The following is a 72,089-nucleotide window of genomic DNA, read 5'->3' as shown; positions in this document are numbered from 1 at the left end:
TCATTTGCTGGATTTAAAGAGGCATTCGAGGGATACAAAGTTGTAGAGTACATATGATATCCAACAGGTCATCTTTCAAGTTACATTTCAACAAATTATCAATTTATTTTTCTTGTTGGCTTATGTTTTTCAACCATTATAAAGGCTACTCGCATGTTTATGTTTATTTTAATACATTGTAGTGGTTTTTGTGTCTACTTAAGTAGCGGTTATTGCTAACATGAAGTCTAATTGATAAACCTATACTTTCATGAATCATCATTGTCCTACTGATTTTTTGTGTAGCAGTTGATCACACATGCCTTTTGTATGTATATACCATCTGACTAAACATATCACTTAAGTATCATGCATGTGTAACACTTGAGTACACCAGTCAGATGTACGTGTAACTCCTAGTTACACTATTAAGATGAACAAATTTAGTTGGTTGGGAAGATGATGTGACTGAACAAATGCAGTTGTGATGATGCGACTGAATTTTTGTTGTTGTGTTCGCTTGTTTTTAGTTTATAACGCATGTGTAGTGTGTAAACATATCATTTAATTTAGTGCATTCACTGGCTCATTTAGTTTTTTGTGTAGTTGTTGTCTTTGGATTCAAAAAACTCTTAAAGGAGGTTAGTAGTTGATAACTTTAAGTAAAAAATGTGCAGACCTCTAAGATCGGGAGAAGCATAAGAAATTGATCAAAGGCGCTGAAACCAGTGCTAGTGATAATACGTTGCATCTAAGCTTTTGGTTATTCACCGTGACACAAAATTTTCTTTGAATATTGAACCCTTTTAATTGTCTAAGGATGAAAATTTGTTGATTAGAAAATGAAAATTACTATGTCTATATGTCTTTGTATTTGATAGGAAGTAAAACTTGTTTGTTCTTTGAATATGCTAGTCAGATGCATGTGTAACTAATGATTACTCATGTCATATGCATGTGTAATCAGAGATTACACATGCATTTTGTATGTGTAACAATAGATTACACATTCATTTTGTTTGCGTATCAGGAGATTTTGGTGGTGGGGTGTTGTTGCAGTAGGTGCTTAAATTTTTTTCATCAATGATTGAAATATTATATAGTTAGCATAGTGTACATGCCAGGTACACTAGACAGATAGATGTGTAACTCCCAATTGCGGTAGAGGCTGTCAGTATTGCTTGCAACAAGTACATGACCAAGTTTGATAGGAATGATGCTTTCGATTTGAGAGTGTCAAGGTACATAATTTTGTTAATGTTATCCTCATTGTTTCATACGTGGTTCTCGTTTCGGCAAACCATTTTCCTAGAAATAATTATTTTTCTGTAATTATGATTCAATCTCTGTTATGATGAAAGGTTTTCAGTAACAACTTATGTTTTTTTCCCTCATACTTCATCTTTAGTTTTGATATGTGTAACTTTTAGTTGTTCAGTTATAGGTTTAAGTTCTCATACTTTTGCTGAGATTTTTTGATGTTTAATTTTTCTTTCAGGTAATTTTTCGTGCTAAAATTGGTAAAGCAAATAGGTATGCAGGGTGTTAGGTTCAAGATATTGCAGCACAACTATCGGAGGTAAAAACTAAACTCCAAGAACTTTGGTTCTCTTCTCAATTCTCAACATTATGTGAGCATCTGTACTCTTAGTTACACTTGGAAAATGCATGTGTAACTACCAATTACACTAGGAAGATGTTGATGATTTTGCTAGATTCAGTGTGAACTCTAATGAAACTGTGGTAAAAAAGGAAGAAGAAGTAGTGGTTGTTTCTGGTGCTGAATTCCTTCCATTACTGTCTTCTCTCCTTGCTTTTGGATTCAGATATTGATTTTGGTTTTCACTTTGGTACTGACTACTGTGTTGCAATTTTCAGCGTGATGCATTGTTTCATGAGAAGCATGGGATTCATATTCCTGGGAATAATGTGTCGTCGCCACTTCAGAGGTAAAATCTCAACCCTGTTGACTTAATCATTTGTCCTTTATATGAGACGATTATTATGTTCATATGTTTTCATTCCATCTGGGATTTACGGATGACTTACTAGTTATGCAAGATACTGCAGATTAGAGTCTTTTCCTGGTTGGTAAACTATTTGTAGTGTTTTTCTTTGTTATGCAAGATACTGCGGATAAAATAAGCCATATGCATATGTAAATGCTAATTACACATCTATCTTCTTAATTCTGTCTAATTTGTTTTAACATTTTGAATAAGTATCCATCGCATTAGAGTCGTTTTTGAATGTTAATGTTTAAATTGATTGCAATTCATGGATGTCATCGAGATTGTTCCTTAACTGTTGTTATTTGTATTGTTTTGGAAGTTGTTGCAGCTAATTCCTGGACTTGAAAAACTAACGAAAATGTCATTTATAATCTCGCAGCACAGGTAAGACATGATTTTCATTTGGAATATTTGTTACCTTTCCGTTATATAACTGTTAGTCTTCAATAATTTTTCCGTTGCTTTGATTGGATGGTAGCATTTCATTATGTTTAAGTAGTTGGACTAGTTTATGAGTTGTTGAGATCTTATTGGCAATAAAAAAGTACGATTTTTTATTTGCATGACATTGATTCAACAATTTTTGGTCTTGGTATGCTATCTGATTTATGCTTCACATTACCTTTAACATTTTATTATTGAAAAGTTAGGCTTGCTAGGATTGTGCCTGAGATTGCTATGGCAGATTATAAGATGTTAATTTGTTAGTTCCCTTGCCTAATGTGTATCTGTAACTCCTAGTTACACATTTTATGTGCATGTGTAACTCCAAATTACACAAGTGAAATGTATGTATAACTCCTAGTTACACATGCATCTGCCTAGTGTAAATGGAAATCACACATGCATATATCATGTGTAACTATTAGTTACACATGAATATGACTTCTGAGTAACTTAATGAGAATGCTGAAAAATGCTGAATATGAATATGCATCTGCCATATATGTGTACACATAACACGTCCATTTCATGAAAATACTGCAAAATAAAGCTTGTCTACCGGCATGTGTAATTTTTTTTGTTACAAGGTTTGTGCATTTTAGTGTGTGTAATTAGGAGTTACACTTGAATACGATAACTCCCAGTTACTTGAATATACTTTGTTGTATGTACTGTTCATTTAATCTTATAAAAAATGATTACTCGTTGTTATATTTCAGGTTTCCGATAAATTCATAAAAGCTAATTGCTTATTTGTGGTATTGGTCTCGCTGGAATTGTAGTTGACGCTGAATACACAAGTCAGATGCATGTGTAACTCTCAATTACACTAGATAGATGCATATGTCACTCCCAATTACACTAGAAGATGCGTGTGTAACTTCCAGTTACACATGCTAAGAAATTATTGTAAATGAATATTAAAGTAATACATGTACTTTTTGTATGCGTTCTTTTTGATGTCTATTTTTTTATGTGTAACTTTGCATTACACATGGCATAAGGATGTGCAACTTCTAGATACACATGTCATATGCATGTGTAACTTCTGTTTACACATTCACACTGTATTTTAATAATTTTGGGCCTAAATTTAAATTTTATTTAATTATGGGCTTGACAATATATAAAATGGTATGGATGTCCTTTAATAACTCGGGGCCTAGATTTAAATCTCTTTTAATTAAGGGCGTCATATTATGGGTTATCCATGGGTTGGGCCTTAGCCTAATTTTCCCTTTCCAAAAAGAAAATCTGATTTTGGAGTCTGTTAAGTTGGAGCGATAGGCCTGGACATTTGAGTTTCGGAATTTTTCCAGAACTTTTTCAGATTGCATGTCAGTCAGTTCGGAGGCCATAAAAGTCAGACCATTTATCGAAACACTGTTCCCTTTTGACACCTTATAGAAAAGATGTAGGCGAACAACTTTCATTTAGGATGTGTTTCCTAGTTCCCTACCCATTGATACAGTTTTTGAGTTTTTCAGGGCTGTTATGTCAGAAATCAGAATTTTCGGTTTTGAACATTGAGGACAATGTTGAGTTTAAGTATGGGGGAGCATTTAGTATCATACTTTATGCATATCCACATAATAAATAATACTCTTTGATTTATTGCATTCTTGAAATTTCATCTTTTGGAGTTAATTATGAGGTAATTAGGATGACACTCTAAACCTTTTAAGGTTGAGACAGTTCTTACATCTATAGATTGAGTTCCACTTTATCGTTCTAAAATCCTTAAATATATACGTTCATAATTGAATCCGAAACTAAACTATGGTAGTCGTTTGAAAGATTCATCCTCGCAATTAATCATTACTGAATCACGTTCTTTTTATTTTGCAGTTTTGTGTTTCTCTAAAGTGATTTGATGGGATCCTGATACTACCGTGGATGTTGTAGCAAGGTAATCATTGGTTGAGTATTTGAAAGCCCCATAAGACAATTGTTTTACACTCATAAAGAGAGCTGGAAAAATAAAATAAAATAAAATAAAATAAATAAATAAATATATATATATATACTAGGTATAACCCCGGCTTACGGCCGGGGCTCAAACTTTTTCGTTTTCGTCTTGTTGTTTGATCGGCTGGTCAGTATTCTACAAAAAAAAAATTTAGTCATTCGCAAAACTAATTAGATTATAACGGCAAAACATCGAGCTTATAAGTTAGTTCGGACTTGCGTCCCTAGTATTTGTGGTTGTGTCAAATTAGTCGGGGCTTACAGCCCCGGCCGTGGTCCATTGAGGATACCATAGTATTTTGTTGATCGGGTCAAATTAGCCGGGGCTTATAGCACCATCCGTGGTCCCTTGAGGATACTATAGTATTTTGTTGGTCAGGTCAAATTAGCCGGGGCTTACAGCCCCGACCGTGGCCCTTAAACATTCCCTAATGTTTTGTTGGTCGGGGTTGTGACACTTAAATCTCGCACATAAATCTTTACCATGTTTTTTATTTTATTTGTTTTTTAAAAATAACTTTTAGATTAGTTGAGGCTAACTTAAATTTTCTTGAGAAAGTTATGGTACAAATCATTATGCTTATTGTATGATTGAACGTACGATGGACCAGAGTATATCTGGTGTATACGAATAATCTTCATGGAGGGTCATCCACCAAACATAATCCAAACAGACCCTTAGCCATATGTTTTTCGTGAAGATGTATTAGTAAGGAGATATTTGGTTGCATTAAACATAAAACCTCTTACCCAATTCACTCCTCTTCCTCTATTAGGTTTTCTTTCTTCTCCTTTCCTTTTTAGACCAAATTGTTTTTCAAATCATCGGCTCTGTTTTTTTTTATTTCACCGTATACATCCTTTAAATCATCCATAATAATAACTTAGTATTAATAACTCAGTATTATTATGATATAGAGAGACGAAGTTAAGAATTAGAAGTCGTAATGGAGGGGAAGAACTATAGATAGAAGACCATCTGTTGGTGAAACCGTTAAAGAATGATGCTCTTCTGTTCTATAAATACATCTACTTAGTGTTAGCCTATATTAACGGAAACTTAGTCAAATTAGGAAATCCGACGTTGCAGTCAAATTAAGAAATCCAAGGATCCGACGCCATTAAATAATCTTTAGAATCATATTTTTATTAGGAATATAGGACATATAACCGATCGATCTCCATCGTGGGATGACGAAATCGATGGTCGGATTTGTAAGGCTACACACACCACTTCTTTTCATAATATAGACTAGGTATGACCCCGGCCTAAGGCCGGGGCTCAACCTTTTAGAGTTCTGTTTATTGTTTGGTCGGTCGGCCAGTGTCTTCCCATATTTTAGTCCATCTATAATAGTCGGGAGTATATTTAGTTAGTCCGGTCAATACCAAAACGGTCCTGATATTTAGTTGGTCATGTCATATTATACCGTGTTAGTTAGTCGGTCACAATAATGTGTTCAATTAGGCGGGTCATAGTAGCCGGATGGGGCCGGGGCCTATCGTGGATTAGAAAATTTAAAGGCAAATATAATATCCGCATTAAAATTAGCCGTGATTAGGTAAAATCTATAGAGTCTTCAAATTAATATTTGTTTTTTTGTTGTTGGTAAAATCAGAAAGGATATTTATAGTTAGTGCATGAAAACTTTTAAGGAAACCGACACGCATTAGGAAATGTTGATTCGAGTCACATAAGGAAATGTTGAGTCTCGTTTTGCACCGGGCCGGGGCATAATCCCTGACGTCTAAAACAAAATATTAAAATAAGATCATCTCACAAACCGACAGACGTAAATATCTCTCAAAATTATATGTCTAAAACGGACGGGTGGATAGAAATCTCGCCAACTATCTTTCCCAGCCGTCGGATTGCCGAAATCAGGACCGTCTATTACCCAATACAGACATCACTTCTTTTTATAACAGCCTTATTATTACTTCAAAGTCATATATTCTTATATCGTGACATCAATCCCGAACGTCCAAAATAATAAAATCCCCGTCATATATACAACAGACGGATGTACATTTCGCGAACTAACGGTCCAAGCGGCAGAATGGCCAAAGTCAATGTTTGGATCTGTTCCAAGGCTAATTTGTAATATGCGTGAATCTAATATCTCTATACATGGTTCTAAAATTGTACATAGAATATTAGTAAACTACACCGAGTTTGTTTGTCCATTTTGTTGTACAACTTTGTCTCCATTCAGCAATTTGTACATTTGCATCCTCAAAGGTCTGATTGACCGAGTCAAACTTTTAGGATGTTCATTTTTTTTTATGTTTTTGGGCAAGGTTTTATGCTTGCTCCTTGTGCTTTCTTTAAATTGCAAATTGAATTATGTCATTGGGTATTTAATTTGAAAGAGATAGATTTCATGGGGTGCTATTCGTATTTTTGAGTTCGTGTCTATTTGGTAACATTTTATTTTTGCTTTGTCTTAATTTGCTGCGAAAGAAACAGAATGAAGCACCAGGTTGCACCCGGGTGAAGCTTCCTTCCCAACAACTTTCTCCAATTCCTTACTTTACCTTACCATAACTTAGTTAGTTTAACTTGATACCTAATACATATATAGATACTGTGATATTGCTAATGTCCTACGGCTGTCTACATTTTTTTTGAAAAAAAATTTGCGATTTTTTTTGCATTGGTTTCCTTTTTTGTTTTTTGTTTTCCCTTGTAGATAAAACGTAAGTATCTCTCAAAACGTAGTCAGATAAGGAAATTTGAATATATCCCTCTCCCATATTTTTATTAGGAGACGTAGTTAAGGTGGTATTTTTTCCCCGATATATAATGGTCAAGACATCTTATTATGGAAGCATAGTCAAATCAGGAAACCCAACAATCCGACAGACGTCTATATAGAACATATAACGAACCGATCCGCGCCGTGGGATTACGAAATCGATGGTCGGATTTGTAAGGATACACACACCACTTCTTTTTATAATATATATATATATAAGGCTCCTCTTCATTTAAATCGACACTTGGATAACAATACGTGTAAAGCGTTGTTCCAGTCTCCGTCGCCTAAGCAAGCGTGGAACGCAGGATCCAATGAAACTATCGCGTATTTGCTGAAAAGGAACATGCTCTTAGAGTATCTAGTCCTATAGTCGATAAAAATAAAAACCATATTATCAATATATAGCAAGTCAAAAAGACTATTGATGAGGTTCATCCAAGGCAACTATCACATACTCGCTGAAAAGGAAACATGCGCTTAGAGTATCTAATCATGTGGTCAAGTTAAATGGGTGCTTCTCTCAACTATTGCGTTATAAATAGAATCCTTTGACGACATCCATACAAGTATTGTGGGTAACATCTTTCACTTTAGTCAACATTTGCATACTTCACTTTTCTATTTCCATTTTCTTATCTATCCGTGTGATTTCAGTATGTGAGTGTTGTAACAAACGTTGCAACAAGTATGATGACTATCTTAGTAGAGTTTTTCAATCAGGTTGAATGTCATTTGTAAGTAACTGCTTGTGTGTGATGATTGGAAAGTATGTGGGATGTTTGCAGCTAAAAAACTTATGAAAGCTAATTATTTGGCTATTACTTTGTGTCTATCCTTAGTGGTTCTTCCAAGGCGAGAGATTGGAGTAGGTTTTGTGGGTAGATCTCTTGTAAGCCCTCACAAGACTATAACTCGTCCACTAGGGACACCTAGGGGTTTAAAGGCTTGTTATACATGCTAAGTGTAACAGTATTCTCGACGACATGGAGTTGTTTTATTTAGGATTAGTTTTATTTAGTTTGCTCGAGGACTATCAAAAGCTAAGTGTGAGGGAATTTGATAAGTGCAAAATTCATTTGATTTTAGTATCCATTCCATACTTGTTTTAGTTATTATTCTTGCATATTTTCGTATTATTACTCTTATTTTCTCTTATTTGCCTCTATTAGGTGAATCATTCAAAAAGGAGCTACAATGTGCTGAAAAGAGCTAGGAAGAGAAGTATTCCAAGTATCCAAGTGCCAAAGTCCAAGAGAAGTTGAAGAAAAGCGACGAAAAGGAGCAAAACGCTCAAAATCAAGAGAAGGGCCAAAGACCGATCTTAACTCACTCATATTAAAGATTTCTCATCATCATATTTAATAGAATTGAATGATAAAAATAATGCAAAAAGAATGAGGTCATTCCGAGTTCGGATGAAGAAGTTGTGGCCAAAACAAGTTTTTATCAATACCCAAGACAGTAAAGTTCGCATACCAGGTTCGCATACCGGGTATGCATACTTTAATTCCGAAAATTTCTGCTTGAATTTGAAGTTCGCGGACTGGTACGCGTACCTAGGATTTACCGCTTTAGGGGGAAACCACCATTAATGATCTTCTTTTTAATATGAGTAGCTAAATCCTTTGTTGATTAAGGATGAATTCAATGTTCTACGTGTGAAGCTTTATTAATAATACAAGTCTATTTGAGAGTTTTTATCATCATCGTTTGTCTTTACCATATCTAGGATTTATGAATGATTCTTAGATTGATTTGGGATGCATACTAGATTACTATTGATTGTTCTATTGCTAATGGAAGTTAGGATATAAGTAATCGTCGAATAACTCTCTACACAAGTAGAAATCATGAGACCTTACAGAGGGATTCTGTGGAGGGATCGTGTGTAAAACAACACCAACAAGTAAACCTTGAGCTAAGAGTTTAACTACTGGGATTAACCTAATTCACAAAGCTTAAAGCGTTCGATTGGAACACCCTGAGTGAGATACTACTTGGTGGTTCAGTTGAATAGAATCTGATATTGGAGAGCTTCCGTATCCGTGGTAAAACGAGTTTTTGGGATAGCACTGAGCTAGCTGCTATTCTACGGTTGGTGATGAATGGTTCTTACGAACAGTAGATAAGTATTCTAATCCTGTTAACGCTTGGTAACGACAAAGGATTCCTTAATCATCCCTTTCTTCTTATTGTCTTTTTATTTATCTTAAAACCAATACCCCTTTTGTTATTTATTCTATTTAGCTGATACAAATAACCTATCAATTACACAGCTCTCTGTGGGAACGATCTCTTACTACCGCTATATTACCAGTTAATTTGTGGGAAATATCTTTATTAATTTGTTGATCCTACGACAGCCCATACATGGCTCCTGGAGCGAACTCCAGTGATGGCGCCATTAGTCCTTGACTTCGAAAAACGAGTTGATACAATATAACAGATGGGAAGACGGCACACAAATAGTGCTGGTCGCCAGGTCGTGTTTTCTCCTCATGGGAAAGAATACGCTTCTTTTGTTTGATTTTCCCTTGCAACTCTCAGAAGTCTTAACGATTACAATGTTGATGTCGGAGGCGGTACCATCATAAAGTAAAATTGAGGAGAAGAGTATCCCCTTGGGAGAGGAACTCTTTGCACATCAAGAGGATAAGGAGGTTGATGTTGGTGCATGTCCGACCGGTTCTCTTTGCCTCAATTTTGGAGAAGTCGTTCCAGATCCTCACATGTGATGAAATTGGATTGTTGTTTCCTTTCCAAAGGGCATTCAGGAGCAACATGAGCCTCTTCATCTATAAAGGTGCATCGTGCTGAAATGCTTATGCCGGGGGTGTTAAAAATATTCCCTGCCAGCTTCATCTGGGGTTGATGTCACTCTTGCAGTAGCCGCTCCATTAGTGTCTTGAGGAAAATAAGTATCTCTTTCTGATTTGTAGCCATATCTGTCTGAGCCTTAGCGAGAACTTCTTGTATTTCCATCAAATCAACAATGGTAATAGAGTGTTGGCTTCCTCTGGCTCATCCAGCCTCTCGTTCTGATGGAGGAGCGGCAGTAGCTCTGATAGCAATTGTGGGCGTTATACTCGAAAAAACATCGGGAAGGGTAGCAACGGATCTGGCTCTGATGATAGGAGGCGTCACGCCGAAGGGAATGTTTCCTACGCCTCTGGTGTTGGTGCTAGAGGATGTAACGCCATGGGACGTATTGACTGCGCTTGTGGACGGTACATTGATGTTGGCCATTCTCTTTTTCTCTTGTCTGATACAGCCACATACTCTGTTAGCATCGTCGTTGGCGGAGGCACAAGCCTCAGACAAGGATTCAACATTTTTGTGACATCTCTGAAATTGGTGGCATTCTCCAAGCGAATGTTTTGTTGGCTCTTGCCGAAACCGGTATGCCATACTCTTTAAGAGACAAAACGTCTCATTTTACAGATTGACAATATCAGCTTGATTCGCGACAACATCTTCTAATATTTTTTCCATACCTTCCATGGTGATTGGATTTTGAGCATTGGCGGCTTTGGAAGTGTTTGGGATGGCCGAGATGCGTCATGAAGCGGAAAGTTGGGATTGATGATTGGAGTTAATTCTGGTTAATGATATAATTTAGACCTAAGATCCACCATCTTGAGTTTGGGAAGATTGGAATGAAAATTCAGAAATTGGCTTCGCAACCGAGAGATTAATCTCCCACTATGGTCGCCAGTTGTTTTGGGTAAAAACAGATTCTGCTGGTTTTGGTAAAGCCGCCGAGAAACGAATCTAAACCCTAAACAAATGCACTGCACGGGAGTACTTTAGATTCGAGAGATCAATCTGTACAATCCTGGCCTAAACCAAGAAATGGCTGTTCCAGACTTGCTTCGGTCACAAAGTGAAGGAGAAGGGTTGATCTTAGAGAGGGAAGCAAAGAAGGTGTTGAGATCAAAATATTGAATTTTGAGGGTGTGGTTGTTTTATCACTTGTATCATAATTTGGAACTGGCTTGCGGAATGTAAGCTATCAGTTCTTGGTGTTTTTCTGGATACTTGTGTTGTTGCTAACAAAAAAAACTGTTTTTTGGTCGAAATAGGTAGAAACCTATTTATACAAGTCATAATTGAATGCACCCTGATCTCGTAGGAAATGGGAGTGATTGAGTGATGGAGAAGTGGGGTAATGTGTAAATGCTAGAAACCGCGTCCCCACTATCAAGGAAACGGGTTAGTTTACACCCACTACTTATTTCCGCCACTAACTTCCCGCTTTCCTGACATTTTCTTATAATGGCACGCCGCACGCTGTAAACCGCCAGACCAATACCCTGATGAGCATCCCCCAGTTTGTGACATGTTTGATGTCTCAAGTATTTTCGAGGAAAATGTGCAGCAGATTGCTGAGTGGGTCTTGTGTGCAAGACCTGGCTATTTTGATTAATCGTACGCAAGCTAAGTGACGAATAATTATGCGTGGCAAGTTAAGTCATGAGACTTGCCATAGGAAAATGGCGTGTGACGCTATTAGGTTAGTCTTGGTTGGTCACCTGAGACTTGTTATAGGACGGTTAACTCCGTGGCGATGTTGGACGGATGAGATTGAAATTTATGAGAGAAGGTGGTTGTTGATTATGGCCACATCATGTTGGCGCCAGTAGTGGCATAATGGCGTAATGGCTCCTATCAGTGGCATGGTGGTGCAGTGGCGCCTGCCTAAATTAGGGTTTGGCATGCCGCAACCCTAATTAGTGTGTGTGGCATGTGTCGTAGAGTCCCTGTCTAAATTAGGGTTTGGCATGCCGCAACCCTAATTAGCGTGCGTGGCATGTGGCGTAGCTGATAGGGTGTAGAATACACCTTGATTTAATATCTATTGGTTAGGCTTTCTTTGCTATTTTTCTTGTAAATTATGTATTTTACGCGTGTTTTGAGTTTCATAGCTACTTTGGTGTCATGCGGAAGAAAAGAAGAATAAATCACTCAGGATTGAGTAAAAATATCATTTCACAAGCAAGCACTATCGGGTGGCGACCCAAGGTTAGAAGGAAACTCTTTTGGAGGAGAAATAAAAAGCAGCCAGCTGAGGCTAAGGGGTGACCATCTGTTATAGGGCACTTACTGGGGTATCTAATGAGTGGGGTGTGATTATCTAACCCTAATTCTTACACCCTAAGAGCGTCCACAGTGGTGCGAGCATAACTAAAGACCAAAGACTAAAAAAAAAGATCAAATTTGGGTTTAGTCCGTCCTGTGACGTAGCGGGTGACGAGTAAATTTGGTCGCGCGTTGATATAAAGTCCGCTTCATCGTCCAGCGTAGATAAAGATTACGCCTGGCATGGGGCGTTGATAAAGATAACGCCTGGTATGGGGCGATGATAAAGACAACGCCTGTATGGGGCGTGAACTATAGCAACGCCTGGTGTGTGGGACGGAGATTATACGTTCGCCCGGGTTCAAAAATAAAAATAAAAAAATGGGGCGTTGATAAAGACAACGCCCCTTCAAACTTGGGTTCATGACTATATCAACGCCCCATTCAAATTTGGTGTCAGGCGTTGATTATACCAACGCCCCATCCAGGCGGACATTATACCAACGCCCCATGCCAGGCGTTGATTATACCAACGCCCCATTCAGGCGGACATTATACCAACGCCCCATCCAGGCGGACATTATACCAACGCCCTGCATCAGGCGTTAACTTTACGAACGCGCGGCTACAGGCGGACATTATACCAACGCCCGTCGGGTAGGCGGACATTATATAAACGCCCGACTATATTTGGATTTGGTCTTAATCGCCGACCAAATTTGGTCTGAGTTTTACTCTTTGATCAAATTTTGATCGATGGTCCGTCCCATTACGCCAACCCACTCGACACCAAATTTGGGTTTAGTCGTCCACTGCAGTTGCTCTAAGAGCGTCCACAATGGACGACCAAACCCAAATATTAGGTCCAGTGTATAGGCGTAGTGGGACGGACTATCGATCAAAATTTGATCAAAGATTAAAAACCAGACCAAATTTGGTCTGCGACCAAGACCAAACCCAAATATAGTCGGGCGTTTATATAATGTCCGCCTACACAATGGGCATTGATATAATGTCCGCAATCATCGAGCGTTTGTAAAGTTAACGCCTGATGTAGGGGCGTTCGTAAAGAATTCGCCTGGAACGGGCGGAGGTTAAATGTACGTCCCACTGGGCGTTGATATACATTACGCCTGACTACCAGGCGGGGATAAACTTAACGCCTTTAGTGGGCGTTGATATACATTACGCGCCACTGTTTCAATTAAGACACCATCACATGGGGCGGGCTTTATACCTCCGCCCCATTATTTTTTTTTTTTTTTTTTTTTATTTTCTGTTTGAATTCCTCCGAGCGTAATCTTTATTAACACCTGATTTCAGGCGTAATCTTTACAAACGCCCCATTTCAGGCGTTATGTTTATCAACGCTGATTCCAGGCGTAAACTTTACCAACGCTCGATGTCCAGGCGAACTTTATATCAACGCGTGACCAAATTTACTCTTCTCCTTCTACGTCACACGACGGACTAAACCCAAATTTGATCTTTTTTTTTAGTTTTTGGTCTTTGGTTTTGGTCGCACCACTGCACTTTCTCTAAATGGAGAAGACCAAATCTCAAAATCATTCTCAATGATTGTGAACCGGAAAAATGAGAGAGGAAAAGAAGCAGTCGTTGCTGCTGTTAATTCAGAGAGATTGAGAAGGAAAATCGGAAGGGTTTTACTTGAGCTTGTTACAGAATTTTAGAGAGGAAGAACAGGTGCTGTTAATGGTAGAACCAAGAGACTGATTCAAGCAAAATGATGAAAAGAAGAAGACAACTTGCTGCTGTTGAAATCAACTGAGATCTGAAGTCGATTTAGGGTTCGAATGAGTTGAAATGAAGGGGGTTTTGAGCTGTAGCTCAACTGATATTGGATTTGATATTTAAAATCGAGTTAGGGTTTGATGAGCTTACTGATTACAAAGAAACTGAAATGGGTTTTATTGATTTTGGGGGTTTGATGTGTGAACTCAGCGAGATAGGTTTGAATCTGAGATGGAATTGATTGTCATGGAGGAAGTGGTGGAGATCGAGAAGGAAGAACTGTTAATGGGTTGTTGTGCTGCTGATTTGAGTCTTGAGATTACAAAGAAGTCAGTGAAGTAAAGGCTTGCAGCTGAACTGGTGTAGGTTGTTACAGCCCAGGTTTGAGCTCATTCAGGAGATGCAGGACTGTTGTTATGCGCAGAATGAAAAATGATTGTGGTTGCTATTATGAAGAATGGATCGATTTTGGGTTCGAAGCAGAGAGTGGTGCTGATGAGTATGAGTTATGAGATACAAGGAAGCAAGAAATATGATGCTGGTAGAATTGCAGGGTTGATTCAGGTGGAAGTGCATAGCTGCAGTCAAGTCTTGCAGTTGCAATTGATAACTGAAATCCATGGCAGAGAAGGAGTTGATTTGCATGGATGGAAGATGTCGAATTAATGGGTATAACTCAAATTTGGGTTTCATTAAGACTATAAAGAGAAAGGAGATGATGGCAATTGTGATTGAGTGAAGAATATGCAGATGCTGTTGATTTGTGCCGACAGTGCAGAATTGATATGAAGTAATGAAGCTTCCATGGTTGTTGCTGAAAAGATATGAATGGGGAAGGAGAAATGGGTCCAAGATTGAAGCAGTGGAGGTGGTATTGCAGCTGCTTTGTGGTGGTGATGATTGTGGCTAGCAGCTGCAGTTGTGATTTCAAGCTGCAGGTGGTGAGCTGAACAGTAAATGAATGGGGCTTGACATGGTGGGCTGGAGGAACTGAATTGCAAATGTGCAGCTGGCGATGGAGCTGCAGTTTGGTGGTAGAATGGGTCTTAGCTGAAAGTGTTGGCGAGTATAAGATGCAAAGAATGGAGCTGCAATTGGTTTGCAGTGGTGCAACTACAGATGCAGGATAAAGAAGTTATAGGTACCATTTAGCTGATGCAATGAAGAGAAGAGAGTGAAGGTGCAGTTCTGGCTGGCTGAGTTGCAGTTAAGCACAATCATTGTGCAACAGCAAGCTCAGGTTGTGCAACAGTTTGGCCAGGTCTAGTCAGCTGCTGAGTTAGATTCTGACTCAGACAACTCAGACCTGACTCGTCTGACTGGTACTAACTGACTGACTCGGTGTGACTCACTGAGTCTGACCGTTTCTGACTCGTTGACCTGACCGAGTTGACTCGTTGACCGGTGACCGAGTGGACTTTGCCGGTCACCTGAGATGTTTTCCGGAAACTTTTCCGGCAGTTTTCCGACAAATTTCCGGCGACAAATTTCTGGGACAAATTTTCTACATGGGCTCTTCACACACATGGGCTTGGTGGACTTCTTGGTGATGGGCTTTTGAGATATGACCTAGTTTTGGAAGGGAGAAAAGCTACAAAAAGAAAAGTTTTCTACTTTCTTTGGATCACGTATTATTCTTGGAGATTTGGAGATAGCTACAACTAGGGTTTGCTTTCGTTTATTTTTCATATTTTTCAATTATTTTATGATTATGATTACGATGAACTCCATTATTATGAGTAACTAAACTCAATTATTGGTTATGGGATAAAAGTTGATTTCCAACATGTTATTTGATTCAATGAATTAGTTTTTTCTCAATACTTTATTGTTTATGTTTCATTATTAATATTGTCATATGATTTGAATGCTAGCTTGTTTGAGTCCGGAATCAATTAGATTAGTCTTCATCTCTATTGCTAGATTAGGGTTTTCAATACAGAATAGTTGTTTATCCCTGATTCTAAGTAGCATAGTGTGAGTAGTGCTTGTAGTGATATATCCTACTAATCACATATGAATCGTAACCTTTGTTAAAACGAATTAGTTCTTTTACACGTTTGTTTGCATTGATTAGTCTTATTTCATAGAACTTATTGCTCTTAGGGAGTTAAACTTAATTGTGCTTTTACACTTTAGGTTGCTTTCTAGGTAGATTTCACAATAGCATCTTTTAATGTTGTTTGTGATAAAATCGGGAAATAAACGGGATACTCTTGCGGTCAAGATATCCTAGGACTTTTAGTAAATGAGAGATTAAAATTATCAATTCTAGTCATTGATGAAAATACATGTTTGTGAATGATACTACCCGTGACCAATATCTTCTCCTTATTGATTATTCCAATTATTTACTTTGCTTTCAATTACTTTTATTGCTTAAATAAAAACAAAAATTCCCCCCTTGGTTACTAAGAAACTGAAATTTTATAACAACAAAAGCTCTCTGTGGGTACGAACTCTTTCTTATCACGTACTATATTTATATCTAGTTGAGTGAGAAAGTGAATTATTTTTGACGCATACGACAGCGATCAAATTTTGGCGCCGCTGCTGGGGAGGCATACGGCTTGTTATTAAGTTTTTAGTTTCTTATCATCATTTCTGCTTTCATATTTGCTTTTTGTTTTCTTGTCTTGTTTCTCACTTGTTTGCGAGAATTGTTTTCAGGTACCTAATCCATGGCTTCTAAATATTGGAACTATCCAAGGTGCGGGATAGCTACTCGAAGAGGCACAATACTCCAACCAAGTCAAGACACGACGAAAGAACAAGAGTTAGAAGTGGAAGAAGCATTACAACTAGAAGAAGAACAAGAGGTTCCATTTGTAGAAGAACCACTAGTTGAAGAAGAAGAAGCAATGGGTGATGCAAATCGTACACTCAAGGACTTGGCTTCTCATAGGCTTGATGCACAACGGTGGTGTATTGAGACAAAGTCAACCTTCGAGATCAAGCCGAGGTTGATTAGAGAGTTACCGAAGTTTCATGGCATGGCGAATGAAGATCCAAACAAGCATCTCATGAATTTCCACAACGTTATCATGGCTATGCTTCCACCGGAGACTAATGCGGATGGAGCAATGTTGAAAGCTTTTCCATTCTCTTTGGCGGACAATGCTAAGGGATGGTTGTATTATTTACCATCCGGAAGTGTCACTACATGGAACGGGTTGAAGAGACTCTTTCTAGAGAGGTATTTTCCTGCGTCAAAGGCTACTCAAATTCCCAAAGGCATTTGTGGGATAAAGCAACACGTAGGAGAATCTTTGTATGAATGTTGGGAGCGATACAAGAGATTGGTGGCAAGCTGTCCACACCACCAATTTAGTGACGTGATGATAATACAATACTTCTACGAAGGTCTCCAATAAAGTGATAGATATCTTCTTGATGCAGCGGGTGGTGGAGCTCTAGTGAACAAGACGGTGGCCCAAGCTACCGAGTTGATTGAAAGCATGGATGCAAACTCGCAACAATTCTACACAAGAGGTGAACCAATGGTTAGGCAAGTGCATGAAGTTACGGATTCATCATCACAGCGCGATCAAAGGATGGATAACATGGAGCAAATGATGCAAAAGATGGCTGCGGTTATTTTACTTTCATATGGTGAAGAGTTGGAGCAAGCTAGTGCGGTCTTTACAAATCAACAAAGACGGTATGATCCCTACTCCAACACTTACAATCCGGGATGGAGAGATCACCCCAACTTTAGCTATGTAAACAAGCAAGGCACGGTTCAACAACCTACATTCAACCGTTCAGGTGGATTTCAACCACAACAACAACAATTCCAGCCGCAACAACAACATTTTCAGCAACCACAACAATCGATGCAAAATCAAGGTTCCGATATCGATGCAAAGCTTCAAACTTTTATGCAAGGCATTTCTACCATTTTTAAGGAAAGTCAACAAGAAACTAAGAGTGCTATCAAGGAGTTGCAGACACAAATGGGCTTTATGGCAATTGATATTAACAAGTTGAAGGCACAAAATAGTGGGAAACTCCCTTCTCAACCTATCAACCCAAAAGAGGGTGTCAATGCTATTACGTTGAGAAGTGGTACACAACTTGTGCAACCCGAAGTTACTGATTCGGGCAAGGTGGAAACACCAAAGGACCGGTTTTGGAGGAAAAGAGGATGATTCCCCAAAAACCCGAGGTACCTATTCCTAACTCTAAAACTCCGGTTTCTACTTATGTTCCTCCTTTACCTTTCCTCGCAGATTTGCAAGTTCCAAGAAGGCGGAACTAGAAAAGGAGATTTTAGACGTTCTAAAGAAGATTCATGTGAACATACCACTCATTGATGCTATCAAGCAAGTTCCCAAGTATGCGAAAGTGTTGAAGGACTTGTGTACCAATAAGCAAAGGCTCAAATAATGAAGTGCTAAGTGTGGGGGAGAATGCTTCGGCAATCTTACAACACAAACTCCCACTGAAATGTAAGGATCCCGGTAGCTTTGACATTCCAGTCACAATTGGTAACACCACATTTAACAAAGCTATGTTGGATTTAGGTGCATCCGTTAATGTTATGCCTGCATCTATGTACAATTCACTTGAGTTAGGTCCTCTTAAAAAGGCTGGAATTGTATTGCAATTAGCCGATCGCTCTAATGTTTACCCAATGGGTATTGTTGAGGATGTTCTTGTGCAGGTTAATCAACTTGTATTTCCAGCTGACTTTTGCGTGTTAGAGATGAATGAAGGGTCACCGGACTCGTCTCTTCCATTGCTACTTGGGCGTCCCTTCATGAAAACGGCGAAAACCATTATTGATGTGGACAAGGAACGCTAACTATGGAGTTTGATGGAGAAACAATACGTTTCAACATTTTCGAGACGATGAGATATCCTAGTGATGTCCACTCTTGTTTCTCCATTGATGTTATGGATACATTGGCACAACAAGTGTTTGAATTGAATGGTGATGATGCTTTGGAAACCGTTTTGACTACATCCATGGATAATGGTGTAGAGTGTGGTAATGAAGTCAAGGAAGCCCTTGGGGAAACTCATAATATCTTTTTTCTTTACCATGCAGTGATGAAAAGCTTGTACCTTCCATTGTTAAATCTCCAAAGTTAGAATTGAAACCTCTTCCCGATCACCTAAAGTACTTGTACTTGGGTGACAAGGAAGATTTACCTGTGATTGTTTCTAACAAGCTTAGTGAATTACAGGAGCAAAAACTTCTAAGGGTGCTAAGGAAGTACAAGACGGCCATAGGATGGACAATTGCGATATCAAGGGTATAAGCCCTGCCGTTGTATGCACAAAATCCGTTTGGAGGACGATGCAAAGCCTACAAGGGCGCAACGTCGTTTGAACCCTCCCATGATGGAAGTTGTGAAAAAGGAGATACTAAAGCTTTTGGACGTGGGTGTTATCTACCCCATATCCGATAGCAAGTGGGTGAGCCCGGTACAAGTAGTACCAAAGAAATCAGGTGTGACGGTGGTGGAGAATGATAAGAACGAACTTGTCCCAACTCGTGTGCAAACCGGTTGGAGGGTTTGTATTGATTACAGGAAATTGAATGCCACCACTAGGAAGGATCATTTTCCATTGCCTTTTATTGATCAAATGCTTGAACGTTTAGCTGGACATTCTTATTATTGCTTCCTTGATGGTTATTCAGGTTACAATCAGATTATGATAGCGCCGGAGGATCAAGAGAAAACCACTTTCACTTGTCCTTTCGGTACTTTTGCTTATAGAAGGATGCCTTTTGGCTTGTGCAATGCTCCAGCTACCTTTCAAAGGTGTATGGTAAGTATCTTCTCAGAATATGTTGAAAACATAATCGAAGTGTTTATGGATGACTTTAGTGTCTTTGGTGATTCATTTGACCTTTGCTTGCACAACTTGTCATTAATCCTTGAACGATGTGTTGAAACAAATCTTGTGCTAAATTGGGAGAAGTGCCATTTCATGGTAACTCATGGCATAGTTTTAGGCCATATAATATCTTCTAAAGGCTTGGAAGTCGATAAATCTAAAATAGACCTTATTCGTGCTTTAACCCCTCCCACTACGGTGAGGGAGATACGCTCTTTTCTTGGTCATGCAGGTTTTTATCGTAGATTTATCAAGGATTTTTCCAAGATAGCATCACCACTTTGCAACTTATTGCAAAAAGATGTGGTTTTTAACTTTGATGAAAAGTGTATGGCGGCATTCAATCGTTTGAAAGAACTTTTGATTTCAGCCCCTATCATTAAACCACCGGATTGGAGCAAGCCTTTTGAGCTCATGTGTGATGCAAGTGATTATGCGGTTGGTGCGGTGCTTGGGCAACGTGTGGGGAAGATACCTCATGCTATTTATTATGCTTCTAGAACGTTAAATGAGGCCCAACAAAACTACACAACCACTGAAAAAGAGTTTTAGCTATTGTTTTTGCTTTGGAAAAGTTTCGCTCTTATCTAATTGGTACAAAAGTTGTTGTCTTTTCTGATCATGCAGCACTTAGGTACTTGCTAATGAAGAAAGAAGCGAAACCGAGGCTCATACGATGGATTTCTCTTGCAAGAGTTTGATATTGAAATCAAGGACAAGAAAGGAATTGAGAACACCGTTGCGGATCATTTGAGCCGTCTTGCTGTGGACAAGGAAGCTATCCCATTGCGTGAAAGTTTCCCGGATGAGCAACTATTCTCAATTGCCTTTGGAGAACCATGGTATGCTGACATTGTGAACTACTTGGTGTCTAAACAAATCCCAAAGAACTTGTCTCGTGCTGAGAGGGACAAACTTAAGAGGTTAGGGAACCAATACATATGGGATGATCCATACTTATGGAAACAAGGTAGTGACCAAGTATTACGAAGGTGCGTTCCGAATCCGAGTTTAATTCTATCTTGTCTTTTTGTCATTCCTATGCTTGGAGGACATTTTGGGAGTAAGAGAACCGTCACAAGGTACTTGAAAGCGGTTTCTATTGGCCAACCTTGTTTAAAGATGCATATATATTTTGTACAACTTGTGATAGGTGCCAAAGAACAGGCAATCTAGGTGCCCGAAATCAAATGCCACAAACTTTTATTCAATTTATTGAAGTTTTGATGTATGGGGTATTGATTTTATGGGTCCTTTTGTCAACTCTCATGGGAATTTTTATATCTTACTTGTGTTGATTATGTCTCCAAATGGGTGGAAGCTAAGGCCACCCCGACTAATGATTCTAAAGTGGTTTCAGATTTTGTGCAAGCTAATATCTTTGCAAGGTTTGGAATTCCAAGAGCCATAATTAGCGATGGGGGTTCTCACTTCAATCAGGATCTTACAAAGCTTGTTGAAGAAGTACAATGTGTCGCACAAGATTGCAACACCTTATCATCCCAAACAAATGGACAAGCCGAGGTTTCTAACCGGGAGGTGAAATCCATTCTAGAGAAGACGGTGCCAACAAGGAAAGATTGGAGCATGCGACTTAATGATGCTTTGTGGGCTTATAGAACCGCATACAAGACACCTATCGGGATGTCTCCCTTTAGGCTTGTGTATGGTAAACCTTGTCATTTACCCGTTGAAATTGAGCATAAGGCGTTTTGGGCTATTAAGCAATGCAATATGGAGATGGATGGGGCTGGAAAGCAAAGGAAGTTACAACTCCAAGAGCTAGAGGAGCTCGCAATGATGCATTTGAAAGCTCGCGCATTTATAAGGAAAACGAAAGCATTTCATGATAACATGATTTCTAGGAAACAATTTTGCATTGGGCAGAAAGTGCTTTTGTTTAATTCTCGCTTGCATTTATTTCCGGGTAAATTAAGGTCACGTTGGATTGGACCTTTTATTGTTACTAATGTGTTTTCTCATGGTGCAGTGGAAATTCGTAGCATAGCTACAGGCAAGGAACTTAAAGTTAATGGGCACCGGTTGAAACCATATTATGAGAATTTCACTTCCGAAGTGGTGGAAGGAGCTAACTTTGTGGATGCACTCCCTCTGGAGGAGGCATAGAAAGCAAGGAGATAGTCGGGCTGACGACTTTAAACCAAGCGCTAAATGGGAGGCAACCCATAGGATGAGTATTTCTTGTCTTGTATTTATTTCTTGTTGTTTTTAGTTTTTTGTCTTGTTTTGTTTTTATTTTTTTATTTTTCTGATTTCTTGTCATTATCATATAGATTTCCCACCTTGACTTTCTTTGGACGATTCAATTTACATTGAGGACAATGTAAAGTTTAAGTGGGGGAGTGGTTGCATTTGCATTGTAAATTTTCATGAAATTTTCAATTTTTTGTGTAAAATAGTGAATAAGAAAACTCCAACTTGTGGTTAGTTTAGAGTCACATAGTATACATGTCGCTAAGATTACATCGAGATTCTCATAAGAGTGACTGAACTTAGAGATGACAGAGAACATGATCGGGTTTCTTACTTGTATGAGAGTTAAAGTTGGATTTAACCATCCCAGTGGCAAATGAGGTGCAGACTGAATTCGGTATTAGATTTGTGATCCCCTATAGTGGAGACTACCCATGTTACATCATGAGGGCACCGACCTTCATTCTTTGTACCTGTAAATTGTGCTTTTAGAGTGTGTGTCACCGTACGTAAACTCCGGGTAGAATGGTGAGCTACCCAACCTCCCACCAATAGAAGCACTATTTTGATCTCTTGAGTGCTATTTTATCAATCATGAATGGTGACATCGAATTGCTAACTTACATATCACTTGTAATCTTGTTCGCAGTTAGCACCATCCACTTTATCTCTCTACACCAACAGGTCCATAGAAACACCATCATCATCAACAAGAGGAGCATCACAAATTCGAAGGAAAGTTGAAGACGTTTAAGGTTTACAAGCAACAGTACAGAAATGAGCAGATTTCAGATTTAAGTATAGCAACAAGACAAGGAGCAGAATTTTTACAAGTTGAAGACTATTGTAGAGAGCGAATATTATCAAGATGAGAGTCAAGAAGTTTATGATATCGAGACATACGAGTTGTGGAGAATTGAGCGGTAAAGTACTTACACCACGGCCTTTGTACTTGCATTTTTATTTTTATCTTTATTTTGTATTTGTATCATTTTCTCTTGTTTAAAAAAAAAGACAAGAGAAAATTTTTATTAGGTTCATCATTAGTTTTCATATTTTGTTTATTTTTATTTTGTATTTATTTTATTATAATAAAAAAATAAAGAAAAAAATAATAAAAATAAAAATTCATTGCATCATATTTTTGTTTGTTTAGTTCGTTTTTGGTTTTGTATTTATTTAATAAAGCCAATGGAAGAAGAAATATCTGTAATGAAGTTTCAAGCAACAAGGAATTAGAGGAAAGAATCACATTGTCAAGATTCTACGAAGTTCAAGATTTCATCATCAAGAGTTGAAGACCGAAGACGAAGATGAAGACACCAATTGAATACCGAAGACGTTTCTATGGATGCTGTGAGAGTGGTGCTAGATTCACATCGAACGGATAACGAGGTAAATAAGCATATTCCCACCTTCGTTAAGTGATTGATTTCCTTTCTTAGAGATCGTCAAAAAATGGGTTTTCAAAATGAATAAAAGATGTGGGTTTTCAAAACAAATCGCAGGGTTTTGCCTTCCTACCATTCAACGTGTCGCAGGATTCTCTCTTCATTCCTACCTCGACACATGAGTGACCCATAAAGAGCTATTTATTATTGAGAGCAACTTCATAAAACCCTTTCTTGTGAGGCAAAGTCGAGGCTTTTGATCACTCGGAATCCGAATTTCTTTCGAGAAGGGATGGTTATTTCTCTCTCAACTTTTAAGGATGAGATTGTGTTCATTTATGTGTCTAACTTCTTATGACTAGTGTGCAGAATCTCTATGTCTTCTTAGCGCGTTGGATGCTATCATTACGGAGAACTAGTAAGTTGGAAGTGTAGGTTTTGTGGGTTTATCTCTAGGAAACCCTCGTGTGAGTTGTATGTATTCTTTCAGAATAAGTTTTGTTTGATTTTCTCGAGGACTAGCAAAGTCTAAGTGTGGGGGAATTTGATAGCGTGTAGAATACACCTTGATTTAATATCTATTGGTTAGGCTTTCTTTGCTATTTTTCTTGTAAATTATGTATTTTACGCGTGTTTTGAGTTTCATAGCTACCTTGGAGTCATGCGGAAGAAAAGAAGAATAAATCACTCAAGATTGAGTAAAAAGATCATTTCACAAGCAAGCACTATCGGGTGGCGACCCAAGGTTAGAGGGCAACTCTTTTGGAGGAGAAATAAAAAGCATCCAGCTGAGGCTAAGGGGTGACCATCTGTTATAGGGAACCTACTGGGGTATCTAATGACTGGGGTGTGATTATTTAACCCTAATTCTTACACCCTAAATGGAGAATACCAAATCTCAAAATCATTCTCAATGATTGTGAACCGGAAAAATGAGAGAGGAAAAGAAGCAGTCGTTGCTGCTGTTAATTCAGAGAGATTGAGAAGGAAAATCAGAAGAAGACAACTTGCTGCTGTTGAAATCAACTGAGATCTGAAGTCGATTTAGGGTTCGAATGAGTTGAAATGAAGGGGGTTTTGATCTGTAGCTCAACTGATATTGGATTTGAGATTTAAAATCGAGTTAGGGTTTGATGAGGTTGCTGATTATAAAGAAACTGAAATGGGTTTTATTGATTTTGGGGGTTTGATGTGTGAACTCAGCGAGATAGGTTTGAATATGAGATGGAATTGATTGTCATGGAGGAAGTGGTGGAGATCGAGAAGGAAGAACTGTTAATGGGTTGTTGTGCTGCTGATTTGAGTCTTGAGATTACAAAGAAGTCAGTGAAGTAAAGGTTTGCAGCTGAACTGGTGTCGGTAGTTACAACCCAGGTTTGAGCTCATTCAGGAGATGCAGGAGATGTTGTTATGCGCAGAATGAAAAATGATTGTGGTTGCTATTATGAAGAATGGATCGATTTTGGGTTCGAAGCAGAGAGTGGTGCTGATGAGTATGAGTTATGAGATACAAGGAAGAAAGAAATATGATGCTGGGAGAATTGCAGGGTTGATTCAGGTGGAAGTGCATAGCTGCAGTCAAGTCTTGCAGTTGCAATTGATAACTGAAATCCATGGCAGAGAAGGAGTTGATTTGCATGGATGGAAGATGTCGGATTAATGGGTATAACTCAAATTTGGGTTTCATTAAGACTATAAAGAGAAAGGAGATGATGGCAATTGTGATTGAGTGAAGAATATGCAGATGTTGTTGATTTGTGCCGACAGTGCAGAATTGATACGAAGTAATGAAGCTTCCATGGTTGCTGCTGAAAAGATATGAATGGGGAAGGAGAAATGGGTCCAAGATTGAAGCAGTGGAGGTGGTATTGCAGCTGCTTTGTGGTGGTGATGATTGTGGCTAGCAGCTGCAGTTGTGATTTCAAGCTGCAGGTGGTGAGATGAACAGTAAATGAATGGGGCTTGACATGGTGGGCTGGAGGAACTGAATTGCAAATGTGCAGCTGGCGATGAAGCTGCAGTTTGGTGGTAAAATGGGTCTTAGCTGAAAGTGTTGGCGAGTATAAGATGCAAAGAATGGAGCTGCAATTGGTTTGCAGTGGTGCAACTACAGATACAGGACAAAGAAGTTATAGGTACCATTTAGCTGATGCAATGAAGAGAAGAGAGTGAAGGTGCAGTTCTGGCTGGATGAGTTGCAGTGAAGCACAATCATTGTGCCACAGCAAGCTCAGGTTGTGCAACAGTTTGGCCAGGTCTAGTCAGCTGCTGAGTTAGACTCTGACTCAGACAACTCAGACCTGACTCGTCTGACTGGTACCAACTGACTGACTCGGTGTGACTCACTGAGTCTGACCGTTCTGACTCGTTGACCTGACCAAGTTGACTCGTTGAGCGGTGACCGGGTGGACTTTGCCGGTCACCTGAGATGTTTTCCGGCCACTTTTCCGGCCGTTTTCCGACCAATTTCCGGTGACACTTTTTTGGACAAATTTTCTACATGGGCTCTTCACACACATGGGCTTGGTGGACTTCTTGGTGATGGGCTTTTGAGATATGACCTAGTTTTGGAAGGGAGAAAAACTACAAAAAGAAAAGTTTTCTACTTTCTTTGGATCACGTATTATTCTTGGAGCTTTGGAGATAGCTACAACTAGGGTTTGCTTTCATTTATTTTTCATATTTTTCAATTATTTTATGATTATGATTATGATGAACTCCATTATTATGAGTAACTAAACTCAATTATTGGTTATGGGATAAAGTTGATTTCCAACATGTTATTTGATTCAATGAATTAGTTTTGTCTCAATACTTTATTTTTTATGTTTCATTATTAATATTGTCATATGATTTGAATGCTAGTTTGTTTGAGTCCGGAATCAATTAGATTAGTCTTCATCTCTATTGCTAGATTAGGGTTTTCAATACGAAATAGTTGTTTATCCCTGATTCTAAGTAGCATAGTGTGAGTAGTGCTTGTAGTGATATATCCTACTAATCACATATGAATCATAACCTTTGTTAAAACGAATTAGTGCTTTTACACGTTTGTTTGCATTGATTAGTCTTATTTCATAGAACTTATTGCTCTTAGGGAGTTAAACTTAATTGTGCTTTTACACTTTAGGTTGCTTTCTAGGTAGATTTCACAATAGCATCTTTTAATGTTGTTTGTGATAAAATCGGAAAATAAACGGGATACTCTTGCGATCAAGATATCCTAGGACTTTTAGTAAATGAGAGATTAAAATTATCAATTCTAGTCATTGATGAAAATACATGTTTGTGAATGATACTATCCCGTGAACAATATCTTCTCCTTATTGATTATTCCAATTATTTACTTTGCTTTCAATTACTTTTATTTCTTAGATAAAAACAAAAATTCCCCCCCCTTGGTTACTAAGAAACTGAAATTTTATAACCACAAAAGCCTCTTTGTGGGAACAAACTCTTTCTTATCACGTACTATATTTATATCTAGTTGAGTGAGAAACTGAATTATTTTTGACGCATACGACAACGATCAGTAGCGGTCCTGCCTAAATTAGGGTTTGGCATGCCGCAACCCCAATTAGCGTGTGTGACATGTGGCCGCGGCACGGTGACGTTTTTTGTGCAGATGGTGTCATGGTCACGTCAAAGGAATTATGGCAGGGCTATAATGTGGGAACGACCACAGGCGCAAGGATAGCCATGGGTGACCATGGCATGGCGCCTTTTTTAGGGTTTTATGGGTTCCGCATGAGTCGTGGCATGTTATAGGGACAAAGTGGCGTAATTTGGACCACGACCAAAAATTAGGGTTTCGACTAATGCCACTAAAGCAAGAATCGTGTTCTGATCGAAATACCCTAACTGGAATCTGTTATGGCGCTGGCCACGAATTAAAAGTGGGTTAGCACGTAGTTGGCGCTAATTGTGGCACATTGGCATGCCAATTAGCATGTTGGCGCGGAATGGCGCGTTTGGCATGCCGATTAGCATACTAGGCGCGGAATGGCATGTTTGGCATGCTATGCTGGCGCGGTTTGGAAAGCTAATTGGCATTGTGGCCATCCGGTGTAATTTGCCTTTTTTTAATACCGTGGCGGGTTTAGAGCGACCTGATTGGTCAATAGGAAATGGGGTCGGCCAGACATAGGGCGTGGCCACATCTCTAGTGTGCGTGGCGGATTTAAAACGACCTGATTGGTCGATGGAAAGAGCGCGGACAAGGTATTGGGCCCGACCACACCTCATGTGCATGTGGCGGATTTAGAGCGACCTGATTGGTTGATGGGAAAGAGGAGGGCCGACAAGCAGCATGGGTGCGTGGCCACATCTCTAGTGCGCGTGGTGGCTTTAGAGCGACCTGATTGGTCGATATGAAAGAGGGGGGCCGGTCAAGCAGCATGGGGGCGTGGCCACATCTCTAATGCGCGTGTCGGCTTTAGAGCGACCTGATTGGTCGATATGAAGGGGGGGGGGGGGCGGTCAAGCATCATTTGGCGTAGCCGTATGCGGGTGGCGCCTAAAGCAGCATGGGGGGTGGCCGTCTGCGGGTGGCACCTAAACTGGCCGGCCATGTGACATGGCCACGCCTCCTTTTGTTGTTGCTCCTATTTTCTGCGGCTCCTCTTTTATTTCTTGTTTTCTGGTAGAACTTTGCTCCTACTAGCTCCATGGAGGATTTGTTTCCTATCTTGCCTAGGTTTGGCCTCGACCAATAGGGTTCGAGATATTTGCACAGGCGCAAAAGGGCTTAATTTTTGCAAATTAATTAGGTCAAAACTTGAATTTTGTGAGTTATCACAAAATTGAACAAATTTAACAAATTCTGTGTGTTGACACAAAATCCTTTTATTCTCAGAGAGCAGTTAGCGCATCTTCTGATTGAGCATTTTCATGCAGACCTTAATTTTGATACTTCGGGAAATTCGTGCTACTCAGCTGCGAATGGACAGTAATTTTCATGTCATACCCATACTAAGGGTTCAACTTGGGAACATAGCATAGGAAAATACTTATTAAACCATACACTAATGAATAATGTAGGCGAGAGTTTACAGAATGTTTGGGATTGTTGCTACATGCACCATTCTGAATAAATATACTGAATTTCTCAATACATGTGTGAGTAGAGAGTCCCGGGCACTCATTACTTTAATATGGCTCAAACTTTTGCAGACGGTGCATTAAATATAGGGTTTTACATTTTTAGCCCTGAACTGAAAACCACCATCAACAAAGGGTGAACATTAAACTTCATGTCATGTCATCACTAAGAGTTCAGTTGGGCACACATCATAAAATAAATAAGCAGCAGGCTCCGCATTAGTGAATAATGCGACTAGGAGATTAATTGCGCAGCAGGCTCCGCATTACTGAATAATGCAGCTAGGAGCTTAATTGAGCAGCAGGCTCCGCATTACTGAATAATGCAACTAGGAATTTAATTTTAATAAAATTTATAGAATACTTGGGATTGTTACAACATGCACCAATAGTATTATAATAATTTTTGTACATGTAGATACTGAATTACACAGTACATATGTAAGCAGTGAGGCATAGGCACTCATCAGATTTTAGTAGCTATACTTCCTTACAGAATGAAAGCACACAAATATGGAGTTTTACAGTTTTATGCCTGAACTAAAAACCACCATCAACACTTATGTTACTAAGATTTTTTTCGGTCAGCTTAATTCAGGGAAAAAGAAGGTTATATATGGTTATATTTACCAAGGTTATATTTACCTAAAAAATACTTTTAGATATATGGTGTTGTATTATTTTCATTTATCAAGGTTTTGTCTCACTGGATTATTTTCCTGTCAAAGTTTTTAACGATTGAAATGTATGCATGGCCAACCGAGTTCTATATTTCTTGAACATCTTGCTCTTTTATCAATCCTGGTTTTAATTATTCGGGTTTCCTCTAAAAGGTTTTAACGAGCAAATTAACATGGAAGGAATGACTCCACATGGAGGTAACCTATAAACCACTACAAGTGAAACGTTATATTTGAAAAAATCATATCAAACACTACTGTGATGGACCTAAAAATTATGCTTAGCGCGCCAGGGCGCGAAGGCCATAACTCCACCGGTCTAGGAAAATTCACGTCTATTTTCCCATGCAAGCATGATCGTGGAGCATGATGCAGCTAAATTAGCCTCCACAGCGTTCCATCTTACCCTTGTTCCGCGAAGAGTTTATTAAGAAAACAAAAAACTTTCCTAAAATGACAAAAACGGCATTTTGAGACCCTAAACGATGAAATTTGGCTAAAATTCCAAGACCGCGATACATAGATCACGTCTTGATCATTGGTCCGTTTCCAATCAATTTAGACCCGTCTTGAGCTAAATTACGACAGTCGGGTCTTTTTAGCCTCCAGATAGGATGTAGCTTGCTCATATGCATCAACTTGTCCTTCTCGTGCCAAGGGTGCGGCTATCAGGCTCATGTCGTACTTTTCTTAGGCTTATGCAAGCTCCGCTAACTTACATATTGATGTAGCTTACTTTCGAGGCCATTCCCAATGTGTCATTGGTACATGCCAAAGTCGAACGCCTTGATAGGAAGTATGAGCATCCAAGGAATGGAATGCAACTTACCTCATCAAGTTTGGCCACAATCATCTTGCGTCGATCTACCGAGCCAGATGATATGAGAAGCCTGTATGCCGCAATCATTTCTCAATTTGATGATATGAGCGACAAAGTGCTGGACCCGCAATGCTGCAACTGATTGCGGCTGCCTACGTACCCTTCCTACTCTAAAGAGATCAAGCACAGACTGCAATTCATCCTCGAAGGGAAAACAACTTAAGTCAAACTCGTATGCAAGGTCGTGGCCAAGCAATAATGGTAATGGCATAGTCTGTATAGGCCGTTTCGTCAAAATGCACAAAGGTTGCGTATTATCGCGTCCATAACATGGCATAGTGATGCCTTCGCATCATATTCCCCATTGGCAAGACTCGTAGCTATAAATGAGTTTGAGCATCATTTATACTCTTTTCGGCTAAGCTATGAAGCTTACTTGGTGCATGGTCCCGCATATGCACCTTCAACCAACTACCCCTCCCTATATATGTTAACTTGCAATTTCTACAACTTTGGAAAGGGAAGCAAAATGACTTCACCAAGTCCCAAGGTCAGGTCGTTGCCATGTATTTCTGAATAACCGACAATGATTGCTGAGTTTACTTTTGTGTTGCACAATGATTGCGCAACATCACCTAGACGACCTTCATTAGCTTGTTGCACAATGATTACGCAATACTCTGCCGGCCATCCCTCTCTGTCCTGATTCAAAATGATTGCGCACCACTCGTTCTGGTTGTTGCACAATGATTGCGCAATACTTGTTCTGGATATCGCACAATGATTGCGTAATACTCGTTCTGGATGTTGCACAATGATTGTGCAACACTCGTTCTGGCAGTTGCACAATGATTGCGCAACACTCGTATTGGCTGTTGCACAATGATTGCACAATACTCTGCCGGCCAACCCTCTCTGGCCTGATGCACAATGATTGTGCAATATTAGCTTTTGGGAAATCTTCCGCATAATGCGCAATGATTGCGCTGTAACATTCAAGGCCATTTATCCAACTAGCCTAATGCATCATGATGATGCAACATTGGATCTAGGCCAATATTTCTCTTAACGCGACAAAAACCTGAGATGAAGATTCATCTCATGTCATGGCGCATCTTTGAGCATGCGCCGCGCTACAAATTCGGGGTGTTACACCTTCACTTGAATTTATGGTATCAGACTATACAAGAAGGAGTGTCGTAGGATATATGGTACATGTGTTTGGCCGTCTAGATGTCTTTTAAGGTTTTCTCTGTGTATAAAGGCTTAAATTAACTTTTGCTAAAAATTGATGATATCTAATAAATAAAAGTGCTCTCTTTTATATTTCATTTTCTAGTAATAATGTGACAACAAGTTTTAGTTTTTAAAATTAATAATTTTATCTTTCCCTCGTACAGATACTTAGATACGGAGGGACAACTCGTAGACAATATTTTTGTCACCCAATTTTATGATTTCGACGTAATTTTATTAAAGGACAATGAAATTCAAGCTGATTTTAATTTCTTCTTAATATGTTTTATAATCATGTAAAAGTTAGCGCAGTCCGAGATACCTAATATTATCACTTTCACATTTCAATCCTTCGATGTTCAAAGTGGTAGATGGTGATCTATTTGTGCTCATTTTTTGTTAGAATGTAAAACATACTAAAAAAAACATGTTACAAAATATTATCCTCAGCCGCCTCATGTTCAATGTCATTTTCTAACCAAGCGTTCCCTCGTACTTAGAGCAAGTCCAGTGGGGTGCGCAAATGATAGGTGTCTGAAACACCTAATTCTAGTACTGATTTCGCATGATTTTCTTATTAATTTTTTTTTGTAAAATTGTATATTACGTTTTCTTTTCTATTCTTTTCGGTACAATTGCTTAAGTTATCATAATGGAAGGAAAAACGCCAAAATGGGTTGCATCGGATATACGCTTAAAGATCATATGTGACCGATTAGCAGACCAAAAGACATTGGCGGTGCTAGTGTAACCAAAATGGAGCTTGTGTGGTAGTAGTGAGTGCTGGGCCTGCTGGCCATAAAATACAACAGTAGCCCGGATAATTGGGAACCCTGATTTTGGGCATACCAAAATCTTCCTAGGCATAGAAAGCACTAGTCCTAACTTGGGTGACCTTATAAGGGGTACCCTATGGGGTGGTTCAATTACCTATATGCCCTTAAATCCTTTAAATTACTAATATATCCCTAACCCTAATACAAAAACCTATAATCAATAAACCTAAAATCAGTTTCATAACAAAAATCAGTTTCATATCCCTAACCCCTTCTTCTTCCTCCTCCACACCAGCCGAACCCTTCTTCTTCTTCTTCCTTTTTTTTTCATCGTATCATCTCGGAAATTTGATCGTCGATTCGTGAAAATTTAGTCGACGATTAAACTCATCTATATAATGGGTCGTCGTAAGCCAGTATCTCGTTCAAATTGATCGATTGAACAACCTATTGACGAAGAATAAGATTTAGAGAGTGAAGAACAAACTCAAAATCAACCGAAAGAAGAGATTGAAGAAGAACCAACTCCGGAAATTAGAATAAGAAGGTTAGTTCTAAAACCCACCTCGTATTTGATGTTTTAGATTGGTTTGGTCGATTTAATTCGTCAAAATCATGTTTCTGCGGCGGTGACAGTGTATAGTTCGGCGCAAAAAAAAATCTTAGATGTGCGCCGAGCTGTTCTTGAAACTGAACCCTGAAAGTGCATATGAACGGCTCGGCGTAAATCTGAAATCCGTTTTGAGCCGAACTTAATGACACAGAGACTTATATTTAGGATCGGCTTATTCGATGGTGTTATTTTTGTGCCGAATATGTTTTGTGAATTTCAGAAATTTTGCATGTGCGTAGGATCGGCTTGTATGGTAGTATTAGTTTTGTGCCGAATAAATGTTGTTTGAATTTCCGAATTTTTGCATGTGCTTAGGATCGTCTTGTATGGTTGTATTAGTTTTGCGCCGATTAATGTTGTTTGAAATTCATGAATTCTTCATGTGTAGCATCGGCTTATTTGTATGACACCATTTTGCACCGAATAAATGTTTCAATTCATAAGTCTAGATTCGGCTTATTCAATAGTATTAGGGTTGCGCCGAACATCATTGTTAAAATTCCAATAAATTTTACAAGTGTATAGGATCGGCTTATTTATATGATATCATGTTGCGCCGAATACATGTTTGAGTTCATAATCATAGGTTCGGCTTATTCGACAACATCTGCTGTGAGCCGAATATATAGGATCGGCTTATAATTGTTTTGTGGTATGAGCCGATCCACTCTCTGTGTAAGCTAATAAAAATTTCAAGACATGATTCGACTCATATGTGTTATTTCGGGTAAGCCGAGCCTTCTTATTTTCTTACAAGTTTTTGGCTTTCCAAATCCCTTTGTTGTTCGAATTAGTCTTATAACTTTCATACTTGTGTCAGGACCAATGCAGCTACAAAGAGGAAGAAGATGTAGGTAACACCTTCTACTTCTAAAACTCCCGATCCTAGAGGAGGAGGTAAGAAAAAATTGGGAGCGGGAGGTAGAGGAGGAATTTTAGAAGAAGAAGCTGAACAAGTAAGAATTGAAAGACAAGAAGAAGGAATAACTGAAGATGAAGAAGTTGATGATAATCAAGAAGTTCATCAAGAAACACAACCCCAAGGAAAACCTAAGAAAGACAAGAAAGGTAAGAAGGTGGCAGAACACGAGAAAGAGAAGGACGATGATGATCGACGGATCACTGGTTTACACATTCCTGATGAAGATGACGTAATTACACCTCGATCAGATGGTTTGCCTCATGGTCTTCCGGAAGATGGAGGAAATGTGTTGATTGGTTATGCCGATTCTTGGGCGAAGAAAATTTATGAGACTCCTGATCACAACCGTGCAGTCCGAGTATTCAGACACCAGAGGGCAGCGGAATGGAGTCTTGATGAAGAGGTTCCTGAGGTGATTGATTATGTACAACACAGTGCTTTATGGCCTATCATCAATTATGGGCATAAGGAATATGATAGTGTGTCGGCCTCTGCCTTTCCCGAGCGCTTTTGTCCAGAAATTTACACATTTCAATTACCTTTTGGAGAGATGGCAATCACTCTTGATGAGGCTAGTAAGATTACATGCCTTAAAGCAAGGGGTGTAAATGTGGATGCTGGTTTTTATGACATGAGTTGGGATGCGCTATACAATTTATACCGAGAATGCCTTGGTTGGGGTTCATACAAAATTGAGTTGGAGTTTTGTCGATCAGTTAAAGATGTTGATACCGTTTGCATACTGATCGCTGTCGTATGCGTCAAAAATAATTCACTTTCTCACTCAACTAGATATAAATATAGTATGTGATAAGAAAGAGTTCGTTCCCACAGAGAGGCTTTTGTTGTTATCAATTTTCAGTTTCTTAGTAACCAAAGGGGGGGGGGGTTGTTTTATCTAAATAAACAAAGTAATAAAATAATTTGAATAATCAATAAGGAGGAGATATTGGTCATGGGATTGTATCATTCACAAACATGTATTTTCATCAATGACTAGAATTGGAATTTTAATCTCTTAACCAATAATTGAGTTTAGTTACTCATAATAATGAAGTTCATCATAATCATATTCATAAAATAATTGAAGAAGATGAAAAGTAAAACGAAAGCAAACCCTAGTTATAGCTATCTCCAAAGCTCCAAGAATAATACGTGATTTTTCAAAGTTGTAGAAAATTTTTTCTTTTTGTAGCTTTTCTCCCTTCCAAAACTAGGTCAAGTCTTCAAAATCCCATATCCAAAGCGGTCCACCAAGCCCATGTGTGTGAAGAACCCACGTAGAAAATATATCCAAAAATTATCGACGAAAATCGGCCGGAAACTCGCCGGGAAAGTGGTCGTAAAACATCCCAGGTGACCGGCAAAGTCCACCCGGTCACCGGTCAACTAGGCCGGGTCAACGAGTCAACTCGGTCAGACTCAGTAGTCAGACCGAGTTGAAGTGAGTCAGATGGTCTAGTCAGACTTGAGTCAGAGATGAATGCTTTTGCACGGCCTGAACTTATGCAGCACAATCATTGTGCATCACCAACTCATATCCAGCCATAATGGATGTGCATCCTTCACAGCTGCAGCTTCAACTCTATCCATCCAACCATTCTGTAACTGCTCTAACTGCATGCCTTCAGTTCTACCCATTCAAAAACATCCACATAACCAAGTCACAGCCATTAAAATCTCCATATCCTCATCCATCCTGCATCATCTGTCACCTTAATTGCAGCTTGTAACATCTAAGTTCATGCTCAATTGCAGTTGCAATACCACACATAACACACTGCAACATCACTTCTAACTAGCTCATGTTGCAAACTTCAACAGCAATACCTAGTGTGCTCAGCTACCCCTACAAGTCATGGCTAGCTGACTGCAATAGCTCAACAGCATCACAACACACTCATTATCTTCTACTCAGCCAACGAGCAGTGAGCCCCGTTGTTCCCTGTACTTGCATTCTCCCATCCATCCGCACATAACAACTTCACAGACCAAATCACCATTACACTGACTCCTACACCAACATCTCAACTACATCAGCATCATTCTCTCCTTGTTGTAGCTTCAACAGCTGCTTCTTTCACTTTCATTTGCAGCTTGAAATCACTGGAACCCATTTGTTCTTCTTCTGCACTGTAGCGTCTTCATACCCATTTAGCTGCCAACTGCAACTGCAACACAACCAATCCAGCAAACTAATTCCATTACAGTTCACCACTAGATATTCACCTCCATGCCATTCTCATATCCATAGTAACAACAACCTCCATGAGTCCTCATCTCAGACCTCCAACTTCAGTTGCATATATGACACTGCTCAAACTATCATAGTAATTCATCACCTGCAGTTCAGATCAACTGCAACTTCAATCACCACAAGACAATACTTCAATCTCTACCTGCTGCAACAACATCATTACCACCAGTTTACATACCTCCAGGACCCTTGTTTTCTTCCAGCTGAAACAACAGCAACAACACCACCTTCTCTTGCTTAGAGATTCCACTCTCAAACTCAGTTCCAGACCACCTGAAATGCCATGGCTTCACTACCACATCCCAGTCCTCAACAACAACAAGCAACAACAAACCTAGGAAGTTTATTCATCTCCAAATCCCTGTAACGTAATAGCTCCTACTGCAGACCACCTAACATTCATCTAAATCCTTCATATCACCACAGAGCTTCATCACTTCAACCACTGTGAAATGCAATCACCAAAACATCTATAGCAACAACTGCATCTTCTCAAACCCATCTGCTCATCAACCAAATCAACAATTTCAGCTTCAGAACTTCAGTTCACCACCAGGACTTATTTAATATCACCATCAGAATTCACTCAGTTCAGTTTCTTCTCAAACTTCGGAAACATCATCTTCTTAACAAACCCAAAATTTTCCTTCTCCACTAATCCACCAGATTTACTAACCACGGATATGAGATCTCCTTCTCATCTTCTTATCATCATTACCATCTTCGAATTCAATACCAGAAACAATTAGCAAAAACCCTAAAAATTTCTATAATCAATTCCAAACCCCAGATGCCTTGAGCTCAACCCACAAATACTGGGATTTAACTCTCAATTCGAGTGATACCCAACTCCAATCTTATTCATTAACCTCAATTTCTTCTTTAAATTCTTCCATTAAATCTTCCATGAACTGCAAGCTTCTTTTGTTGCTTTGTAAACACAGCAAAACCCCCAACCAACCTTCAATTCTTCATTTCTGGCAACATCAACCTTTAACATAACACCAGATTCGAATTCAAATCAAACCTAACTTCAATTGCAGCAGACTCAGTTTCAATCTCCTCATGAATTCTCTCTGAACTGCAGTCGCCAACCTCTCTCGGTTTTCAGGTGGAAAAGAAAAGAGAAATGATGAGAAAATGATTCCTCACTGAATTCTAGGGCTTGTGTAGTAGAATGGATGCAACCAACCAGGTGAGGCAGATAAGGGGTGCCTATTTCCAGGGAACTATCTATTTTGTTTTCTTGCTCAACTGTCAATTGTGGAACTGACAACTCATTCTTCAATTCCTTTGTTGCATAACCTTAGCCCGCTACAAATGTAACTCGCCCGTGAATCGACCTTTGTGCCATTTTTGCTCCAATCGAGTACTTTCTCCTTCTTTTGCTCCAAATGGCTCCAAAGTACCTAGACACTCAAAAGTGAACATAAGATACATATTTTACAAGAGAAATAGCAAAGAAAGCATAAACAATAGATATGAAATCTAGGTGTTTTATAACACCTATCACATACCAGGTGGCAGAAATAAGAAGAATAAGAAGATCAAGTTGACTAACTTGAAAAAGGAGTTTGAGAACACAAAGGAAAGAGTAACACAAGGTTTGTTGATAATGGATCCCGTCAAAGTGAAGCAAACTGGAACTCCCTACTTACTTTATACTCTTGGTAGAGATATATTTCTCGACACTACCGGAAACAAGGTAAATGCTAATTATCTCCAATTGGTAAAAAATCTTGAAACTTGTAACAAGTTTGCTTGGGGAACGGCTACGCTTGCTTACCTGCTGGACCAACTTGCCACCGCGTCTAGGTTGACAAGTACAAACATCGGAGGGAACTTCACTTTTATCCAGGTAACTTTTGGGAGTTCAGAGTATGTTTCGGCTTATAACCATAAAATCTTTTAAGCCGAACTTTTTACTTACTTGGTTCGGCTTATAATACTTGCTCCATACAAGCCGAACAGTTCTCTGAGTTTGCAAACTTTATTCTTACTTTGATGTTTCCAAGTAAAACTTGTTTCTATCAATTCAATTCCTTTGATTTTTTAATGTGGTTCTTTGGATGTAGGTGTGGATATATGACCATTTCCCAATTTTGAACTTGGCCAAAGTATTTGAGAAAGACGTCGATTATGTTGATACAGATCCAACTGCAGCATGGTACGCGTACGAGGACTCCAAGAAAAGGAAAAAAAAAGAAGTTGGTGGCAAGTTTGAGAGAGACGTTAGACCGTCTTGGTGTTGATGATGTCACTTTTCAACCATATGAGATGGAAGATGAAGAAGATGAAGTTGTTGAAGATGAGGATATGTCGGTAGGTATGTATCATGGGCCATTGTGGTATCCCGGTGGTTATGTTATATACTATCCTAGGTGAGTACTCCGTCAATTAGGATGCGTCCAAAAGGTTCCTTTGTTTGACGAGAAATTCAGGTTGTTACCAAATAGTGGTAAGGGAATTAAAAGCACCACTTCATCTTGGGAACCAAAGTATGATCCTGATCCCACCGTTGAGTTTTGGAATAATTTAGACAATCACACATTAGATGCGTCCAAGTTAACACCTTTACTTGATGATCCATGTGAAGAGGATCCGGGCTATATGGATTGGTATAACCAAATTTATCATCCCTTCATTATCAATAAGAAAAGGCAAAAAATAGCTGATAAGGGGAAGACGAAGCCAATCAAGATCACCAACAAGTCTACTTTCGAAGATATAGTCAAGGCTTTCAAGATTATGGTAAGAATGACTTCACTTTATACTATTTTCATATATTAGTTATGTTAAAAATGTCTTCAACCTCACGGTTATAAGTTGTTGACAAATGCAAAAATAGGTTGCCGCGGGTAGGGAGATGTTGAAAAAAATGAAGGCCAAGCTTGGTTACAAAACACCAATGACCGTGGAAGAACAAAAATACCTCATCAACAAGTTGGATGCAATCATCAACAAAGGACAAGGACCGAGGAACCCGAACAAAGGCCTACTACTAAGAGGTATCGATAAGTTGGTGAAGGTACAAACCAAGGTGGTGCTACCGGCCAACCCGGTAATGATGCGTCGGGAGATGAAGACCAAGGTGGAAGAAGAGGTGGTCGTGCAACTAAGAAGAGGGGTCGTGGTTAAATGCCCTTTTATGTTTCCAACTTCCTTTTAATTTTTTTCTTAAGTTTTAAGTACACTTTTATGGTGTTGCAAACACCTTTGCTTTTAGGTGCTGAACTTTGTTTTTAATGGTGCTGGGATTGGGTTATGGACACCTTCAATTTCATGTTTTAATGAATAGCTTAACAATTAATTAGCTACTTACTACCTGCAATTTATATAGGCTTATCTTGATATTTGAGTTATGCGCCAAATTTATAGAGTTCGGCTTATCCTCTAATGGTAGTTACGCGCCGAATCATTTGTCCTTCAGGTTCGGCTTTTTCTATAATTTGAGTTATAAGTCGAGCCTTAAAAATCATTATTGGTGTAATCCAGTATATAGCTCGGCTTAAATCTCACCAATATGGTGAGCCGAATCTGTAAACATTTTCATTTTTTTTAAAAAAATAGACGTTACTTATATAGGTTCGGCTTATGTTCTAAAATTTCTATAAGCCGAACTTTTAATTTTTTTCACGAAAATCTAGGAACGACTCTTTTTTTGAAAGATATAGCCGTTGTAAAACTATATTCTATATATACCTATATGTTTTTCATATTCTTAACCACATATGCTCAAAAAATGGCACCCCAACTCCTAAGTTTACTCTAGAAGAAGATTTATCTCTTTGCACTAATTATGTAGCATATTATCCAAAGAAGGGTGAAGAACGCCGAGTAAATGGTATGATGAGTATGTACTACTTGGTTAGAATTCATGAAGCCTTCAACACGGAAACAGGTAATCCTCACAATCGGGATAGTGCGTCCTTGTTTTTCCGAATTAAAAGTATTAAGAAAAAAGTCACAGACTTCATAGCTTTAGTTAGGATTGTGAGTCGATATCGACTCAAAAGTGAAACAAGCTCTGAGATTGAAGTTCGATCTCTAGAGGAATGGCGACGATGGAAGGGAAAGAATTTCAAATACAAAGATCACTACCACATTCTTAGAAGGTTTATCATTACCCGTTTAGGATATTAGAAATTAATTGCAAGCCTACTATGTAGCAGGGATGTAATCCACAATTTCTATGAATTTGAAAAGTCTATTTGGAATGATATAATAATTCTTGTGTTCATGAATCATGCAAGGTTCGGCTTTCTTTAAAAATATACTACAAGCCGAACCTAGCAAAGTAATTCTGGTTTTTTAAAGTTTTCAGGTTCGGCTTGCAGTGAAATAATATCATGTTGTCCCATAGGAATTTCTTTTGAGGTCGGGACATATTCCTATACATCTCCGTCAATTTTTTCCCATTTGTCGTGTCCCATATCTCTAGATCATCCTCGTCGTCTTCGCTTGGGAGAGGATCGAAGCTTCATTGTTTCTAAAAATGATCAATATCCTCAAAGGGTATGATACCATCCTTGTACCGAAGTAGGTCGTGGCGGCATGGAAGTCCCACAGATTTCTTCATTGTACAAACACACTCTTCCTCCAAGGTGGCGCCTAATGTCTTAATCAAATCCACTTCTTTCATCAACAAGTCGATGCATAGATGGGAGACTCTATAAGTTAATTCCCGTAGATAATTAGTACCATAATTCTTGTGTCTAAACATAAGGTCATGCTCGAACGCGGTTTTAACTCTCACAACATCACTTTTGAAATATTCATCAATTGCATCAAAAACCGTGACAAAAGTGTCAACACAACCAAAAAGGTTCTTCTTCAACCGATAATGAGCCGACTCTACATACTTGTGGCTTGGTTGTCGAAGTGTTTGTGCCGATTTGTGAAACAACTCACGAACCTTTCTTTATTAGGTTCCAACACATCTTTGACCAAGTAAGTAATGACATCGGGGTAGGCGGTCTTCCAATGCTTAATAAGAATTTTAAAAAAAATTTCATAGACATCCTTGGTGATTGACCATATCAAAGCTTCCCATTCGCCTTGGAAAAAAGCCCACAACATCTCATTATATTCATATGCTTTCAAGAATTCCTTCTTTTTCTTTACTCGTGTCTCCAACGGTAGCTTAGCAATATTCTCTAATTCTTTTAACTTAAGTGGTTGAATTATCGGTTGGCATTTTTTCCTCACATTGCACCATATGTGAAACGTACAAAGAAAATTGAATGCATCCGGAAATACCTTCTTAATAGCATACATCAACGATGAATCTTGATCGGAAACGAACACTTTAGGAAGAGCACCCTCCCGGAAGATTAACTTCAATTGTTCTAACCCCCAAACATAACTCTCTTTCTTCTCGTTTTTCATGAAACAAAAAGCCACGGCGAACGGTGCCTTTGTCGAAGTATGCCCCACAATGTTCATCAACGGCATCTAATATTTATTAGTCTTGTACGTGCAATCCAATATAATAACTTGTGGGAAGCATAGATCCAATTGGGCGCATTCCGGGTGGGAAAGGAAAATATGTGTGACTTGACCGAAGTCATACAACTTCTTTTGGCAAGCATAGTTATTCTTCACCCCTAACCACATTACTTGTTGCATCACCATCCTACCTTGTAAATTGAGTCTTCTAATCTTCTGTCTTGCATAGTCGACTTGTTATTCTTGTTGTCCACCTTCAATTTTCTAAGAATCCTAGAAGGTGGCAAATGTGCTCGTGTCATTTTATCCACTTCTAGCATCTCGTCGGGTTTGAGTCACGCTACTTTCGCATGTCCATGAAGGTATTTGGGACATGGGTGGTTATGACGACAATCCATATCTTTATTCATTATCCAATATTGATCTTCTTTCTTCATGGTCTTATTCTTGAGGTTGAAAACGATCTTGAAAGGGCAATTTCTTTTCTTCGTCTTCGTCCTATTCTTTGTCCCGGTATTCCCAACATATACGGTACCCTTTTTAACCTTGCTAGCGCCAGTTCCACTACGCTCACAAATCATTTCAAACCGATCCCATCGGCTTTGTTGTCCTTTAACTAGTACACAATTTACCTTCATCGCATGTTCCTCAATCCAATCAAGAACTTCGGGTTTAGTTTTCCATGTCTACGTTCATTCCAAAACAAATAATTTGTAAGAAAAACTTTGGAATATTCCGACAACATTAAGGTGCTCAAAAAGTTCTTACATACCAAATCATTTTGGAAGTGATCCTTGGTATCCTCGTGAATCATGTCTACTGGATCAGGTTGATTTTCCATGGGTCCAACCACGATCTACAAAGAATATCACAAGGTTAAATACTAGAAAAGAATTATAATAGCAAGGTTCGGCTCATTCGACAATCATATTATGTGCCAAATCATGAACATTTACAGGTTTCGGCTTATACGATATTCTAAATATGTGCCGAACCACACTCAATATTTTAACCCAAAAATTAACAAATTTATGTTCGACTTATACGATAATAAAATTATGTGCCGAACCTTAAACATTTAGAGGTTTCGGCTTATACGCTATTATCAATATAAGCCGAACCATTGATTTTCTTATTCCGAGCTATGCAGGATGTTGTTCGGCTTACTATGAAACTTTCATATAAGCCGAACTAGTGTGTAACAAAAGGGTGAGAATTGAAAATTATAGGTTCAGCACATGTTGTAAATAGATTCAGTGAGCCGAACCGTTCATCATTTGGTTGATTCGACTCATAGATGTCAGCCGAACCTAAACCTGGTTCGCCGAACCATGAAGCAAAAATCCATACTTTATACAATTTGTAGCTATAGAAGTGAGATTGAGCATAAGATAGAAGTGTACCTGTGTATTAGAAGCATTGGGTTCCTCATATATGTGCTCATCATCTGGATTTGGCTCATAAAAATCATCATCTTGAGTTTGTGTTTGAGTTTGAGCTTGAGTTTGAGTTTGTGTAAAATCATTCTCATAATATGAGAAATCATCCATTTGGGAATCATTGTTGTAGTTGATATGTATTTTCCTAGGTTTTTTATATGAATTATGACCCTCCTCATCCTCCATTGAATCAAGAATAAAATTTTCTCACTTTCTCCTTCTCTTTCTCTCCTTCTTAACCAAAACTTTGATTTTTTTTCCCACAAATTTTTTCATCTAAACCACCTTTATAATTCTGAAAATATCTTAATCACTAATCAAAATATTTAATCACTAATCCAAATTACTAACACTAATACGTAAAGGGTAGATTTGCCATTTAAAAAAATTGGGTTAAGGGGATATCTGATTTTGCTATTTCACAACCCTTTTTTGTCTTTATTGAGTATGCCTTGAAAGATTTTAGTATGCCCAAAATCATAGTTCATAATTGGTGCACTCAGTGGAAGAAAAGGTGACAGACGTGTGAGCTAGTAGTGTTAGCATGTGCATCTGAGAAGGAAAGAAAATTAGGCTTCTTTAGAAACCCAAATTCAGAAGCAGAGAAAGAGCTCGTATTTTCATCATTTGAAATTGTGAATAGAGAATTATTTTGTTGCTTCCAGCCATGGGTATTTACCAAGGATCAAGAGTCTTCTTACAACCAGCAAGGAGAAGAAATTGGGTGGAGTGTGCCGCTAGCAGTTAGAGAAAGTTTTGAAGTTGAGAAGAAGAAAGAATGGAGTGAATTTGGTGGTGTTTTAGACCAGAAACAGGGAGGAATTGAGCTGCTGAAGTCACGGATTTGTGGGTATCTTGATTAATCAGTGGCTCAGTTTTATGAGGTGATTATAACTCAAGTTGCTGGCAGAAATGGGTTCGAAAATACTGAGCAGTTGATGGAGTTTCAAAACTAGTTGAACAATAGAATGTAATTGTGCTGTTGTTGGTTCATAATGAGAACTAAATGTGAAGAAATGTGAATGTTAAATGGAATCTGGAATGGGTTTACTGTGAATTTAATTTGCAGGTATTTGGGTGAGTTTAGAAGCTGCGGAAAGTTCAAAGCTACAACAAGATGAGAATGGCACAACAGTTGTTCGACTAAAGGCCTGAATGAGCTTTTCTTTGTTGGAAAATATTGTGCGATTTCAGTTTCTCGGAAATCATAATCATGCAACAAACAAAATACTAACAAGAAAAGAGTTAGAAAGACTTATCGTATTGGTTGATCGAGGCGAGGTAATCCTCTTTCCTTAACAATTCATCCCCGCATACAATGCTCACGGTTCTACGGATGTCGCCTTCCAAGATACAACGATCACACCTTATAATAAGTAGCACTACAATACTATTAGGCCGGCAAATGTTGACAATTACTGTGCTCTTAAATGACTCTGACTTTTGACTTCAAAACTTGTTTTTGTTCTCCTCTAACTTCTGTTAAAACCATTCAAAACAAAACTAAGAGATGGGTTTATATAGAGTCAATGGTGACTCTACAAGGTGTATTTTCACCCATAGTTGACTCCCCGTGGCCAATGGTGACTCTCCATGACACCTATTCATGCCTAGGTGTCTTATGGTGAAAAGGCATAACCCAAACACGTCTCTTGGAGTTTAAAACTTGAAAACTAATTTTCACTCACATAATAATTTAAACTTAAAATTCCAACAATCCCCCACATGAGTGAAAATATTGACTCAATAAAACTTACAACTTTTAAGAGCACAAGCAGAAAATATAATGCATCGGTAATGGTAGCTTGTGGCTTTGAACCAAACCAGTGAAAATCTACCGGATTTACTAGCCAATCAGTGCGCGATGCCGTTGAACTGTCAGCCGTTGATGTCAATCGATACAATAAATCTCACACGTTATATCTCCTTATAATCGTCAAATTCTCGGTTGTGTTCATTTCGGCCCTGAACGTTCTTGGAATTCTATGAGTGATCTAGATTAACCTAGTCTTATAGTTATCGTAGAAGCGGCCCACTTCTCCGTCATATAGGTGCTCTCCTATTTGAAAGTATCCTTCCACACCTTTCTTAGTTAGACTAAGCTATATGAATCATTAAGAGAAAATCTCAACCTCTTACGTGATATGCAACACTGTCTCTTATCATAGGAATGGGAAATAGAAAATCTCTTTCAGTGTTATCTGGCGAGTACGTCACAACTTAGTTTGCCCTTTTGAAGCTAGACCATGGGATTTCCAATCGCTTATGTTGGGTTACCGCTGCAACCTACTCTTTAGTAAGGCTATAATCCCATTCTCCTCGATAATGCAATTATAAGCTCTCTCTAGAATTCGTATCCATTGTCGCGACTTGATAAAATTTTCAAACGCTATTTTTTTTAGATGCGCACATTTAACAGCAATTGTTTTACGGTATTACGTTGACCTTGGATTTGAAGGAACGTACCACAACCATTTGAGGCACCCCACATTTTCGATGAATTTATCAATATAACACCTTGCTGTTATATATTACACGCACTATTCTGGGGTGCAGTGTTTTTAGAAATCCACCAGTGATATAGACATATCATACTACTTTGACTTTCGTCAAGCAAACTAGGTGCCAAAGCAAAATTCAAAATCTCATTAATCATTATACACCGGCCAATTAATGAGAGACTCCATTTTGCTTTTAAAGAAATTCCATTGAGCAGTGAGTAAGGGATCCCTGACCCCCACATTTCATGGACATATGAGTGCTGATCGGAGTCAGAACCTTATCAGTGGGTTCCAAGTTTAATCCCTTTGAACCAAGCTCACAATACTCTATCAAATTCACAATTATACAGTATAACATTTGTGAATCATCTAAGTACTGTACAACATTTATCAACTCCTGTGATAGACAAACGTACCACTGCCAGAGATTTATTGATAAGTCCACTGTGAACCTTGAATCTCATCCATTTGTCTGTTCACTATCATCACAATGGCCCATGAACGAGACCGGTGCCAACATAGTTTCTCTACAAACCCTTTTTTCACTCAGGTGCCGGTTATGGGAAGAACAAGGTGGAAAAAGCATTTCATGTCGGTAAGTTTTCCTTGACAATCCAAGGGAAAGATCAGTCCAACCTGTTTGGATATCCGCACACCAAACTAGATATTGCAGTGGACAAGTCTCGTTCCTTTCCCCCACATTTCATGACATTTTCAAAGTCATGAAACGACAAAATTGAAAACTACGCTGGATATCTCCCATACTATGAGGATTACTCACACATAAATGACAGTTCGTCATTCAACCTCTTGGAACGTCAATTGATTCCAACGAACATCAATCCACATTGGTCTTCTGGTAAGGATCAACTAACCAAGACCACGATTTCGTAATCAAACTCACAAACCCCGATGGGAGTGATTAAGATTACTTCATGGATGAGGACCCACCCAATTGCTGGTTTTGTAAACCCATATGAGGTTGGGATCTTGCAACAATAAACAACATGTTAGATGTATCAAAATAATATGTAAAGAACTAATCTGAAACAACTCTACCGAGTCAACTTGACGAGGACAGAATCACAGGTTCAACAAGTTGTCCTTAACACATTAGTTCGCGGGTATATTCGAGTTGAGTAATGCTAAACCCCTCACATCGAAGATATGTCCAGGATAAGACTGCCCGATATAACTTGAGTTAGCACAACGCAAGTTACCCACTCTTTAACTCAGCAACAAGGATGGAAGTAAAACGCCGCACAAACAAAGAAAGAAGATGATAAAAATAATTGGTTCTTGTGTGTTTTTGAAAACATAATTTCGAGTTGTATTTATAAGATGAAATACTTGCAAATCAAGTTAGGTTTTAGTTTTCTTCAAAAACAAGTAAAATACGTAAAAGGAATTTACCCATAAATAAAACTCTTAAGAAAATATTTTTTGAATTAATTTCCTAAAGAAAAACTCGCCAAAATTAAATCTGTGTAGAAGAAGGACTTGGTGCATGGTATACGCGCATATGCATGGGTTGATTTTTTTTTTTTTGCCCCACCCGCTCCACCTACGTTGTACAATATATCCATGAGAATATGGATATACAGTGGAGCTCCTCTTTAGTTTTCCACAATGTGGGATTAAAGGTTCCATTTCATTCACTCAAAAATGAGTGAGTATCCTTAGACCCTTAGAGCAACTGTAATGGTGCGACCATACTATAACTAAACTAAAGACTAAAAACTAAAAAAAATTGGTTATACTCGGGGTTGCACGCTACGGTCATGGAGTAAAATTTAGTCAAACGTAAAATCACGTTACGCCCCAATTCAAACGTAAAATAAAGTTACGCCCCAATTCTAGTGTATCTTAAAGCTACGTCCCAACCCCAATCCAGACGCAACTTAAACCTACGCCCCAACTCAAACGTAATTTAAAGTTGCACCCCAACTCAAACGTAACTTAAAGTTGCGCCCCGCCATAATTCAAACTTAATTTCAAGTTGCGTCCCAGCTCAAATGTAATTTTAATTTCCGCCCGGTACAAGGCGTACTTTGAAGTTGCGCTCGACTATAACCAAACTAAAGACCAAATATGGTTTGATTTTTGGTTTTAGTCTAGTTTTTTATCTTTACTCCGTTCGACTGTGGTTGATTTCTGGACCAAATATTTGGTTTTGGTCGTCGAATGTGGTTACTCTTAGGTCATTAGATCCAACCACACTAAGACCAAAATCAATTTATTAAAAACTCATTTTTTTCTCTAACATATGATTACAACAACCTTTCATGTTTGAAGCAACACAAACTTGTACGAGTACTTGACACCAGATTTTACACATTTAAGATCATCATAAGACGTGATGAAAACACCTGTTACTTTAAAAAATTGGTGTCTCACTTCTCTGGAAATCCCAAATCGAGATATTCAGAGAAGCACTACATTTGCTGCATCTGTCTTCTATAACTCTGACAGTCATTTTCAATTCAAATCCTCTAAGTAGTTTTATGCTACTGCAATCAGGAAGAGAATATCTATTGTAATTAATATGACATGTTTTTGCAACAATTATGTCCCTTAGAAGGGATAGACAATATCAACGATCAGAGAGGAGGGTAACAGTTTATCTTCTAATCGTCAAGTACCCAAAAAGTTTCTCTGTGCCTTTGAAACAACACAACTCTTCTTCCCACAAGGAAAACAGTGTCCAGTGCATCTTGTATGCAATTACAAACTTAAACAGAGAAAAGAAAAAAGTCTTCACATGGCAGTTATCGTGATCAATCATGCAAAACGTCTAGCACCGTGAAAGGATACAACTGTTTCCATGTATGATATAATCATCCTTATAAAATATATATGCTTGGAATAAATGTTTTTCCGAAAGAAGGTAGAAATAACAATATGTACAATGATGTGATCATGCACTTTTCACCAAAAAGTCTAACCAATCATGCCTTCCAAATGGTAACACGAAAAGCAAAGTATACATGCAAGATACTGAAACGAGTTAACACAAAATTATCATGAAATCAGAAATATCCATGAAGTCCATGTGATGTTGTAAACCAGTTAACGGGGGAACTTTCAACATCAAATTTCGCAAGAAACCAAAAGAGGAATCCGAGTTTTCTTTAAGATTTTTTGAAAATATTGTGTGGTTTCGGTTTCTCGGAAATCATAATCATGCAACAAAAAAAATACTAACAAGAAGAGATTTAGAAAGACTTATCGGATTGGTTGATCGAGGCGATGTAATCCTCTTTCCTTAAAGACAATTCATCCCTGCATACGGTTCTCACGGTTCTATGGATGTCTCCTTCCAAGATACAACGATCACGCCTTATAGTAAGTAGCACTATGATACTATTAGGCCCGCGAATGTTGACAATTACTGTGCTCTTAAATGACTCTGACTTTTGACTTCAAAACTTGTTTTCGTTCTCTTCTAACTTCTGTTAAAACCATTTAAAACAAAACTAAGAGATGGGTTTATATAGAGTCAATGATGACTCTACAAGGTGTCTTTTCACCCATAGGTGACTCACCATGGCCAATAGTGACTCTCCATGACACCTATTCATGACTAGGTGTATTATGGTTAAAAGACATAACCCAAACACATCTTTTATAGTTTAAAACTTGAAAACTAATTTTCACTCGCATAATAATTTAAACTTAAAATTCCAATATTCTTTTCCAAGCTTTAGCTGAGTCTGTCTGCAAGGGTTGCTGTTGCAATGGTTTGTGTGGCTATTTGCCGTGTTCTGATGTTTGGGGTTAGATTGAGCTTAGTTTTAGCAGTCGATAATAAGGGAAGAGATGGATACAGAGATATTTAGGAAATGTGGAGTTTTGATTAAGTTCGGTTGTTGGATTTAGCCGCGTAGGTCATAAGAAGAAGGTTACTATGGAGCTGGTTTGCCGTGACTGAATCATGGACTTTGTTGATAGGTTTGAGGTGATTTCAAGGGTTGTTAAGGACAGGGTTTTTGTATCCACTTCTATGGATATTCTGAGTCGAATTATGAAGATAAAAGGGCTGTGCAGGAATAGTTTGAATCGTGGGGATGATTTGAGTTCAAAATAATGACAACTGATGTTGTTGCATATTGCAGTTTTAGGCATGTATTGCTGCCTGATTTAGTGGGCGTGTGTGTGTGTGTGTGTGTGGGGGGGGGGGGGTTAAGCTTCTATTTAGAAGTCATAGAAGTCATATATAATACGGAGTATTGGGTGCATAGTAATGTGTTGATTTAGTCCGTGTTTGTAGAGATTTGGGTGTGTTATCTTGCCGAGAAGACAGGTATGAAGGGGAATTGTAGTCGTTGGTTCCTAAAAATGAACTATGTGTATTAAAGGCAGAATTTGGAAGTTGTGAAAAAATAGAAGTTGGGTTCAATCCAAATCGTAATCACAGGGAACAAGAGCTATATAAGAGAACCCTAAAACATCAACAGAGGCTACCTACGACTGTGAAGTTCCTGCACCTTTTCTACACAGCAACAACTTGTTTGCTTCCTGGATTTATTCTTCACTCTCCGTTCCTTTTAAACAAACTTAATTAAGCCTTTGTTAAGAACATTTTATTATGAGGAGCTAAAACACTTTTTAATTGAGGGTGATTTCAAAGCCCGAAATATGAACTCATGATCGATATGCAATAGCTTTTTCTTTTGTCATTATTTCCGTTATTGTTTGATTTCTACTTTAATGTTTATGGATTATTTGTTGATTGTTTAAGTTCGAAATTAAATAGTTGATTCATAATTCTATTGCTATTTTAGATTTTCTTCGATCCATAATTGTCTAGAAACATAAATACAAATAGCAATATATGGGTATTGATGATGGGACTTTGTTAAATACCCATATGTAGAAATTGACACTAGTAGGTGATTCACGCTTTTGAGTTCATCACTAGGAGCAACCTAATCTCATAAAACTTAGAGTACTTGTTTAAGTCATACCTAGTAAGCGTACCTCTAGGTATCTTGAATAAGTAGAATCCGGTAGTCGAGCGCTTCCGTATCCGGTGAGCTTAGGAGATAATAACGTGGTAATTGAGCGTACTAATTATCTTAGGGTTGTTAGTAAAAAGATAATGCGAAAAACATGCTATATATATATATATACTAGGTATCACCCAGGCCTACGGCCGGGGCTCAACCTTTTTCGTTTTCGTTTTGTTGTTTGATCGGCTGGTTCGTATTCTACCAAAATCTTCTTTAGTCATTCGCAAAACTAATTAGATTATAACGGTCAAACATCGAGCTTATAAGTTAGTTCGGACTTGCGTCCCTAGTATTTGTGGTTGTGTCAAATTAGTCGGGGCTTACAGCCCCGGCCGTGGTCCCTTGAGGATACCATAGTATTTTGTTGATCGGGTCAAATTAGCCGGGGCCGTGGTCCCTTGAGAATACTATAGTACTTTTTTGGTCAGGTCAACTTAGCCGGGGCTTACAGCCCCGACCGTGGCCCTTAAACATTCCCTAATGTTTTGTTGGTAGGGGTTGTGACACTTAAATCTCGCACATAAATCTTTACCATGTTTTCTGTTTTATTTGTTTTTTAAAAATAGCTTTTAGATTAGTTGAGGCTAACTTAAATTTTCTTGAGAAAGTTATGGTACAAATCATTATGATTATTGGATGATTGAACGTTCGATGGACCAGAGTATATCTGGTGTATACGAATAATCTTCATGGAGGGTCATCCACCAAACATAAGCCAAACATACACTTAGCCATATGTTTTCCGTGAAGATGTATTATTAAGGAGATATTTGGTTGCATTAAACATAAAACCTCTTACCCAATTCACTCCTCTTCCTCTATTAGGTTTTCTTTCTTCTCCTTTCCTCTTTAGACCAATTTTTTTTTTAAATCATCAGCTCTGTTTTCTTTTATTTCACCGTATCCATCCTTTAAATCATCCATAATAATAACTTAGTATTAATAACTCAGTATTATTATGATATAGAGAGACGAAGTTAAGAATTAGAAGTCATTAATGGAGGGGAAGAACTATAGATAGAAGACCATCTGTTGGTGAAACCGTGTATTAATAACTCAGTATTATTATGATATAGAGAGACGAAGTTAAGAATTAGAAGTCGTTAATGGAGGGGAAGAACTATAGATAGAAGACCATATGTTGGCGAAACCGTTAAATAATGACGCTCTTTTGTTCTATAAATACATCTATTTAGTGTTAGCCTATATTAACGGAAACTTAGTCAAATTAGGAAATCCGACGCTGCAGTCAAATTAAGAAATCCAAGGATCCGACACCGTTAAATAATCTTTAGAATCATATTTTTATTAGGAAGACAAGGGATCGGACGTACGTCTATATAGGACATATAACCGATCAATCTTCATCGTGGGATGACGAAATCGATGGTCGGATTTGTAAGGCTACACACACACCACTTCATTTTATAATATAGACTAGGTATCACCCCGGCCTACGGCCGGGTGAGGTGTATACGAATAATATTCATGGAGGGTCATCCACCAAACATAAGCCAAACAGACCCTTAGCCATATGTTTTCCGTGAAGATGTTTTAGTAAGGATATATTTGGTTGCATTAAACATAAAAACTCTTACCCAATTCACTCATCTTCCTCTATTAGGTTTTCTTTCTTCTCCTTTCCTCTTTAGACCAATTATTTTTTTAAATCATCAGCTTTGTTTTCTTTTATTTCACCGTATCCATCCTTTAAATCATCCATAATAATAACTTAGTATTAATACTCAGTATTATTATGATATAGAGAGACGAAGTTAAGAATTAGAATTCGTAATGGAGGGGAAGAACTATAGATAGAAGAACATCTGTTGGTGAAACCGTTAAAGAATGACGCTCTTCTGTTCTATAAATACATCTACTTAGTGTTAGCCTATATTAACGGAAACTTAGTCAAATTAGGAAATCCGACGCTGCAGTCAAATTAAGAAATCCAAGGATCCGACGCCGTTAAATAATCTTTAGAATCATATTTTTATTAGGAAGCCAAGGGATCGGACGGACGTCTATATAGGACATATAACCGATCAATCTCCATAGTGGGATGACGAAATCGATGGTCGGATTTGTAAGGCTACACACACACCACTTCTTTTTATAATCTCCATCGTGTGTGTAGCCTTACAAATCCGACCATTGATTTCGTCATCCAATGGTTCGGATCGATTCGTTATATGTTCTATATAGACGTCCGTCCGATCCCGTTTTTAACATATAATTTTGGACGGCGCGGATTATGCCTGGCCCAACCAAAATTCCCTAATTTTACTTTGACCAATTTTTAGGTTTCATGAACCGCACCCTAACGTTACCGTGACCAACTAAATTCGTGGTCTACTCGATTTGATTAGCCAGGACGCATGCATACACATTTGAGAACCCATTACTATATTTTGTAATGGGCTAGACAACTATTACTAAATATCTATGTACATAGGCTCCACAGCTCTCCCAAATTTTGTATGGACGCATGCATAGGGGTGGGCATTTGATCCATAATCCGTGGATTTAACCGGGACCAACCGTTCATTTGCGGATGGGTGTCCGGACCGTTCGTTAATGGGTTGGATGCGGATGGAATTTTTGAAATCCAACGGATAAAGGATCGGGCCCGGATGCAACCTTGAAAATCCGTTGGACATCCATATCCGTTAAATTAAGGACATTTATATAGTTCTAGAAAATGTTATGGATCATTTAGGAGTTTTTAAGATGTTTGCTTGTGGTGACGTACATCGCATTTTTATATTTGCAAACATATATAAGATATATAGGTTTTATAAGGAGTCATTTGTGTTAGCTTTATTTTCTTTACTATAAATTTTAACTAAAACAAATCCATTGGATTATCCGCATCCAGTCCGTCCATCCGTGCATCCATTGGATGCAAATCCGTTGAATATGGATTGGATGCGGATGCCAAATTTGAAATCCGTAGTGCAATGGATTGGATACGGATGAGGTGAAAACCGGTCCATACCGGCCCATGCTCACCCCGGCATGCATACAGAGTTGCTAGACCTGCTTGCTAAAAGAACATATACTTATCAAGTCAATAACTTCATTCCTCGTGTCGGTATTGGTGCATGCGGAGGACGACACGTTAATCATATTTAATATTAGTAAAGGAGATTCAATAAGCTAAGGTTCACGACAAACTTAGAGTATTACTACCCCATTACGGCAGTATCCTGTGCTAGATTTAATTAGCTGATTTACCTCAGTTATATTTTTCGTATAAGATATGTATTAGAATGCTGTTTACATAATGGTTTCTAAATTAACTACGTTTTAGAATATAGGAAAAACGAAAAGGAAAAGAAAAGGAAAAAATATATAAATTTTAGGAAGTTAGGAATACAGGAAATCAGTAAATCAAATCTTAATTAGGGGATTACATTTGACTCTTGATTTTCTAATCCACGGCCCCGGCTGCTATGGCCCGACTGACTAAACACGACCCGATCATTACATGTTGACTAAATATTTATGCGGGGACTATATTTGACTCTAGATTTTCTAATCCACGGTCGGGGTCGCAGATCCCGGCTTCTATGACCCGAATGATCAAACACGAAACGATTGTTACATGCTGACTAAAATTTTATGTGAGGATATTGACCGGCCGGCCGAACAGTAAACAAAACTCGAAAAAGGTTGATCCCCGGCCGTAGGCCGGGATGATACCTAGTGTATATTATAAAAAGAAGTGGTATGTGTGTAGCCTTACAAATCCGACCATCGATTTCGTCATCCCACGATGCAGATCGATATGTTATATGTCCTATATATAATTTTGGACGGCGTGGATTATGTCGCGGCCCAGAACAAAGATAACCCTAAACCAAAAATTATTCCTATACACGGCTAACCGTGACTAAGCATTCGTAGTCGTCAATTTTTTTATGGTAAGGCTTCGAATTTGATTTCCTTAATCCTGCCCAATCGTAGTTTTCTTAAATCACTCCAGGCACAGATTGACTTATTATGTATTGTATATATCCGTCTGTTGGATTGTTTGGGTTTCCTAATATGGTTAGGCACAGATTGGCTTGGCTAGGTTTTCATACAGTTGAGAGACAAACAAGTGCACGTTTCCTAATAGAACTGTGTTCCTTAACAGGCACAAAGTTCCTTTGGGTTTCCTGAATTTCCTAAAACCATATTAGCGGTATTTCCAAATTTATTTAGTTTATGCACCAGTATATAAGAAGACTTCCCCATTAATCAAGTTTGTTAATAACAAAAAAGAGGCAATTGATCGGGTTTGTCAGAAAGATTGGTTATCCGTGTGTTCTGGTCTTTAGATTGCTTCATAGTCCTTCGGAAAGCAGCTCAGGTTATTATTGATTATCTTAGAAATGATTGGTATACTTTGCAACAAACCACTAGGACATCCTTAAAGGACCACGTTCGGGGCTGTAAGCCCCGGATAATTTGACCAGACCAACAAAACACTAGGACACCCTTGAGAGGTCAGAGCCGGGACTGTAAGCCCCGACTAATTTGACCCGACCAACAAAACACTAGGACACCCTTGAGAGGCTTCTAATTTGACCCGACCAACAAAAAACTGGATCGTATGACCCATCTAACTTATAGGCTTGATATTTGACAGTACTGATTAATCAGTTTTGCTAATGACTAACATTTTATGGGAGAATACTCACCAGCCGACCAAACAACAAAAAAAAAATCGAAAAAGGTTGAGCCCCGGCCGTAGGCCGGGGTGATACCTAGTCTATATTATAAAAAGAAGTGTTGTGTGTGTAGCCTGATAAATCCGACCATCGATTTCGTCATCCCACGGCGTGGATCGGTTTGTTATATGTTCTATATAGACGTCCGTCGGATTGTTGGGTTTCTTGATTTGACTATGCTTCCATAATAAGATGTGTTGAGCATTATATATCGGGAAAAAATACCACGTTAACTACGTTTCCTAATAAAAATATGGGAGAGGGATATATTCAAATTTTCTTATCTGACTACGTTTTGAGAGATATTTACGTTTCATCTACAAGGGAAAACAAAAAACAAAAAAGGAAACCAATGTAAAAAAATTCGCAATTTTTTTTTCAAAAAAAAATGTAGACAGCCGTAGGACATTAGCACAATATCACAGTATCTATATATGTACTAGGTATCAAGTTAAAGTAACTAAGTTATGGTAAGGTAAAGTAAGGAATTGGAGAAAGTTGTTGGGCAGGAAGCTTCACCCGGGTGCAACCTGGTGCTTCATTCTCTTCCTTTCGCAGCAAATTAAGACAAAGCAAAAATAAAATGTTACCAAATAGACACGAACTCAAAAACAAGAATAGCACCCCATGAAATCATCTCTTGCAAATTAAATACCATATGACATAATTTAATTTGCAATTTAAAGAAAGCACGAGGAGCAAGCATAAAACCTTGCCCAAAAACATAAAAAATGAGCAGCCTAAAAGTTTGACTCGGTCAATCAGACCTTTGAGGATGCAAATGTACAAATTGCTGAATGGAGACAAAGTTGTACAACAAAATGGACAAACAAACTCGGTGTAGTTTACTAATATTCTATGTACAACTTTAGAACCATGTATAGAGATATTAGATTCACGCATATTACAAATTAGCCTTGAGACAGATCCAAACATTGACTTTGGCCATTCTGCCGCTTGGACCGTTAGTTCGCGAAATGTACATTCGTCCGTTGTATATACGACAGGGATTTTATTATTTTGGACGTTCGGGATTGATGCCACGATATAAGAATCTATAACTTTGAAGTAATAATAAGGTTATTATAAAAACAAGTGATGCCTGTCTTGGGTAATAGACGACTCTTGATTTCGACAATCCGACGGCTAAGAAAGATAGTTGGCGAGATTTCTATCCATCCGTCCGTTTTAGACATATAATTTTGAGAGATATTTACGTCCGTCGGTTCGTGAGATGATCTTTTTTAATATTTTGTTTTAGACGGCAGGGATTATGCCCCGGCCCGGTGCAAAACGAGACTCAACATTTCCTTATGTGACTCGAATCAACATTTCCTAATGCGTGTCGGTTTCCTTGAAAGTTTTCATGCACTAACTATAAACATCCTTTCTGATTTTACCAAAAAAAACAAATATTAATTTGAAGACTCTATATATTTTACCTAATCACGGCTAATTTTAATGCGGATATCATATTTGCCTTTAAATTTTCTAATCCACGGCCGGGGCCTACGACCCCGGCCCTATCCGGCTACTATGACCCGCCTAATTGAACACGCTATTGTGATCCGACTAACTAACACGGTATAATATGACACGACCAACTAAATATCAGGACTGTTGTGGTATTGACCGGACTAACTAAATATACTCCCGGCTATTATAGATGGACTAAAATATGGGAAGACACTGACCGACCGACCAAACAATAAACAGAACTCTAAAAGGTTGATCCCCGGCCGTAGGCCGGGGTGATACCTAGTATATATATATCGATTTGGTTTATGTTTCGTGGTTGAGAATGAATCCTTAGTCAATCTCATCTCATATTTGAATATAACTTTGTGATTTTCAGAATTTCTACAACAAAATCTTTTTTGCTAAGAATCCTTTTATAACAACTTTTGTTTCGTACCTCCCTTGGGACGAATCTTCTTTCATCATATTACTTGCTAGTGTAAAGAGAAGTAGAAAATATTATTTGCGAGTTCGACACCTCGTCAGCAAATGGGAAGATTTGCCCATTTTCACCCCACATGGGGACTGATAAACTAGTAAAGTGGGTTGGAAGACCCTTAAATATGAGGGTTTTCCCATCGCGTCTCAACTAGAGATGATCGAGTCATATTGAGTCGGTTGGCCTCAACTGGGCCCAGGATCGACTCATATGGAGATGAGTCTCATCTCACACTAAGACAAGCAGCTTAGTATGAGCCGACAATGGCTAGTCCCATCCAACAACTCTTCTTTCATTCCCTATAAATTCAACCAACTTTGAACTCCAAAATTACACCTTCTTCACCTTCGGATAAATATTTGATGGGGCATTTTCTGATGGGGGCATGGGGACAAATCATATCTTGAAACGTGTCTTTACGATAAATTAATTCCATCAAATTCTGTTTACGAAAATATATAAGAAGTGTATTTATGGTGAAAATACTGATTATGTTTGAAAAAGCGGGGGTCTAACAACCACACCCAATATTTCGTTCGGCAATCTGTATGGCCAACTCCAATACAATTCCAACAAAATCAACTAGACAGTCAGACTCAATCACGGAAAAGTATCTAAGAGTTATGTCTCAATTTCTCAATGTAATCAACAAATCAAACAGATAGAATCCGCGAGCCTGATTATTATGAGAAACAACTTGAACGGTACCAAAGATCAATGTTCAAGTGTCAATCAATTTCAATCAACAACCAAAGATTGGATTTACCAATTGATTGAACTACGCACAACCGGTGATATTTCAATTATATAAACAAATATAACGCGGAAAAGAAACAATACAAACACCAGAAATTTTGTTAACGAGGAAACCGCAAATGCAGAAAAATCGCGGGACCTAGTCCAGATTGAACACCACATTGTATTAAGCCGCTACAGACACTATCCTACTACAAGATTAACTACAGACTGGAATGTAGTTGAGCCCTAACCAATCTCACACTGATCAAGGTACAGTTGTGTTCCTTAGGCTCTGAATCCCAACAGGATTCTACGCACTTGATTCCCTTAGCTGACCTCACCCACAACCAAGAGTTTCTACGACCCAAAGTCGAAGACTTATAAACCAATTTGTCTCCCACATAAAACTCTATTTAGATAGATAAATCTGTCTCCCACAGAAATACCTATGAAGTTTTCTTCCATCTTGAAAAGGCGAGGGTACCCCAAATATACCTAAAGCTAAAACTTTTCCTTCCTATAAGTCCTTTCTCCGAAAGTGATTGTCTATGGACTGAGTCGAGGCAATACAACAAATCGGTTCACACGTCGTATGATCGTCTATGGATACGAGATCGAGACAATACAACAACGAAGTATGTTTACTTGATACAAAGGTTCGGACTTAACCAAACACAATAGGATTGCTTATCAAGTAAATAGGAATTAACGTTTGTGTAATTTACTTTAATTATAATAAAACAATTATAATGCGGAAATATAAAGTAAATGACACGGCAAGATTTTGTTAACGAGGAAAACCGCAAATGCAGAAAAACCCCGGGACCTTGTCCATAATTGAATACTCTCAGGATTAAGCCGCTATACAAAATAAACCAACTTCGTATAGTTGAGACCAAGCAACTAAACCTATAGTTCACCTAGTCCCGTCTGTATTACCACGCCTCCGACCTGTAAACAAGTCACGTACTTGGACCAATTCCTTTGGTTCGTATTCCAAACAGTAAAGGAACAACAAATCTGTTTGGTATCAACTCTCTTCAACCAAGTGATATGAGTTGGACAAAGGCTCTTCTGTTTATCTTAACATAAACTCCTTTGCCAGGTTCCAAGATCTATCTTATATTCAATAACATAAAGGTAATCGTTAAGATTTTGCAATCAACACCTTTAATCCCAAGGAAACGTATTGATGCCGATCTACACAACTATTCTATCAAAATACCACAAGGATAAATCGATTATAGTTGGATCCTCTTTTACCGAAACAAGTATTGTGCACACCAAAGATTTATATAACCAAGTCAGAAATCTTTTATCTCTTCGTTGTCTTCAAATCTTCTTAGATCTTCAATAAAAACCTGCACACAACTACTTGAATCTCTTGTGATCAATGACACACAGAACGGAGTCTATTAACTATGGATTATCACAAGATCGTCTTTAGCACTAACAACAGACTAAAGATCCTTGTCGAAACCTTGAACTAGTTTGAGTGAATCTTATATCAGAAGAGAAGATTCTCAAGCATAAACAAACTAGGTGGAATCAAAGTTCAACCACCGTTAGTCAATCAAATCAATATGAAAACAAAAGATAAACCGCAATTGTCTAGTTTCCCACCAACGGTACGCGCTAGAGCTTCTCAATCCCAAAGAAGACTTTAAAATGAGTGACCGTAAGAGATTTCGCCTAATTAGGTTAATCTCCTCTCCGAATAGGCGGCTTCACCAGTAACAGTACAACAGAGGAAGTTTACTGTCACGAAGGATTAGTTTGCTAGAAAGACAAACTTCAAGTATTTATAGACAAGGAAGTTTGGACACCAAGGAATTTCCCAAACCGAAAATATTCTCAAGATATTCTATAATAATTTCCATATTCGGTTTTCATAATTCCTGAGAATGTTCTGTCCAAAATAATGATCGAAAATCTCCTTGGAAAATCTTTAACTAGCAAATGCACATTATTAATTCTTATTTTCCATATATAATTAAAACCTTAATTAAAAATATACGCATTACTGCATGTGTTCAAAGTGTGTCGACATCCTTTCTTTGTAAGTCCTCTTTCATACTTACTCACTTGAAACCGATTTACCACACTTCCAAACAAGTTTAGAATTGGTTCATCTGACTTGCAAGAGCTATGCAATTGATCAAGAACTTCTCAATCACAAATCATGGGTTTAACGGTTCTACCAAAACAAGTTTCGGTTCTACCTCCATGTGAGTACTGTGCATAGTCACACTAGCTTCCCAAATTTCGGTTGACTAGGTACTAGGATCGGTTCCCCACATATATATGGTATCTAACTTATATGTGTTGCACATGTCCATAGGATCGGTTCCCTTTTCTGCTATAAACCTTGCTGCACACATACACTTGATTCCCAAATTCAACAACACATAACCTGCATACATTCAATCCTTAAATATGCAACAACTGTTGACATTATAATAACAAATCTCATACTCCGCCTAAAGGTGAGATAGGTAGATTTGCAATCCTCACGTCTTTGTTATACCAAATCATATGATATGTTATTCCTCCTTAGTCTGTGTTTTTCCTCATTCGTTAGATAAACGTTCAAGCAGCATTGTCCTCTTCCCTAGTGATACCAATCAATATAAATTGACACCAGCATCACTTGTTTACTCCATATATTTCTCCCCTCTTTTGTCACAAAATGACAAAGAAACGAAAAAATAAAGGACAACACGAAAAGGATCTTACAAATCTCAAAATATACTTGCAACCTGTTGAGTCAAGCACGAGGGTTCCACACACCATTTTTGATAACCAATATCAAAACCGAAACTACAAAGTAATTATGTTTTGATATGTTATCATGGAAACAATTGCCTGAAGCAATTTTCCCAACTAGTTTAGCAAACCAAAAATAAACTAATCACATTAGTTCCTTTGCTAAACCATTGTATAAATACAACCGCTTCATTCGGCAAGACCAAAACAAACATAAACTCCATTTTTCTCATCAGGTTCTAATTATCTATATAACTTAGACCTTTAAATTTTAAACAAGCCAAATACTAGGTTAGTTAACTAGCATTTCCTTGTTTAGGAATTCGATTAGACTTGAATAACCGATACCTCCACTTTGATAAGTCTAACTAAGATCAGAATTAACTTAGTTTATCTTATCCGGAATCGAATTGGACTAAATAACTCATCCCGTCAACATATTCTTTTGTCAATCCATAAATAATTCATACAAACCAAAACAAATCAACTTGCATAATTATTCACCTCAACCAGAAGCAATTGAAACAACATAAACATTAAAGCACTGCAATTGCACCGTAAAATTTTGTAAGCCTAAACAATTGATACCACACAACAAAGTAAGATAACAATAATTTTTCTTAACAGGAACCAATTGAATCACACACACATCCATACACACATAATGGAATAAAAGCATCAATAGTACCGAAATTTTGTTAAGCAAAAGCAAAAAGATTGTTACCTCACTTTCGCATCCAACTTCTCCAATATGATCGCATCTTCTTCTTCCAGGGAGAATTGATGTCCAAATACCATTATGTTGTCATCCTTATGCAAACACAAAAGAATAACAACAACCAATCTTTACCAGAGAAAGGTTGAAAATCGGTTTGTAACTATTGCAAGCAAAAGTTGAAAACCTGCGAAACACATATGCTTTTATGCTAAACCAAAACCGATTCAACATATTGTGACTTTTTCACATATTGTTTCTATCAGAACCCCTCATGATCCTTTTTTAAAGCCTGCCAACATGGTCTAGAACTTAATCCTGCTAAATCAAAAAGTCACCCAAACCATAAGGGTTCACACCATATTATGAGATCGAATATCAAGGTAATAAAACCAAAATCAAACATCTCATAAATATTCATATTAATAAATAAAGGATTCAAGCACAGGCTATGAAAATCAAAAACTATCACAAGAAAAATTATAAATCAAATATCTTTATTCATAATAGTTTTATTCATAACAGACTTAATACAATCAATGAAAGAAATCAAAAAATGATGTCTATTTTTCTAATTTTTTAAACTCTAATATCAATATTTTGGAGTCTTCTCAGAGGTTGAATCCGGATCAGACGATTTTATCGGATTCCAATCATCTTCTATAATTACTAGTCTTGATTCAAGACTAAAAACATTGTCATTCACTTCCTTAATTTCCTTTCGCAAGTCCTTTTTCATGTTCCTTACCTCACATAAAATTAGATCTAATTTTAGTGAAAGATTCTTGAGAAGATTATCATTAAGAGATGAGAACTCTTCATTAGGAATATCATGCTGAAGTTCTGGAGAGGAATCAGAATCGCCTTCAGAGGATTCAAGACGAAGTTTCTTGTTAGAAAACAATATGGTCCAATCTTTTTCAGTTTTGCGAGAGTTGCAACTAGAGGTAGACATACTGTCAAAACTCTATGAAAATAAGGTAAGAGATTCTTTCTCTTATAAGCTCTTAGAATTTTTACTCAAAATCTTTGAGAATATTATTTCAATTAAAAACTGGGAAAGGTCAGGATGTTTACGGGTGATGATGACAAAGGTTTGCGGCCCACTGATATTCTCTTCCTCAACTGGGAAAATGGTCAGGATGTTTGCATGGATGTCACAGGTGTCTCTCCTTTTACGGGTGATGGTATTCGCTCTTTCGTTCCAGGCAAAGCTATCTCTAGTGTTGTTTCGCGTAAACGTACTAAATACTTGGACAAGTGTGTTTCTCATGGATATGGTCTGGGTGTTATATCTTTCTCTACTTTAGGGGAACTTGGAGAGGATACTTTATGTTTTTTTCAAGCGTTTGAAGAATTGTTTAGTCAACAATGGATATGGTCTTGGAGGTACGTTAATCGAAGTCGATTCGTGAGAACTCGAGTTCATTCTTATAGGATGGATCGCACCAAACACAGATTGTTAGATTTTTTCGTGTTTGCCTGCTCTGATACCAATTGAAAAGGCGAGGGTACCCAAAATATGCCTCAAGCTAACTTTTCCTTCCTATAAATCCTTTCTCCGAAAGTAATTGTCTATGGACTGAGTCGAGACAATACAACAAATCGGTTCAAACTTCGTGTGATCGTCTATGGATACGAGATCGAGACAATACAACAACGAAGTATGTTTACTTGATACAAAGGTTCAGACTTAACCAAACACAATAGGATTGCTTATCAAGTAAATAGGAATTAACGTTTGTGTAATTTACTTTAATTATAATAAAACAATTATAATGCGAAAATATAAAGTAAATGACACAGCAAGATTTTGTTAACGAGGAAAACCGGAAATGCAGAAAAACCCCGGGACCTTGTCCAGAATTGAATACTCTCAGGATTAAGCCGCTATACAAAATAAACCAACTTCGTATAGTTGAGACCAAGTAATTGAACCTATAGTTCACCTAGTTCCGTCTGTATTCCCACGCCTCCAACTTGTAAACAAGTCACGTACTTGGACCAATTCCTTTGGTTCGTATTCCAAACAGTAAAGGAACAACAAATCTGTTTGGTATCAACTCTCTTCAACCAAGTGATATGAGTTGAACAAAGGCTCTTTTTTTTTATCTTAACATAAACTCCTTTGCCAGGTTCCAAGATCTATCTTATATTCAATTACCAAAAGGTAATCGTTAAGATTTTGGAATCAATACCTTTAATCCCAAGGAAACGTATTGATGCCGATCTACACAACTATTCTATCAAAATACCACAAGGATAAATCGATTATAGTAGGATCTTCTTTTACCGAAACAAGTATTGTGCACACCAAATATTTATATAACCAAGTCAGAAATTTTCTATCTCTTCTTTGTCTTCAAATCTTCTTAGATCTTCAATAAACACCTGCACACAACTACTTGAATCTCTTGTGATCAATCACACACAGAATGAAGTCTATTAACAATGGATTATCACAAGATCATCTTTAGCACTAACAACAGTCTAAAGATCTCTGTCGAAACCTCGAACTAGTTTGAGTGAATCTTATATCAGAAGAGAAGATTCTCAAGCATAAACAAACTAGGTGCAATCAAAGTTCAAACACCGTTAGTCAATCAAATCAATATGAAAACAAAAGATAAACCGCAATTATCTAGTTTCCCACCAACGGTACGCGCTAGAGCTTCTCAATCCCAAAGAAGACTTTAAACTGAGCGGCCTTAAGAGATTTCGCCTAATTAGGTTACTCTCCTCTCCGAATAGGCGGCTTCACCAGTAACAGTACAACAGAGGAAGTTTACTGTCACGAAGGATTAGTTTGCTAGAAAGGAAAACTTCAAGTATTTATAGACAAGGAAGTTTAGACACCAAGGAATTTCCAAAACCGAAAATATTCTCAAGATATTTTATAATAATTTCCATATTCGGTTTTCATAATTCCTGAGAATGCTCTGTCCAAAATAAGATCGAAAATATCCTTGGAAATCTTTAACTAGCAAATGCACATTACTAATTCTTATTTTCCATATATAATTAAAAACCTTAATTAAAAGATTCTCAACTTATTTAATTTCGATCCTGGGATTTACTTCCTTCTTATCCGTTAACGAATATCTTTGAACAATAAAAAATATACGCATTATTGCATGTGTTCAAAGTGTGTCGACATCCTTTCTTTGTAAGTCCTCTTTTATACTTACTCACTTGAAACCGATTTACCACACTTCCAAACAAGTTTAGAATTGGTTCATCTGACTTTCAAGAGCTATGCGATTGATCAAGAACTTCTCAATCACAAATCATGGGTTTAACGGTTCTACCAAAACAAGTTTTGGTTCTACCTCCATGTGAGTATTGTGCATAATCACACTAGCTTCCAAAAATTCGGTTGACTAGGTACTAGGTTCAGTTCCCCACATATATATGGTATCTAACTTATATGTGTTGCACATGTCCATAGGATCGGTTCCCATTTCTGCTATAAACCTTGTTGCACCCCATCCAAGGATCGATTCCCCTCTGTGATGTGTTGCACCTCTTACTAGGATCGGTTCCCCTTTACCCAGTGTTAGGCCTTACAAACTACACAAACCCGATCATACCAACAAGTGATTACTTAAGATCGGTTTCACTAATAACAGTCATACCAATACAAAAGCCAGGCCTCATGTGAATAGTTTTACCAAGAACACAAACAAGTCATGAGCGGTTATACTAATAACACATATTGGTCGTTCATAAGATATGCAATGAAGAACAGCCCCAATAACGCCTGACGATTTCCTTTTCGGTTCACAAACAAAGTTCATAAACTTACTTCCTTAAAACACATGTAACAACATTGTTTCCTAGGATGAAATCCTCACCTCATACCCATACATAATCACAATAACATTCATACGATTATGTTGATGTCTTATATAAAAAGTTTAATGGTTAAGCAATAAACCTCGTGTTGAATTCCTTAATACTATTTCTATCTAGAGTGTTCATGCTTCGCAGTTTTGTTTTCAATATGCACGGCTTGAAAGATACGTTAGGGAATGAAACAGTTCAAGTCAAATATCACTAACCTCAAGTGGAAGGACGATATTGTGGTTGTAGCTCCGTACTTCTTCACTTCTTCAAGTCTTCGAAATACTTGTAATGTCTCATATCCTAATACTTTCGAGCTAACCTATACGAAGTTGACTCTAGTACATTTAATCAAGCGACTCTTAAATGAGTTTTGGTTCACTAAAATATGACAACCAAACTTGTCATATCAACGCTTGGTGGGTTCAACCGAGCTATGCTCTAACACGTCTTATGATAAATCAAGGTGCACATGAACCAATTGATAATCCGGTCTTATATTCCCGAAGAACAACCTAGAAATATCAATCACCTCACAATAACTTAACTATATGATAGTAGAATAAGTTATTGTGGAATCACAAAGAATGAGACAAAGAGCTTTGTGATTACTTTTTATATCTTACATATTGAAGATAAATCTCGAGCCAATCTTAGAGAAGATAGTACTCAATACGATAGAACAAGTAAGATTAAAATACGCAATTACAGAGAGAATAGTTGGATATGGCTTCAGAATCCCAATGAAGTCTTCAAGTCGTTAACCTAAATGGTTTTATGAAAAACCTAGGTTAATGGAGAACCAACTCTAGTACGCAACTAGTATCACTCATGAGGTGTGGGGATTAGGTTTCCCAGTTGCTAGGGTTCTCCTTTATATAGCTTTCAAATCATGGTTTGCTTAGTTAGCTTAAAAACAAAACATTCATTATTCACCGTTAGATGAAATCCTGATTTAAGATAGAAGTTAAGTTTTGCTTGAAACCAAAGCAATATCTCTCCATCGTTAGATGGACTTATCTTGTCACACACAAATGAAATATACTTCACTTAGATATGGGTAACCATACCTAAACGTATACATGAGGTTGGTTCAATAGTAGTTAACCAAAGTTAGCCATATGAACACTTTTGTCTAATCCACATTCATCTAACACATCTAGATCAACTATAATGATCAATCAATCATGAATGATAATCAAAGATCTAATTGTGTTCTTCATAGAGTTGTTCAATTGTTAACAATCACATAGAAGTATATATGATCCAATTGAAGAAAAATTGGAAGGATACAAAAGAATCAATTCATGAACATTTAAGCCACGGTTTGCAAATATTGCATCCTTATTATATAAATGTATGGTATATTTTGACTTTGGGTCACAAAAAAGTGACCAGATGATACGTATGATCTGTATACTTTGGTAGCTATTACTATAAAGGCGGAATTCATAATAATAATAGACGAGAAACTTAGAAAACAGAACGCAAGTAGTGATTCGAAGAAATTTATCTTCTCTAGATTATGAACAATAAAACGATTTACAATTCTCTCTTTGTTACGCACACAATCTCTCTAGTAGTTAACCCTAAACTGTTTGCGAAGCTTGCTTTTACAATAATTAATTGTCTCACAAACTTCTCTAGGTTTTTTGTGCCTAGTATTCTGTGTGTCTAGGTGCGTCAATATCAAGAACACACTAACTAGATGTCTTTAGTTATGAGCTAAACATCCCTATTTATAGGCTTGGTTTGGTTTCCCAATCCTCTTAGGAATCTATTTCCTTTTGTAGGACTAATTCTTTTTCTAGGTATATTACCTAAACTAAGAATACTGCTCAAAACAATACTCCTTCCTAAACTAGAAATTTATCCTAAACAAGGAATCATTCCTAATATAGGATTCTATCCTCAATTCGTCTTGAGGATCACTAGTTCCCAGGGAAATGAAGATACACATGTATCACCAGAGGGTCACGAGTAAATTTTAATTAGAGTTTGGGTCACAAGACCGTCATTGACCGCGTTGACAGTTAGGAAAATCAGTTAAATGAGAAAATGACCGATTAAAACCTAGGGATCGATCTATTTACTAACTCTACCCTTTATTATCTGTTAAACGCAACATCACCAGCTTGTTCTGCATCACATTCGAAAGTAACAAAAGAAAACACAGAGAAAAATCTAGTTTTGGTGAGGAAACAGTTGCAGTATCTCTTCATGTTGAGGAACGACTGAATGTTTAAGGTTTTATGTGTATTTGAGTTATTAATTGAGTTAATCTTCCAGGAAGATAAATCGAAAAAGTTTTGATCGATCAAATTTGAAGGTTTCGAAGTTAGGAAGACTGACCAATGGTTTGTGGCAAGCAGTAAGCACACGAAAACCCACCTGAGCTTCCTAATGTCTAGCCATTACATGAGGTTTAACCTCTGATTCAAACTTCCTCCTTCTCATCTTCATAATCTTCTCATTCATGAGCATCTTCAAGGCCACTATATAGATTATAGAAATTGACTGCAATATTGAAGTAATTAGTTTTGAAGATCTAAAAAGAGAAGACAAAGCTAAGGTTCATTTGAATTTGGTTTTGAAACATGAAAACTCAAAATTTTATTTAGGGTTCATCAAATTTGGGGAATTTTATGTCAAAACGGGATGTTTTATAAGGAAAAAAAATATGATAGAGAGAACAAATAGATTACAGAAAAATGTTATTAAAATCGGGTGAAATTCATTACAATGGTGTTCTTATGTTATACTATTCTGCACCAAAGTGAATACCTACATGGTGTTGTGATATTCATTCAGGAGACAAAAGATGGTAGTTAATGGAGTGTCTAGGGCTTGTGAATTGTCAAAAATGTTTGGTTTGTAATCGGATTTGAATTTGGTGCAGGGAAGGAGGTAAAATGGGTTTAGGAAATCAATAGCAAGCTCGAAATTGGATCATCGGATTTTTGCACACAAGGTGCTTGTGGAAAGGCATGAGGGAGACTTTCGCTCAAACACAACTCTAATTAAAATTTACTCGTGACCCAAACACAATGACGGTCTTGTGACCCAAACTCTAATTAAAATTTACTCGTGACCCAAACACAACTCTGGTCACTTTTTTGTGACACAAAGTCAAAATATCCCTAAACGTATTTTTTCATGAGTATGAAATCATACTTTGCCGATTTTAGAACTTGAACCACTTAAGTTTGCAAACGAGTACGCAAACTTAATTTCAGAACATTGGTCATGAACCAACAGTTTGCAAACGGGTATGCAAACTTTAGTTACGGACCAAACTCAGGTGAATAAGTTCGCAAACGGGTATGCAAACTTAGTTCCAGGACTTCAACAGTTAAATCAGTTTGCGAACAGGTATGCAAACTTAAGTACCCTGACTTAACAGTTGAAACAGTTTGCGAACGGGTATGCAAACTTAGTTTCCGGTCCTGAATCATATCAAAGCATTCCGCACACTTAGTACACAAACCGTAATGTATCCAGACATGGGTTTTAGCTCTTAACTCTCATTACAATCATTGAAACATTCTTAGAAGACGACAATGGATGTATCATACATACCATTAGCTAATAAGCAATTTTCAAGTGATCGAATGATCAATACGAAACTTTCCAACTCGACATCAAATGTGTGTCTCAAACAAATCATGTAAAATGTTTCAAGGAAATTTCCACATGATCATCTTTTGACATAAAGTCAAGAATAATGATGAATGTAGCTAAGACAGAAAGCTATCAACACGTATTTCGAGAAATAGATAAGTGAGTTATACTTAGCTTGAAATATCAAATGTGTATGATACGAAAGACTATGTTGTATATGACTTTTGTCTCAATAGAAGATAAGTAAGAATAGAATAGACTTCTGAGGATAGATATGTTTTAGTCTCCACATACCTTTTGTTGATGAAGTTCCTCCGAGTTCTTCAGTAGATATTCGTCCTATGTTGTAAGCGTCGTGAAGTCTAAAGCTCATTTATACAATCTATCCTAGTCTGAAACTCCTATAGGTAGACTAAAAATCAAGACTATAGTTTTTATCAAATAAACTTGATAAACAAGCTTGAGATAACATTGCTTGCGAGTTCGACCGAGCAATGCTCTAACAATGTTAATTGGTGATATTTTATCCTTGATATTTTTTGTAACAAAATTTGTTAAAACAATTAATAGGAAAAACACATGTCAAGACATGATTTGTCCCCCATGCCCCCCTCAGAAAACGCCCTCCATCAAAAATTTATCCTTTACCTTCTACACCCACAATTTTTTTATAATTTCACTTCAATATTAATCTTTCGATCTCAAACTCACAACCTCAGTATCTGTAGAAAAACACTCTCAGAAAATAGCAAGCCCATCAGAAACACAAAATACTTCATCGCAAAAAGTTTGTGGTCCAATATACTCGTTAGATTTGAGACTTTAAGTGACACGGTGCCAGGGACAGAGCTAGTGTGACCGTTATGAGAAAAGTGGGGACTGCGGGAACTTGTTTCCCATCATTTTGAGAAATGACAGTTTAGTCCCTAAGAGCAACTCTAGCGGGAGTCCGGGACTAGCTAATTTATATACGTTTGTTGTAATGATTTTTAAATATTTTATCAGTTTGTTGTAATAGCTAATTTATATACGTTTAAACTGTAGCGATGAAAAACTCGAGAGGAATGGAAAAGAACAAGAAGTTTGACTTTCAAGCCCGAAGCATGCTTCCACATCCTCAGAAAGTTGAACCGATATACCCTAATTTTTTGAATGGATATCAAGTACCAATGCATCCCCTTACGAGACTGGTGGATCCCAACATGGTTCTCAAGGTTCCCTTATTCTTCACCATAAACAAACTCAAACCCTTACCCCAACACTGCTGGATCAGTATGAGGTAATTATAATCTGGATGTTAATGAAAATGCTGATAGATGGGATGGAGTGAGTTTGAAAAAGAAGAAAAAAAAACTAAGAAAAGCGGCTTAGGATGCTGCACAATCATCAACTTCAGAACTCAACCTTCAAGATTGATTTTGTTAAAATATTTTAGTATGAAAAAATAGCTTAAGAAATGAAAAAAGGTTATAATGCAGTTGAAAAGAATATTGTTAATGCACACATGAGAGGAATAATGGGAATGGACACGACAAAGATGAATCGGGCACAACTAAAATCCTGGCAAGATGAATTTGATGAAATTCAAATACAGAAGGCACAACAACATCCAACACCAGTTGATAGTGATTCTGATGAGGAGAACACCTTAGATGAGGATAACAGTATGCCAATATACTGGCTTAGTAATTAGTTTTAAATTCTAGATTTAGTAGTGATGTAATCCTCTGTTTTAGATTTAATTTAATCCTTAGTTGCAGTTTCAATATCAGTGTTGGTTTTTTCCATTTTGACCCTTAATTTCAGTTTCAATATTTGTCTAAATCAAATTACACAAATCATATTATATCAAAAGCAAAAAAAAACTTAATCATGTTAAGGTTTCTTCTTCCAAAGTCATCCCACCAATGTGCAGCGAGATACTACTTAGTCTTAAATGTAAACCACTGTTTTGAATTCTCTCTTTTATCATTTTATACTCTCTTGCTGGCGCACCCCAGGCGGATTGAACTTCTTTCCTCAAATATTTGTCTGGATAACTTGTCCAACTGGTATCATGTCGAGTTTCCTCGATTACCATATTATGCAAAATGATGCAGGTGAGCATAATTTTATTCATTTCTATTGGTCTAAATGAACGATATGCTCTATAAATATACAGAGCTTCCTCTTCAAAATTCCAAATGCTCATTCGACATCCTTCCTATACAATATTTCCTTTATGTTAACTTTTTATCAAGGTTCTCCTCGTGTTGGGTACCCCAGGTAAACTTGAACTATAGTTGACCACGCTGGATAAATTATGTGCGCCAAAAAATGCCCTATGTTATAGTTATTATTGTTGATGGTGAAATTAGTAACCGGAGCATTTCCATACTTCAATTCTTCAAACAATGGTGATTTATGCAAGATATTGATGTCGTTGTTGCAACCCGGGATGCCAAAAAAAGCATGCCATATCCAACAATCATAAGAAGTCTCTGCTTCCAGAACCACAGTTGGTTTGACTAGTGGCTCTGATACTAACCTTGCCAAGCATACAGACATCCATGCCACATTAAATGCATGCAACCAAGGATACCTAGCAGTCGGTCGACATTATTTTGTGTTAGTTGTCGTAAAAAATTATGGAGCAAAATGATTGACTACAGTATCACAAAACACTATGAGATTTTCGTATGTTGTTGTTTTGGCCATACAACTGTACTCATCATATGCATCCCCAGGCACACCATAACCTATAATCCTTAGGGCTGCAATGACCGTTTGTTCAGGTCCTCATATGTTTCATGCATCAAATCGATAGTTGAATTTAGGGTTTACCCGACAAAGCTCTCAACCTGCATGACCAAGTGTTGTGGCATGAGGTGGCGACGTTAAAAATCATGATCCAAGTACACACTTTTATTAATGAAATGATTACGCATCATTTGTTCACGTCCTTCAACTCGAAATCTCCACTTCTTCTCAGCTGCTGCATAAATCTTTGTTATTGTAGGAAAAATGTTTCCACTAATGTTTGTGCTTCTTCATTTTTCAAATTACGATCTATAATGAATGAAACGACTGATAATAAGAAATATATTTTAGAAATTGGAAAATTTTGTATCTAAATAGAGAATGAATAATAGTTGAATGTGAAAATTTGTGGATTGCGTGTGTTTATATGGGTAGATGTAAATATAATCGTTGGACACGACTAAAAATTTAGTCATTATTGTAGCAGATTGGGGCGTCACACTCCAATAGAGGGGTTTCACTTGGATTTTTAGTGTCCAAAAAAGTGGTTATGGGATATCCTAATACAAATACAAAATGTCTAGATTACCCTTTAACTAAAATAAAAACTTAAAAGCCTAATCTTTTCTATTCTAACTCAAGAAAAAAATTGCGACTCTTCTCATCTTTCTCTTCCTCTCCTCCACAGTAACTTCAATTCACTTCATCGTTTTCGATTAATCGGCGATTCGAAAAAC

This window comes from Papaver somniferum, chromosome 3, assembly GCF_003573695.1.
Source record: "Papaver somniferum cultivar HN1 chromosome 3, ASM357369v1, whole genome shotgun sequence".
Classification (NCBI taxonomy): Eukaryota; Viridiplantae; Streptophyta; class Magnoliopsida; order Ranunculales; family Papaveraceae; genus Papaver; species Papaver somniferum.
This window is presented reverse-complemented; position numbering follows the sequence as displayed.